The sequence below is a fragment of the Anoplolepis gracilipes genome, chromosome 9 (genome assembly GCF_047496725.1).
Source record: "Anoplolepis gracilipes chromosome 9, ASM4749672v1, whole genome shotgun sequence".
Lineage (NCBI taxonomy): Eukaryota > Metazoa > Arthropoda > Insecta > Hymenoptera > Formicidae > Anoplolepis > Anoplolepis gracilipes.
In genome coordinates this window covers 12,460,944-12,533,032 of record NC_132978.1, presented here as the reverse complement: position 1 = coordinate 12,533,032, position 72,089 = coordinate 12,460,944, and the positions used below count along the sequence as shown (strand labels likewise).

General features: G+C 37.6%; 1 protein-coding gene across 1 annotated transcript; it reads right to left on the bottom strand.

Annotated features, from left to right (window-relative positions):
• Positions 1-23,197: 23,197 nt before the first annotated feature.
• On the bottom strand, positions 23,198-31,898 carry LOC140669301 (zinc finger protein Elbow). The gene is made up of 2 exons (XM_072899011.1): positions 31,207-31,898; positions 23,198-28,338 (listed from the first exon to the last, which is right to left on the bottom strand). Exons 1-2 carry the CDS (start codon positions 31,267-31,269, stop codon positions 26,854-26,856), a joined length of 1,548 nt encoding a protein of 515 aa, XP_072755112.1. The 5' UTR covers positions 31,270-31,898; the 3' UTR covers positions 23,198-26,853.
• Positions 31,899-72,089: the final 40,191 nt, after the last annotated feature.

Below are 72,089 nucleotides of genomic sequence, written 5' to 3'. Positions count from 1 at the left end.
CCTCGCCCTTTTTACTCGCTCTTTAACCGGAAGGAACGGTGACTGCTATCGACACCCCAGTTCGTAATTAAATTAATTTCTGCATCTCTTCCTTCGCCGGTATAGGCATCGGCGTGGAATAATGCAATGGCGCAACCCGTTGCGACGTGGCCCGACGCGACGAAGGTGCTCGACCGCACTTTCCTTCTCTTCCCCTCTTTCTTTCTCTGTCTCTCGCGCACACTTCTCATTTCCAATTTAAAAATAATGAGAATTTACTGCGAATAGGTGTGGCTGTCGCGCACAGATACCCATTGACTATACCAGCGTCTCGGCCGCGCGCGAAGTGGAATGAATTGAAAAAAATTCAATTTAGCTTCGGGTATACCGCATATAGCCGCCGACCAGCCGCGATGCGACGCGATCCGACGTGACGCGACGTGCGCCTTCTTTTCTCGCCATAAAGGGAACAATGGATTGAAATTTATTTATTTTTCCCGGCTATTTATTCACCGCATTTCTAAAAAACAAAAAAAAAAAAACAAAAAAAAGATATTCCGACAATCATTTTATTTCTCTTACGAAAAATGATGGCTGACGCGAAAAAAAAATATTGGAATGTTTCTTTTGTAGGAAGATTACGGAAAATATGACTAGGAATAATTGCTTGCCCTTCCTCGTTCATTATATCCATTAATCGACGTCTTCAAGATCGAGGGCCGTTTTCGCGCGATTCGAATAAGAATACATGTCGGCGGATACGCGTATATGTTGTCGGCAACGTAGTAGTAAATAGGAAACGAATAAAGATCCGAGAAAGAGCGAAAAGAGCCCCGGCAGTCTGTCTCGAGCGCGCGCAATAAAATGTAAATTCGCGGCAATTCGCGCTTCGTCCCCCCATCCCTTCCGATATCGGGAACCCTGACGCCTTTCTCTCTCTCTCTCTCTCTCTCTCTCTCTCTCTCTCTCTCTCTCTCTCTCTCTCTCTCTCTCTCTCTCTCTCTCTCTCTTTCTTTCTCTTCGCTCGTCTCCCAGAGATCTCCGTGTAACGGTAAGTAAGTGGCGAGTGCTACGTTCGGAGCCCGCGGGCTCCGCCGTCATTTGCATGAGTAACGGTGGAGAGCGCCCGGAACGGCATGGAGCGGAGACTAAGGGTGTAGCGAGACGAGTAATTTATAGTCAATAATTCTTGGCGAGGCAATTTTCGCATCGAGCGCGAACGTTTCCTTGGAACGACGACGACGACGACGACGACGACGACGACGATGAGGACGACGATGGTAGTGGCGACGGGGTCGGGAAGGCGAAACGGCGGGAAATGAGGCGGAATGTTAAATAGCCCGTCGTCTTTCACAGGTAGCCCTACAACTGCACGCTGGGAATCATTCGCAGAAAAAAAAAAAAAAAAAAAAAAAAGGATTCTAAATTTCACGCCGCATATGTGATCTTAGAATTTATTTCTTCTATCCGACTTGAAGTCTTAACTTATAGTTTTCATTTTTGAATGCTCTAATAGAAATTTCTTTTTTATTTTACTTAATATTTGTTTTTCATAAAAGACACAATTCTCATTCTCTACTCATTGCCTACTCACTTTACCTTTTTGTTTTTTTTATTTTTTTTTTTTTTTTTTTTATTTATCGTACGACACACCACTTATGTGCAGAAAGTTTAGCTTGATGTTGAGGGAAGCGAAGATTACCCGGATAACATAAACCGATACCGACGACATAAAGGTGCACGAGCGATATTAGATATCAAACCGCCCGCTCTAACCTCCCGCCTTCGGGTATCCCGCCGAGAGCTATCAGACTGATAGAATATGTTCGTCGTCGTCGTCGTCGTCGTCGTCGTCGTCGTCGTCGTCGTCGTCGTCGCGACGCTGCAGCCCCACCTCCCGAATTCTATATCGGCCTGTATATGTGATCGCCATACACACATCGCTTTATTTAGAGTGGCTTTTATCGCTCGCGCGAAAGGTTAACTTATATCTTGAAAATACAGCTTACCTTTATTCCGCCGCGACCCGCTTCGTACGTCAAACTATGTATTTTGCTATTCTTTATTAACATAATACAGCCACCATTTTTACAAGGACACGATAATAGTTTTTCATTAATTGTCGACTACGATTACTATGATTCAAGATACGTACATATACACGATGACATTTATCGCGATCCGGCTCTCGTTACTTTACACATAATTCCCCAATACTTATTACACTTACGACGCGCTCGAGACGAACAAATTAACGAGAAGAAACGTTTATCGTTTCGCCAGACACTTGCGATGTCTATTATTACACGGTTAACCGAAAATTGAAATTCATGCCGACAACTTTGCAACAATAAAGTTTAAAAGTAGACAACTTCTCGGTTGGTATTCCTCGCGGCGCTAGACGAGCAAAGTCATAGATTTATAAAAATTATAGATTGCAAAACATAGTAGAAAAGATGCATAGAACGCGATATAAAAGAGATGGTGCTTATTAAGATACTTAAAATACAATAATATAGTTCTTCAACTATAAACTTACGTACACAGATTTCGCTCATTGGCAACAAGAAGGCGGGGGCGGGATTAGTACCGATTACGCAATTGGTGGGATTATATATCATTAGAACGCGACGACCTCTCTTTTTCTGCACTAGGTTTCGAACTAACTAAACATAAAAGAAGTTGAGGGCGCACTTAGCGCGTACAAGTCGCGAAGGGTACCAACCGACAATTTGTTATGTACCCCGAGAATTTATCGTCACTAAGTTGTCACCACAAATTTCAAATTTTCGCTAAACCGCAATACATCTAACGAACGTTGCAAGTGTCGGTCGAGACGACGAACGTTTCGTCGCGATTCGCGTAGGTTTATCCCTTTGGACTTTATCGTGAGTGCAATAAGTATTCAAGAACGACGCGCAAAGTGATGGACAACTGTCAGATCGCGTTAATTGGCCCGCGTGATCGTAATAGGCCATATTGCTCTGATATGTACGCGGAAGTATCTGGAACAAAGGAATAATAATGGTGACGCTACAGAGAGATCGTAATTTCTTTCAGTTGCAGTAAGTCGTTTACCACAATAATATAGTTCCTCACCGCCGTAATTACTGCTATCTAATTCGAAAATTTGTCATATAAAAATATATTTATTGTCAGTATTAACTGTATTCATTTCCCAAGAAGGAGAAAATTTACAAGTCATTTTTACTTATTTCCTTTCGGTAAAAAATAGAAGGTGCATAATCTTGTCTCTTTTTCTTATAATCACAAATATATGCATTGTAAATAGGGAGAATGCATAGTAACGGTCTATATTTACATGCATGTCTATGGTAAACGCGCGACAACGATTTCATGCTGAAACGTCACTTTGCCGTGACGTCACTTCGTGTGTCACTAGGGGTACCAACCACGTATTTCTTTATTAATTTATAAAGTTGTCATAAATTTCAAATTTTCGGTAAACCGCAATACATCTAACGAACGTTGAAAGTGTCGGTCGAGATGACGAACGTTTCGTCGTGATTCGCGCAGGTTTATCCCTTTGGACCTTGTCGTGAGTGCAATAAGTATTCAAGAACGACGCGCAAAGTGATGGGCGACTATCAGATCGCGTTAATTGGCTCGCGTGATCGTAATATTGCTCCGATATTTACATACATGGAAGTATCTGGAACGAAGGAGTAGTAATGGCGGCGCTACAAATATCGTAACTTTTTTCAGTTGCTGTAAGTCCTTTACCACAATAATATAGTTCCTCACCACCATAACTACTGCGATTTAATTCGAATTTTATACGCGTCGTATATAAATATCTTTGGTATTAGCTGTAAATATTTATTCCAAGAAAGAAAAAATTAAGAAGAATTTCTACTTGTTTTCTATAATAAAGGATAAAAGATAGGACATCTTTCTTCTCGTTATCGCGATTCAATATATAGAGACTGCGTTATGAATATAAAGAGGGTATAGTAATGGCCTAAATTTGTATGCGTGTCTATGATAAACGCGCGACAATAATTTCATGCTGAAACGCTACTTTGCCGTGGCGTCATTCGCGTCACTAGGAGTACCAACCGTCTATTTTTTTATTATTAATTTGTAAAGTTGTCGCCATTAAATTTCAAATTTTCAGTGAACCGCAGTAACCAGTAACAAGTATCGGGCGAAACGACGAGCAATTCTTCGCTGAAATTATCCATCCCGAGTGCATCATGCGTGCAATAAGTGTTTGGAAACACAAAGTGACGGACGGAGTGTCAGATCGCGATAATTGACTTAGGCGATCGTAACAAGTCATATTTTTTTGGATGCATACACGAAAGTGCCTGGAACAAAGGAGAAGTAATAGCGGCGCAACAGATATCACAAGTTTTTTTCGGTTGCAGTAAGTCATTTATTAGAAACATAATAATAATATAGTTCTTCACCATCACAACTACTGTGATCTAATTCGAAATTTGTACGCGTCACATATAAATATCTTCGATATTAGCTGTATATATTTGTCTGAAGAAAGAGAAAATTAAGAAGCATTTCTACTCGATTTCTTTAATAAATGATAGAACGTAGGATAATTTCGCCTCTCTTTTTCATAATCGCGATTCAATATATAGAGACTGCATTATAAATATAATGGCCTATATTTACATGCATGTCTATGATAAACACTACTTTGCCGTGACGTCCTTTGCGTCACTAGAAGTACCAACCGCGTATTTCTTTATTAATTTATAAAGATGTCGCCATTAAATTTCAAATTTTCAGTGAACCGCAGTAACAAGTATCGGGCGAAACGACGAGCAGTTCTTCGCATTGAAATTATCCGTCCCGAGTGCATCATGCGTCGAATACATGTTTGGAAACAACACATAAAGTGACGGACGAGTGTCGGATCGCGATAATTGATCCGGGCGTAAGCTATATTTTTTGGATGCGTACACGAAAGTACTTGGAATAAAGAAGCATTAATAGCGGCGCTATAGGCATCACAACTATTTTCCGTTGCAGTAAGTCGTTTATCAAGAATACGATAATATAATTCTTCACCACCATAACTACTGCGATCTAATTCGAAATTTGTATGCGTCATATATATATAAATATACTTAGTATTAGCTGTATCTATTTGTCCTAAGAGAGAAAAAATTAAGAAACATTTCTACTTGATTTTTTTAATAAAAGATAGAAGATAGGACATTTTTCTCGTAATCGCAATTCAATATGTGTATAGAGACTGTATTATAAATATTAAGAATGTATAGTAATGGCATATATTTATATGTATATCTATGGTAAATGTGTGACGACAATTTCATGCTGAAACTTTGCCGTGACGTCATTTGCGTCACTAGGAATATTAACCGCGTATTTGTTTATTAATTTATAAAGTTATTGCCATTAAATTTTATAAATTTTCAGTGAAACGCAGTAACAAGCGTCGGACGAAACAACGAGCAGTTTTTCGCATTGATTTATCCATCCCGTGTGCATCATGCGTGCAATACGTGTTCGGAAACGACACGCAAAGTGAAGGACGAGTATGGGATCGTGATAATTGATCCGCGCGATCGTAACAAGCCATATTTTTCGGATGCATACGTAGAAGTGCTTTGAACAAAGGAGTACTAATAGTGGCGTAACTGATAACAGCAATATCGAGAAAAAATGACGGAATGTCGAATATTGGTGTATTGAAAAGATAGATTTTATATTATAGCTTTGCAGAGCATTTAATTTCGAGAGATACGCAGTCGTCCTTTTGCGATTCATTTCAATTGTATCCGGCAGAAAGTTGTCACCATATTTCGAATCTTTTGTCCCTACTATCAAACTTGTATCACATTGCGTCAAGAAGGACGTATAAAATGATGAACAGTCTCTCTTTGTTTTGCATTGATATATGTTTATCTTGAGTGTGCCGTGAATGCAATAAATATTGGAAAACGTTGCACACAATGACGGGGAATACTATCGTGATAATTAATACCGTATCGATCGTAATTAGCAACATTTTTCTAATGGATATTCATATAAATAAATATTCGGTGCGCAATCGGTGTAAAGCACTACCGTCGCATATTTAAAATTTTCCGTACGAGAAAATCCAAGTCATATCGCGAATATTAAAATATCGACAGTGTTACGCAAAGAGATCCGTGCAAGGATCACTACATCTCGCAATTTATTCGTCTCGAATACATCGAGAGTGGAAAACAACTGTCGGGAGTGTCGTATAAAATGATCCAAGGATCATCGCGTCTCACGTTTATTTATTCATTCCGAGTATATTGCCAATGAAATATATATGTGTTCGGAAATATCGTGCAATGTAACAGGCGAGTGTCGGATCACGACAATGTCGGGAATATCGAATGTAGCGATGGACAATCGTCTCAATCCTTTGGATTACGGTTTCGCGCATCTCACGATATTTTTAACCGGTCGCTTCACATGTGTTTGTCGTGAGACATAATTCTCTAAACACATGTTTCGCGCAATCTGTGATAAGTGTCGCAAATATCTTGCAATATCGCACGTATCGTGCCGGAGTGTTGAATCTAGCAATGGACGATCGTCTCGATCTCTTAAAGTTCGCGATCGCGTTCTAGGTTATTTGCAATAATCGCCCATTGCTTCGCACGTGATTGTCGCGAAACGTTATTCTCCAAACACATGTTTCGTACAACTTGTGACAAGTGTTGCGAATATATCACGAGTAACGAGTCGGGAGTGTCGAATCTAGCGATGGACCATCGTCTCGATTTACCCATTGGATTACGCGATCGCGTCTACCGCGGTTATTTACAATCCGTTGTCCATCGCTTCGGGCGTTGCAGTGTTTTTCGTGAGACGTCAATCTCCAAACACGTGTTTCGCGTAATGATAAGTATCTGAGATATTTTTTTAACATCGCGAGTGGCGAGTCGGGAGTGTCAAATCTAGCGATGGACCATCGTCTCGACCTGCCCACTGGATTACGCGGTCGCGGTCGCGATTATTTGCAATCGGCGTCCATCGTTTCGCGTGTGTCAGTGTTTGTCGTGAGATACTGTTCTCCAAACACGTGTTTCGCGCAGTCTGTGATAAGTGTCGCGAGTCGCGAGTGTCGAATCTAACGATGGACGATCGTCTCGACCTGCCCACTGGATTACGCGGTCGCGGTCGCGGTCGCGATTATTTGCAATCGGCGTCCATCGTTTCGCGTGTGTCAATGTTTGTCGTGAGATACCGTTCTCCAAACACGTGTTTCGCGCAGTCTGTGATAAGTGTCGCGAGTGTCGAATCTAACGATGGACGATCGTCTCGACCTGCCCACTGGATTACGCGGTCGCGGTCGCGATTATTTGCAATCGGCGTCCATCGTTTCGCGTGTGTCAGTATTTGTCGTGAGATACTGTTCTCCAAACACGTGTTTCGCGCAGTCTGTGATAAGTGTCGCGAGTCGCGAGTGTCGAATCTAACGATGGACGATCGTCTCGACCTGCCCACTGGATTACGCGGTCGCGGTCGCGGTCGCGATTATTTGCAATCGGCGTCCATCGTTTCGCGTGTGTCAATGTTTGTCGTCAGATACCGTTCTCCAAACACGTGTTTCGCGCAGTCTGTGATTAGTGTCGCGAGTCGCGAGTGTCGAATCTAACGATGGACGATCGTCTCGACCTGCCCACTGGATTACGCGGTCGCGGTCGCGATTATTTGCAATCGGCGTCCATCGTTTCGCGTGTGTCAGTGTTTGTCGTGAGATACTGTTCTCCAAACACGTGTTTCGCGCAGTCTGTGATAAGTGTCGCGAGTCGCGAGTGTCGAATCTAACGATGGACGATCGTCTCGACCTGCCCACTGGATTACGCGGTCGCGGTCGCGGTCGCGATTATTTGCAATCGGCGTCCATCGTTTCGCGTGTGTCAATGTTTGTCGTGAGATACCGTTCTCCAAACACGTGTTTCGCGCAGTCTGTGATAAGTGTCGCGAGTGTCGAATCTAACGATGGACGATCGTCTCGACCTGCCCACTGGATTACGCGGTCGCGGTCGCGATTATTTGCAATCGGCGTCCATCGTTTCGCGTGTGTCAGTATTTGTCGTGAGATACTGTTCTCCAAACACGTGTTTCGCGCAGTCTGTGATAAGTGTCGCGAGTCGCGAGTGTCGAATCTAACGATGGACGATCGTCTCGACCTGCCCACTGGATTACGCGGTCGCGGTCGCGGTCGCGATTATTTGCAATCGGCGTCCATCGTTTCGCGTGTGTCAATGTTTGTCGTCAGATACCGTTCTCCAAACACGTGTTTCGCGCAGTCTGTGATTAGTGTCGCGAGTCGCGAGTGTCGAATCTAACGATGGACGATCGTCTCGACCTGCCCACTGGATTACGCGGTCGCGGTCGCGATTATTTGCAATCGGCGTCCATCGTTTCGCGTGTGTCAGTGTTTGTCGTGAGATACTGTTCTCCAAACACGTGTTTCGCGCAGTCTGTGATTAGTGTCGCGAGTCGCGAGTGTCGAATCTAACGATGGACGATCGTCTCGACCTGCCCACTGGATTACGCGGTCGCGGTCGCGATTATTTGCAATCGGCGTCCATCGTTTCGCGTGTGTCAGTGTTTGTCGTGAGATACTGTTCTCCAAACACGTGTTTCGCGCAGTCTGTGATAAGTGTCGCGAGTCGCGAGTGTCGAATCTAGCGATGGACCATCGTCTCGATTTACCCATTGGAATACGCGATCGCGCTTACCGCGGTTACTTGCAATCGTTGTCCATCGCTTCGTGCGTTGCAGTGTTTGTCGTGAGACGTCAATCTCCAAACACGTGTTTCGCGTAATAATAAGTATGTGAGATATTTTTAACATCGCGAGTGACGAGTCGGGAGTGTCGAATCTAGCGATGGACCATCGTCTCGATTTACCCATTGGAATTCGTGATCGCGCCTACCGCGGTTACTTGCAATCGTTGTCCATCGCTTCGTGCGTTGCAGTGTTTGTCGTGAGACGTCATCTCCAAACACTCGTTTCGCGCATTGATAAATATCTGAGATATTTTTTAACATCGCAAGTAACGAGTCGGGAGTGTCGAATCTAGCGATGGACCATCGTCTCGATTTACCCATTGGAATACGCGATCGCGCTTATCGCGGTTACTTGCAATCGTTGTCCATCGCTTCGTGCGTTGCAGTGTTTGTCGTGAGACGTCAATCTCCAAACACGTGTTTCGCGTAATGATAAGTATGTGAGATATTTTTAACATCGCGAGTGACGAGTCGGGAGTGTCGAATCTAGCGATGGACCATCGTCTCGATTTACCCATTGGAATTCGTGATCGCGCCTACCGCGGTTACTTGCAATCGTTGTCCATCGCTTCGTGCGTTGCAGTGTTTGTCGTGAGACGTCAATCTCCAAACACGTGTTTCGCGTAATGATAAGTATGTGAGATATTTTTAACATCGCGAGTGACGAGTCGGGAGTGTCGAATCTAGCGATGGACCATCGTCTCGATTTACCCATTGGAATTCGTGATCGCGCCTACCGCGGTTACTTGCAATCGTTGTCCATCGCTTCGTGCGTTGCAGTGTTTGTCGTGAGACGTCAATCTCCAAACACTCGTTTCGCGCATTGATAAATATCTGAGATATTTTTTAACATCGCGAGTAACGAGTCGGGAGTGTCGAATCTAGCGATGGACCATCGTCTCGATTTACCCATTGGATTACGCGATCGCGTCTACAGCGGTTATTTGAAATCCGTTGTCCATCGTTTCGGGCGTTGCAGTGTTTGTCGTGAGACGTCAATCTCCAAACACGTGTTTCGCGCATTGATAAATATCTAAGATATTTTTTAACATCGCGAGTAACGAGTCGGGAGTGTCGAATCTAGCGATGGACCATCGTCTCGATTTACCCATTGGATTACGCGATCGCGTCTACAGCGGTTATTTGAAATCCGTTGTCCATCGTTTCGGGCGTTGCAGTGTTTGTCGTGAGACGTCAATCTCCAAACACGTGTTTCGCGCATTGATAAATATCTAAGATATTTTTTAACATCGCGAGTAACGAGTCGGGAGTGTCGAATCTAGCGATGGACCATCGTCTCGATTTACCCATTGGAATTCGCGATCGCGCCTACCGCGGTTACTTGCAATCGTTGTCCATCGCTTCGTGCGTTGCAGTGTTTGTCGTGAGACGTCAATCTCCAAACACGTGTTTCGCGCATTGATAAATATCTAAGATATTTTTTAACATCGCGAGTAACGAATCGGGAGTGTCGAATCTAGCGATGGACCATCGTCTCGATTTACCCATTGGAATTCGCGATCGCGCCTACCGCGGTTACTTGCAATCGTTGTCCATCGCTTCGTGCGTTGCAGTGTTTGTCGTGAGACGTCATCTCCAAACACTCGTTTCGCGCATTGATAAATATCTGAGATATTTTTTAACATCGCGAGTAACGAGTCGGGAGTGTCGAATCTAGCGATGGACCATCGTCTCGATTTACCCATTGGATTACGCGATCGCGTCTACAGCGGTTATTTGAAATCCTTTGTCCATCGTTTCGGGCGTTGCAGTGTTTGTCGTGAGACGTCAATCTCCAAACACGTGTTTCGCGCATTGATAAATATCTAAGATATTTTTTAACATCGCGAGTAACGAATCGGGAGTGTCGAATCTAGCGATGGACCATCGTCTCGATTTACCCATTGGAATTCGCGATCGCGCCTACCGCGGTTACTTGCAATCGTTGTCCATCGCTTCGTGCGTTGCAGTGTTTGTCGTCGTTTTCTAAACACGTATTTTGCGTAGTGATAAGTATTTGAATTATTTTTTAATCGAGTAATGGTTAATGGGTTGGAAGAATGCTAAATTTAACGAGAGAAAATGTGATATCTAAAACAGTTGGATTATGCATTGAATTACGAAATGACAACGACGATGCATCGACTGGTGAGTTAACTAATTATTTAAGATTTTATTCATTTAATAATTATATATGTAACGATTGCTAAAAACTAAATATATGTATATACATATCGATTATCGACTAAACTTCTTTGTAATTAATATAACAAATTTATTTTCGGTGGTACAAATTAGTACAAATGCTTTATTAATCAAATCAATTTTTATTTTTCATTTTTTAATGGTTTTTATTACGATAGTTGAATATTAAGTTAGCAGGACCATAATTTTTTTTTAATTTGCACGGAGTACAAATTTATTTTCGGTGGTACAAAATTATTTTTGGTGGTGCAAATTAGTACAAATTCAGTATTAATTGTATCTATTTTTTTTGTTTTTAATTTGCACGGGGTACAAATTTATTTTCGATGGTACAAATTAGTACAAATTCAGTACTAATTGTATCTGTTTTGTTTTATTTATTTTTTAAATTTTTTCTTGTGGTCCTGCTAGCTTAATATTAAATTAGCAGCGCCAGGATTTTTTCTGAATTGGCATGGGGTACAAAATTATTTTTGGTGGTACAAAATAGTACAAAATAAGTATTAAATAATCCATTAGATCCCATTTGAGTTTACTGATTTGGTCCTGCAAACTTAAGAGAGCTGATATTCTTACGTGTAGTTAATCATAAGAGTTAATCATTATGTTAACAATTGCTAATTATCAAGATTATAATTTGCTAATCGTATTTTAAAGAATAATACAGTATATACGAAGTACGCATACCTATTCCTTTGAATATCGCCGTACATATGACAAGAGCAACAGCGCTACGTCTGTAAAAGTCGAGCGCCGAACACTGTGTGACGATGTAAGATAACAAATTCCTTATGCCTATAAAATAATATACGTAGGTATGCCGAATATCCTTTGTAAAAAATAGTGACGCGTCCTTGTTTGTATCCTTGGTATGCGTGACGTAGGAAGACACGGCATAGGACATAGTGGGGGAAAGGACCGCCGCGCCGCGCGCCGGCATACCTACGTATATTATTTTATAGACATAAGGAATTTGTTATCTCACTCAGTGTTCGGCACTTGACCTTTACAGACGTAGCGCGCTGTTGCTTTTGTCATATGTACGGCGACATTCGAAGGAATAGGTATGCGTACTTCGTATATACCGTATTATTCTTTAAAATACGATTAGCTAATTATAATCTTTATAATTAGCAATTGTTAACATAATTGATTAACTTTTATGATAAACTACACGTAAGAATATCAGCTCTCTTAAGCTGACAGGACCAAATCAGCAAAATCAAATGGAATTATTTAGTACTTATTTTATACTATTTTGTACCACCAAAAATAATTTTGTACCTCATGCCAATTCAGAAAAAATCATGGCGCTGCTAACTTAATATTAAGCTAGCAGGACCAAAAGAAAAAATTAGAAAAATAAATAAAACAAAACAGATACAATTAGTACTGAATTTGTACTTTATCATAAAAAAATATTTTTTATTACATATTTTGTGTTATAATTGTTGTTATTATTATATAATTAGTGAAGAAGAGATATCAATCTGTTTTTGCATCTAAAGTAGAGTTACAATATGAAAGATTTAATTGATATGATAAATAAAAAATGTATAAAAATGTATTAAATAATATATAATTAAAAAATGAAAGAAAACAAGGATAATTTATGTAGATACCGGATTATGAATATAATAATATAGTAAGTTGAATATAATAAGCCAAATATTTTTCAGACAAATAGGTTTAGTGAATCACACATACATTTTGTCAGGCTATTGTATTGGATATTATTGTATCAGGAGTGCTTTCTCGAAACAAAGGATGAAACCAACACGGATTAAACCTATTATTTTGCTGTTCATTATAACAATTACCTGTTGATAAGGTGGGGTATACGGCACGCCAGGAAACCGGCGGAAGAATAATGATTGAAAATAACAGGAATCATATAAACGTGCAATCATGGCAGTGCCGGGATACTCTAGGGGATAGTCGGAAATGATCACAGATTTCAGGGCAGTATGATCATTCGGCTCGAAGACAAGCATTATGATAATGATCTTCATTATGCGCGATCAGATATTATATATTATAGAATTACAAACCTGTTATGATAAATCATTTATTCTTGTTATGGCTATCTTTCGTTATGTAATTCAACAGTCATTGTACATTTCGATTTACAATATTACATTTTTAATATTTGTTCATATAAATTGTTTATTTTTATCTAAAAAATTAAATACTAATTATCAACATGCAAAAAATATATCTATATTACACGAAAAAAATATAGACTATGATCGACTTTTTATTCTATCGAAAATTTATATTTTTTATTTTAAATATTTATTATATTTTTAATTTTAGAATCTGAGATTGCAAGTTTGCTTATCTATGTTTATTTAAAATACATATATTAGAGATAAATAATATTTATTTAAACATATGTACGACTGGTAAATTAAATTATTTTTTAAATATTAAATTTTACTTTGGACATTCAATATATATTTAATCAGATCGATTTAATTTGATTTAATCAAATATATGCAATCAAATGTCATTATTACCATGATTTACAAATATTTTTTAAATATATTCTTAATTATACCAGATTGACCCATAATCTTTTAAACCTTATTTTCAATACTATTTTAATACATTTTCGGAAAATAGTCAAAACGAAAAAGTTTATGTATGCAAGAAAATTCATCTATTATTTTTGTTTTTTTGGTTTTTGATAAGTATAATAAAATTTTGAAAATTCGTTCGGTATTAATTGTCAGAAAAAATTGCTGACTTAAAGAAAGAATACACAATATCCTTACTTTACATTAAAATGTATGTATATATATATATATATATATTATTTTATTTCTTAATTAGTAACGCACATATTTAGTATAATAATCTTATAAACTTGTATATTATTAATATTAATGATATTTTTTGGACTTTATTGGGAAATAAAACTTTGAACTTTATTAATATTAAATAACTGACATTTTCGTAAATTATTCACAATGTCTAGTATAATAATCTTTATAAACTTGTATATTATTAATATTAATGATATTTTTTGGATTTTATTGGGAAGTAAAACTTTGAAATTTATTAATATTAAATAACTGATATTTTTGATAATCGCGGTTATATCAAAATTGATCTGTGCGTGTGTATGTTTGCAAAATAGAAAATAATTTTAAGTACTCACTGGAATGCTGCGCAGTAACGGATTTGTACACAACGCTTTTTCTGTAAAAAACAAATATATCTAATTATAGTGTCCAAAAAATATAATTAAGATTTTTATAAAATTTTATTGCTCACATTTTGAATTTATTATTGTAGTTTGAGTGAATATTTCATAAAAAAAAGATTATATAATCTATCAAACATAGAAACTTTTTAAGAGATTAACTTTACAAATATGAAAATAAAAATCTAATTCTTATACAAAGAATCTAAATAATTAGAAATTAAAACTAATTTTGAAAATTTTTATTTTATACAAAAATGTTAAATTATTATATCATGAATATTTTAATAAATACTTTACAATAAAATTTAAGATATTTTATATCTTCTATTATTCAGTGGTGTAAAATGAATCACTACTGTTATCGTAAATAAGTAATTAACTTTATAAATAATAAATTAAGTAATTAATGCTTACTTTACGTTGTTTCACCGTTGCCTGATGCCATCCTGGGCCTGCTTTTCCTCTCTTGTTGATATATTGTTGTTTCTTCATGACACTCGCACGAATATTCGCGAAAATAAAATTAATTGTAATCGCGCATATACTCGATAGAATACGATAGTCGCGATTTTTTACGCATTCTTAATTAATAAATATATTAATCGCACATTAATGCATACATTAATCACACACGCGCACTTATTATATCAGAAAGGGAGAATGTGATAATGATTGCACAAAGCGACTATTTTATGACGCTCGAAAATCGTATAATTAAATTTAGCTTGCTTGTTTTTATTTTATTTTTCTTTGTTCTTAAGAACATAATATTTAAATATTATATGGCTCCATTTTTTTAAGGAGATTTTACTGCTTCGCTTAGATATACGAGTGTATTTACTAATTAAAGAACGTTATGAAGCCGTTCATTTCAAACTCGGTCAATTTTTAATGGCAACATTTTGTCAATGACTGGAAAATTCGAAAACATCAGTGACAATTCTTATTATACTTTATTATGCGACATTACTTCGAGTCAAGTTAATAATTAATTTAAAAAAAACGTACTACTATCCGAAAATACACATATTTCAAACATGTACATTCTATAAAATAAATGTATTATTTCTAAACATTCTGTATATCGCAATTTTCGCTCTTTGAATCATTCAATTTAATTCCGTATTTTCGATTAAAAAAAGTATACATTAATTACATTTAAAAAAGCTTAAAAGACTTAAATCAAAGCGAAATATAATTGCACGTGGTATGTTTAAAGAAGTAATAATCGCCCATACTTATACAGTACAAAACATTGCCGTAATGTTATTTGTGTTATATGGATAAGTATCGTAATAAATCAATTTATAATTATCTGTCATATTTTACGTCTTTCTTACTTGCGACTCGTATTTCAAGCAACGTGCCGCGCGAAATACTGTTTCGATAAATAGTTATCATCAGTGATGTTTACACGATTTATTAATCGCGAGAAATATTTAATCGCGCGTATTAACAATTATTATAGTTGTAATAGTCATGATCGCGCATCACCAAATTACGGTTTGCGATGGCGTCCGGACGAGTAATGACGCACCGAGCGAGTCGGCTCACATTCTTCACGCGTCTCCCCACTCCTTATCCTTTAGTCTCGCTAGATGAATTGAAGGACACCGGCGCGGCGTCTCAAACAAAACACAGTATCCTTCGAAAACAGTACTTGCGTCTTCGATAATTTGTTATCGCCGCAAAATATTCAACGCGAAGTATTTAAATATATTTTATTCTTTGATTTTCGAATTGATGAAATAAATGTTTCATAATATATCACGGCTTTTCGTTATTTTCAACCCCTTGGTCTTACGATTCGCGTATTATTGCTCTCGAGGTCCGAAAATAATAGATGAACTACTTAAATCGGTGAAAATTTCAACACGCGACACGAGATTACGTATTAAGCTGGCATTTATTAAGTTAGCACAGCCACTCGAAAAAATTTAAAAAAAAATAAAATAAAAGGAGATTCTTTTCGTGCTAATTTGTTGCTCTATTCCGGATTTTATTTCACCATGACTAAAGTATAAAGTTAGCTAGCACGGTCATCGAAATGGCTGGAGCAACAAAATCTGCAATAGAGCAACAAATTAGCAACAAAGGAGCACTAAGTTTCTGTGTAGATTTTCTTCGATTGTGCCGAAATGGCTGTGTCAGCTTAATATACGTCACGAAATTATATTAGGGAAAATTAATTGTGTGAGAGGAGACTGGATAGGCTTATTGAAAGCTGTCGAAATAGAACTTTATTGAACATATAATTCGTCTTTTTAACGTACTAACATTGACGGAATAATAATACAGCCTTTTTATTTTTCTACGCATCAGTCTTTGTCCTTTTTCTTCTTTTCCTACTTCTCCTTACAAGAGGATAAGGGAACTCTATTACATCGCACATATCGCTATTTACAAGGTATTTTCGATTCTCATTCTCTCTCTCTCTCTCTCTCTCTCTCTGCAAGCATATTTAAAAAAATAATTACTTAAAGAAATAATCACACACACCGTTAAAGATCGCGATGAAACAATAATTTATAATTCCTATTTTCTATCATTTCGAATTTCATGTTTAAAATGTATAAATTGTGCGAAATACCTGTCTGCTTCGATAAATTGCTGTATATTTATGAGTCGAGTTTATTTAATTGTGAGATTTAATTGATTGTCCATATGAATAATTGTCAGTTGTAATAATCGCATGGAATAATCGCGATTACTCTCTCGATTCTTTTTGTGGTCGCGTTTTTTTTCGAGAAGTAATGCCTATGATGGACAGTGTTAATAAAACCACTGTGTATAACACATTACGTTGCAGAATTCGGTGTTCGATGTTTAGTGCTTTCTTGTTTACACGCGATTACCTTGTTATCATTCACGCGTGAAGCCGCGAGCACGCAATGGCATAAACGCTCCATATATATCATCATATTATCTTTCGAAATATGATCGTGACAAGTACTACGAGATGCCAAGCACGATCTCATTTCCAATTATAATAATTAACGATTATCAGTCCGCGAGCGGTTAATTTCTACGATACAAGACGCGTAATAGTTTTGCAGCTACTTATAAAAAGTTTAATTATATATTTCTTTAAAGCTTGCATGATAAAAAATACACTTCACATCGCAGATATTTTTATTAATTTAAATATATTTACATTTATCGAGTCACTATAATCAGATTGGACAAGTAAACGTAAGATATATCGCGATTGTTTGTTAATTTATTTTCACAGAAAATGGTAATATATTAAACCTATAATATTGAACTTTCACTGTCTATTTTCGAATGATATTTCGTTTTAACTTGACTTATGCAGTTACGCCATATTAGAGTAAAAATTTCTTTATAACTACCCGAAGTTTATCAGTCTAATTTTGGGATATTGTATGCAATATATTAAAATATACATATAAATTAATAATTGAATAAATAATTATTTATAATTTATATTTATTTAAATTATTGTTATAACAGAGAAATTAGATTTTTTAAAGATATTTTATATTTCACACATAAAATTAAAAAAACATTTTTTAAGTTACGTAACTTTTTTATTAAATATTTAAAATTTAAGCAACGAATAATAAATTTAATTGAAAGGTAATAATTATTTTTGGAAATTGAATATTTTTTGTATAATGCTTTATATATGTATGTATATAATTTAGATATATTTTTATTTTACAGATCAACCTAGTGAGTCATAACTCTGCCGTTGCGCATCATACCGGTGAGTTATTTTCTGTTTTTATAGATAATATATATGTAATAGACAAGAGATTTGCGAAAATTATATTTATTATTAGCCGTACTGAGAAGGGAAAATATATGAGAGTCGAATAGGGGTAAAGGAACGAACGCCAATAATTTTTAACTGTACGCACACATACGAGCGAGAATATTACATACACAATCGCGTATTTTAATTGGCAATAGTTCGAGCATTATTAATCGATAACAATTCATTCGAATCAAAGGGAGTGTTAACTATATCCGTAGAAAATAGCTGGGTACCACGGCGACGATCCAAAATTGAATGGAAATAGCTCGGTGCGCGCGGCAAACAAAGAAATCAAAGGACAGTTAGCTTCCCGTTGCGATTCTGTATGCTATCGGTTTTACTCTTCGTTGGCCGCCGTTGCAGCGGGCCAATCCTCACCCTAGTCGAGTCCCGAAGCTTTTTCCGCGGTCGTTATGGGTATTTGTACAACACAATTTATCTCGCCCCGGGGCCACGAGCCACAATAGCAGTCGCGCGACGGCCCCGTCAACTCGACTCGAAGGAAATATCCGTCGTAACAATCGATTACCGGCGAGTGAAAGGAAGAGAAACCATCGGGGTCGAGAAATTCGGCACGTATACACGCACGTATATATCATGCCCTGGCAAAGAGATCTGAAACTTGGACGCACGCTGCGTCATCGGGATTAAATAGACAATTAACTGGCAATATATAGGAAACTCTAAGTACATATATATATATATATATATATATATGTACTCTATATATATAAATATGTACTCTATATATATATATATCTACATATCTACATATATATATTTTTTTTTTATTTTTTTTTTATTTTGAATATCGGAATATTGCGTATTGAATAAAATTGCCAATTATAAAATTATGAAATATATATATTTTTCAAATATATTATAAAATTCTATACATCGACTTGTGCCTCGATAATTTATAATGGTCGAACTATTGCCAATTAAAATACGCGATTGTGTATGTAATATTGTCGCTTGTATGTGTGCGTACAGTTAAAAATTATTGGCGTTCGTTCCTTTACCCCTATTCGACTCTCATATATTTTCCCTTCTCAGTACGGCTAATAATAAATATAATTTTCGCAAATCTCTTGTCTATTACATATATTTCTTCTTCATCCTGAAGATTTACAATTAATCCCGATTTTCCAAATTCTAAAGGCTCTTTCAATATCTTTTCTGTCGGACATTCTGCGTCTGCTTTCATGTTTACACATATCCCAGAGGCCATAAATAAGCCCATGCGACATGGTCGCTCGTACACGGGAAAACTTGACTAATTGCGAGAAACCACCCTGACATCGCTGCTCGTTTCTTTCCGTCGAGATAGCCTCTTCGTGCCACTCCGTCCCCGCCTTTTACGGTCTTGTAATATACAGTTGGAGAGCACAACGCGCGGTTTTTCGTCGACCGTTCATCATTCCGGGACTAATCTCTTCTACTTGGTCTGCGCTGACGCATCGTTTGTCTTGCCCTTACCGTAGCTAGGTAGTCGTATGGCCGGATTTGTCCGTCCCCCGTCCAATCGAATGTCGGACTTTGCTTGCAATTATTCCCTGACCCTTCCAACTTTTTGCTTCCGTTTTATGTGCCACGTGTAACCTAGAAACATATTTCTTTGATTTTCATTATTCCGTTTGACTATTTATGTATTTATAATTCAATTCATTTATTTTAAACGTATTGTTTTTTATGATAATCATGCGATAACGATTGTTTCCTCAAAACTTGTATAATATAGTTAATTAAATAAATGAATTAATCATATATACGCACTGCGCATAAGAACGCTAATGTAATCTTCTATAAATAACTGTTACAATATCGAAAGTACAGATAACTTTCGTGAAATCGGGTCGATTTGTAGAATAGTTTCCGAAGAAGTCCCGTAATAGAGAGAAGGAAAGAGGAGTTGTACGAAATGACGGAGCCTGCGGCCACATAATCTCGTTTAGTGGAGGTAATTGCTTCCTAATCGCGCGCGACCAATCAGCCTAACTGTGTTACGCTATCTAATTCGTTTATGTGGCAATGTTGTATCGGCCTTATCGAAGCACTGGATTACTCGGGTCCTTTTCCGCGCGATTCCCTTCCAAATAATTTGCCCGAATTCCTATTTCGAGTTGTCGATCCGAAGGGTGGTAATCGCTCTGGCGTCAGTATAAATGTATATATATATATATATATATATATATATATATATAGAGTTAATCAGTTTCTACCTTGTTTCTTGTACATCAACTCGTTTCGATTGATTTCCGCTATCTTAATTTTTTGAAAATAAAATTTTTTTTATTGTTTTTAATATTGAAGTTAAATACAACTTAATAATTTTATTTATGAAACAGGCAAGTCGGAAAAAGTTTTAAAAATAGAAAGAGAGAGAGAGAGAGAGAGAGAGAAATTAAATTTTTGAAACAATTTATAATTCACATTTACATTTTGTATATTTTATTTTTTTATGATATTTGAAACTGTTAAACGAAAATCAATATTTCATGAAAAAATACATAACAATTAAACATTTTTTTTTAATATTTATAAAAATTTATGATATCAGCTATTCATATCTCGTATATTCTCAAAATATAACGCATATAATGATTATCTTAGATATGCTCGTAAACAATATATAAATAAAATTTTTTAATAGTAGTAATTTTTGCATTTGTAAATTAATAAATTCAGTTTAATAAGCTAACTCATTTAGTAAGTTTAATTATATTTCGACTATAAAATTTTGAATATAAAAATATGATTCATTAACGATTTTTTGGTAAATCTTATTTTTTTTCGTGATTTAATTCATTTAATTTATTTTGCTACAAAATAAATTAAATGAATTAAATTACGAAAAAAAATGCAAATAAGATTTAACAAAAATCTTATTTTGTTATATTAGCAATAAATATAAAGAATAATGATATATTCAAGTTAAATATAACTACGTATAAAAACAATAGTGCATACATACATATGAAAGATAGTGTAAAAGGCATGAGGAAACCGGTTTGTCGTCCAACGAACGGAAACCATTGAATTCACTGGCGCCAACTAATCGGTTTGAAGCACTCTTTAGTAAGTGCCGCTGCTTTCTTTTACCGCCATCGATGCCTTCCCTGATGCAAAACATTGCCGGAAAAGGACTCTTGACTAGGTACTTGATGTGCAACTTTCTTGTCATGGCCAAGAACAGCACGTTACATAGCTATAGTATAACCGCGGGTATATATTCGACGAGAAATAATAAACATTATGTACATATGTGAGAATTAATACGTTAAAAGAGCCACATTTATTGAACTTTGTGAGATCAATTTTCTTGTGAGGGAACTTTTCGTGAAAGATTTTCTATAATAAAAAAAAAATGTAGATAAAACAAATATTTCGCGGTACTTTCTAAGAAAAAATTGTCAGCGGCTCCAACGAATCGGAACGCGATTTGAAGAAAAGATTTTTTCGTAATATGTTATTTCCTTGTGGTTCGGTTTCATAGTTCCCCAGATCGATAGAAGCTCACGCGCGCGGTTGAAAGGTTGACCACTCATGAATATATTATCCTTTCTAACGAGGTGAATAGGTCAAGTAGATGGAGTCGCAGTGTCTGTCCATAAATCACTCAAAGGGCGAGCGAGATCACGCCACGTGCAAAAGCGCCGTTCAATGCCGCTCGACTTCTCGTGCATCTGCTTCCGCTTTTTATTCCAAACGTCGATGTCTTTTATCCGCAGTAAAAGAGCGCATCTCTTGTTTTATTATTCAACTTGTAAAATTACCGTCAGTTTTGCTTTTTATCACGTATCTATATTCGTACGATATTAAAACGTGTCACATGCGGTGGAAAAACGATAATAACGTGCGACACGTGAATCGGAAATATCGTTTACATTTTTCATGTTTTTTTTTTTTTTTTTCATAGAAAGAATGGAAATTCAGGTTAATATATATATTTATATATATGTGTGTGTGTGTGTGTGTGTGTGTGTGTGTGTGTGTGTGTGTGTGTGTGTATTTATTCGATATATAATGATAGTTGCGCATTTTGCGATTCATAAAGTTGATACATAAATGTTATCTGGTCAGGAATCAATTTAAATAATTTAAGCTTATCGGTGATGGTGGTTGTCGACCATTGTCATCGGGAAATCGATGCTTTTATAGCGTGATAGTCTGTTATATCGGCAAATGATTTATTTCAATGTAGCAACAACGCGATGATTAAGGTCGTGTTTACATTGAAAACGCGAATGTGCTAATATTGATTCGCCGTAATACGACAGAAACGATGACGACCACAATTTGTAATTCTCGCTGGAGCGTTTAACTGAACATTGTTATTTTACGTAGTCGATTAAACGTTAGACGAATTTATATATAGTCGTTGAATGTTTTGTACATGATGAAACAAACGTTTCATAAATTAAATTTCGCGAAAATATATTTTTTAATGTATTGATTTTTAAATTTCAAAAAATTATATACGTGAAAACTAATTTACTCATATAAAGTTTAATATTTATGATAGAAACATTAATTTATACATATACTGTAATTTAGATATCATCAAATATATATAGTCTATTACATATTTAATTATTATAAATAATTAATTATTTAATTATTTTTTTTATTAACGATTTTATATATCTTCAATTTTACTTATTCGATATAAAATTTTAAACGATACTTTAATTAATATAAAAAGCATTTGAAATAAATTTTATGCATAAAAACATAGTATCAATTAAAGAAATATCGTAAATCGTGAGTGATCATTTATTATTATATTAATTATATATTAAAGAAAATGTGTAAAGAGTTGAGACTTTTTTTATATCCTACTAAAAATTCTAAGTTAATCCGAAAAGTTTTGTTGCGGTGATGGTATATATGTATAAATATGATGATAATAAATACGACAAAAATTTTTTTTAAGAAACGATTTGCTGTATTTCGGTTCTAAAAAGAATCAAACTGTGATTAACATAGAGTAACAATGATAGAATAACGACGAGTTGACGTAGATAGTGACACTGTCGCACGCGTGCCAAGTAAATACAAAGCTTTAACCATATTTAAAAACCAGGAATATACAAGTTCAACGTAAGAATTAGAATCGTGAGCAATTTGCGTCGACAATTGTGTAAATGTCTTTCGATCATAACTACAACGTTGCGTTATAATAAAGCTATTTACAAGTTATAGTATCTCGTGTAATAATCACCATTCCTGCTGTTCTTTATCTTATAATGTCATGTACACACAAAGTTCGATGCGCTACGTAATATCGATAGTTACTAAAACTTTGGTTACGCAAAAATAGACGCAGATATATATTTATATATATTTATATATACGTATATATGTATATCCGAACTATTTGCCATCTCATTAGATTTGTTAAAGTTATACGCCTATAAACAAATGTACAATAATTACAAGGGAAGTAGGACATGTGGATATTATAAATAGATACATATATAGTGATTACATTATATATCAATTATTTTTCATAGCCGCAAAAACGGAAAATGCTTCAGTCGAAAGTGATGGAAAAGAAATTGTTGCATCAATTGTACAGTTCTGACATGAATTTCAAACAAATAAAATGTTGAAAAGTATTGCATTTATTGTTGCTTTATTTGCGGTAAGATTTAAATGTTTCTATGCGCAAATAGGAATATTTTTAAAATATTTACAAAAAGGTCAATCACAAAAAAAAAGTACCTAACTCTTTCAATTCAAAATTATATAACATTATATAAATATATGTCTGAAATCATTAATCAATATTAATTATATCAATTACATTTTTGTAAAGAAATAGAACAAAGATATTATTAGTATTACTGGTTTGTATTGTTTCGTTAAAAATAAAATATTAGTTTCATATCAGAAATCATTTGTTTAAGAAATAAAAAGCGATATAAAGTGATAAAAAGATCAATGTCGGTTTTATTCTATCGTAGATACTTCGACTGAAATCCAAATTCAGTTTGAAAAGACTGACTATTCGCAATAATAACACAAATAAGAATATAAATTATTTCAATATGCGTGAAACACACGGAATGTATTTTAAATCATTCTTCTTTTAATGTAAACGAAAGCAACTGTTTTTTTTTAATGCTATCATAAAACCAGCTTTTTTTTTAACAACATAAAACCATTGCAATAGTTTTATGTAGCATGTAGTAAATAATCTTTATATTGATCGTCAAGTGGTTAAATAAATGTCCGACAAAGTATTTGTCTATTCAATTTATGGTTACTTTCATTCGAAATAAAATCTCCGTAATTGCGCGTTCGTTAACAAATTCTAGTCATGCACACATTCGCACGCATATAATCTCTTTCGTGGAAGCGCATCGCGTCGCATTCTCTCTCTCTCTTGCTCTCTCAACTTTCTCACTCAAAAATCACAGTTAAACATTGGTTTTTCGACGTTTGGTGTGGCACTCGTCATCAGATACTGAGAGATACGTTGGACGCAGCAGATGGACAGAGAATAGATGAAGCAATAAAATTTATTCGCGCGTCCCGCAATTTTTAATCGTAAGTTAAAATCTTGCCAGTTGTCTAAAAGAGTTTAACTGATTTAACAGCAATGTGTATTGAATTGCACATATCCAAAAGTACAGCCTGGCCAACGAACATTGCGTTTTAATCTTCCCTCATAATAAATTCATCATTTTTGTTCAAAGTTGATGTGCGATTCGTTCGTTTATACTTGAAGAACCTGGTTAATAGTTCGTAATTGTAAGTTTATAATTAGACATAAATTAACGAGTTGGATTCTCTCCACGCGTTGTGGATGTTGTCTCTATGCTGATCAACTTGGTATGGAAATCACGAGTTCTAAGACAATCAAAACTCGCTTGCCTCGATATATCGCAATATATGTACTTGTGATTCTAGTTGAGTCAACTAGAATAATAAATATAAGAAAATTACGAGTCTGACAATGAGAGAGATAGTGCCGTGGAGCAGACGAAAGCAGCTGATAGCTCTCAGCAAAATAATGCACTAAGGACATTTAAGTCTTGAGCAGCAAAACGTCCGTAACAGCAGAAAGTACAGTAGCTTTGTTATTTCGAAACCAATACAAATATAAATATAAAAAATTCTACATAACATATATACATATCTAAAGAAAAGTTTTTCAAATAGATACAATATTTTATAGAAATATCCATTTCTATGAAATCTATAAAAAAAAAACAAATTTTATATGCGATATATATACACACATATACATATACATAGTTACAATATGAGAACTGTCATTTATCTCTGACAACTTTGACAATGCAATGTCCATCGTGATTTACAATCTTCTAGATTTTTAGTCATATATACATATGTATACATATTAATATGTATATACATATTGATATACAATACACATGTATATATATATATCAAAATGTTCAGGTTATAATAATTTTTAAATGACAAGTTTTTAAAGCTGAAATTAATCAGATAGTCCGAAATTCGCGAGACATTTTGTACAATAACGAAAAATAAAAGTGTCTTCTAGTTATCATTCTTATTCTAGATATTGAGTTTTTTTTCTATTATTGAAATCACTTTTTAACTTTGTCTTCTTTATACATGGATAAATTATGTATTGAATATTGTGATACTAATAATAATAGTAATGTAAAAGTCTCAAAAGATATTGATATTAAAACGCGATGTGATCGCATTGTCAAAACTGTCAGAGATAAATAACGTGTCTCAAATTGCAGCCATGTATGTGCGTGTATATCATGCATTCTTTTTAATAAATGAATCTTATAAAAATAGATATTTTTATAAAATCTATTTCAAAAACTCTTTTATTTTAACTCTTATTATTTATATCTTAATCCTAGTATCTCAAAATAATTTTTGTTTCGTAAAATTAATAAAATAAAACTAATATAAAAATTAATAAAATTAAAACTAATATAAACATAAAAAAATAACCAAACAATTTAAAGTAAAATAAAAATTTTTGTTCAAATTATAAACAAAATATTTATATTAGACGTTTTTACAATCTTTACAAAGAACGCCAAGTTTTATAGAAATTTTTTAAAGAATTAAAAAAAATATTTAATCCTTATTTAATCTTGATTCTTGTCAAGTGATTAATGAAAACAAATACAAGCAAAAATGCTGCTCGTTACATGTCATATATTACTCGGACGTTGCTGAGCGAGAATTAATCATCCTGAATGCAGTTCGAATGCAATGCAATTTTGACAAAAATAGATTATTATTCCTGTAAAGAGAGCTGAGGTAGGGATACGCAGCCATTTTATTTTAATTTTTTAACCTCCCGAAAGACTGGAGATACAACAACTTACTCTCTATTAAAAGAAAACAATTGTTGTGAAGTGAAACTTTGAAGTGAATATTTATTAAAAATTCTAATATTCTCAACTTAATAATTGTTAAACAGTTTACCCTATCTACGAAATATAGCTATATCAAAATCTCGGCTGCGTCAACATGGAAACACTAGCGATTTGCGCCTAACAACAAGTAGAAGGTGTCGTTTCGCGTGTACACGTTATTCAATCTTTTAAATTCTATGCTGAATTTTCAATTACAAGGTAAAAAAAGGCTTAGCGTATAACTTGCGGAAGACGCAGATCATCGCAGAGAGTAATGGAAAAAAACCAAAAAGATCCTACCGCGCCTTGATATCCGCTCGATAACTTCAGACCCTTTCCGTTAACGAGACTCCGTAAATACGTAAGAAGCATCACGCCCACGTATCAAGAACACGTGACACTCTACGTTTACGTGCTCGACGTCGTAGAGAAATCACAGCTCGCCGGTCAACTCACCTCGCAAGCGTTTGGCTCACGAGTAGCTCGTTACTGAGTGCCGAGAACTCATTGATGCAATCCGGAGGCGGCTCCTAGACGTGGTCCGTAGATAGAGTACGGCGAGAAATAGGGCGGTAGTCCAGCGGTCGCGTGCGGATGCGGCGGCGGTGGTGGCGGTAGCGGCAGGCCCAACGACGACAAAGACGGCGGTAACAGCGGCGAGGGTTTTCCGTACGGGTGATAACGCGCGGTGGCGAGCGGGCTCAAGGGTGGCGTGGGATAAGACCTAGCGAATAGAGGATGGGTCGGGGGTAATCCGACCGGAGGCGATAATAGGGACAAGGCGGCGGCCGCGCTCGCGGGATCGGTCGCGCCGCTCGTCGACACGCTCGTGTGACTCCTGAGATGCTGCAGCAATTCCTCCGACGTGGCGAATCTCTTGCCGCAGTACGCAGTGTCGCCCGCGATCCAGTTACACACGTAGGGTAGCTGCGTGCCGGCGGCCAACGCGGCGAGCTGCGCGTGCGCGTAAACCGCGCCGGCCGCACCGAGCGGTCCATAAGGCGAGACGCTGCCGGGTTTGTGATCGCACTGGGCGCATCCGGCTGGACAGGAACCCGGTGTCGCGCCGCCGCCCGCCACCACCGACGCCAATTTTCCATTGGCGATACTGGCGACGGCCGCGGTGGTCGCTACGGAGCTCGACAGTAGGTGCGAATTCAGTTGGCAGCCGGTGCAGTAGGGATCGCGGCATATCGGCATCAGGCTGTCCGCCGGTCCACCCGTCGTTTTCAGTCGCGCGTAGCTCAGATAAGGATTAGCGGCTACGAGACCGTTCTTCAGGGCGGCGTGATGTTGAGACATGAGCGAGCTTGCCATCACGTCGATGGGTAATTGATTGGGACTGTAACCCAAGTAGGCGGCGGTCGAAGCCGGTAGACTGACGCCCGGCTTGAACGTGCCCAATGGCAGATCCTTGATGGATGGATCGGTCATCGCGAGAACGCCGGCGGGACTGTAGGCGGGCTTCGCTTGTAACGAGGGGCTACTGACTGTTGGTTGACTCGTAGTAGCTTCCGCTGTGCTCGACGGTACCAAGGGCGCTGAACTTCTCGAGGCTGGCGAGTCCCGCGCGACCTCGCCGTTTGGCGTCGCGCTTTTTCTACCTTGCGGCGTGACTGCGCGCGTTGACGCGGCGCTCTGATTGCTAGGGCATCGTTTGCCACCGCTGCCAGGTGTTCGGGATCGACCGGAAGTCGAGTGACTCGACGACGATCGCGGCTCGTCCGGGCTGGATGCCTTTTCGCGTCCCAGGCAAGATTCGTATGGTTTGAAACTGGTTTTCGTGGATTCGATCGTTGGCGTTGGCACTGTCACCGACACTGTCACCGTCGGCGACGACTTTTCGCGAGATTGCTCCGCGGTCTTGGATGATCTGTTACTCGATGATTTGTCCAAGGAACTTAGCAGCGTTTTGTTGGACGGTGGATCTGCTCCTATCTGGCTGCAGGTCTGGGCGAGCAGCGCGAGTGGACTTTTCTTTGCATCTAACTGAAATCAGAATGCAAGAAATATTAAATCAAACTCGTATTTATTATGTCTCATTTCCGTAATGTCTCTTGGGGCGAGATGTTTATATTGAATAATGGTAAAAAGTAAAAAGCTTTTACATTTTGTTAGTCTTCTATCGGATTATCGAACAAAAATTTCCTTTTGAATATTCATCAATATCCATGGAACGTAGAAATTTTTTATACACAAAAATGTGGATCGCGTGCAATCTTTGCAATTTCTATTTAAAACAACATGCGCTGTGTAAATTAAATGTATCATATATGTGCATTTACAAGCTCATTATCGTTTAAAACTGAACTAGTTATTAAAATAAAAAAACTTACATTTCTCAACAAAACAATTTTTAAAAATCGAATAAAATAAGTTTAGATTAATATTTATTAATATACAAAACTTTTTTGCGTATTACGGACAATGTTATAATCATATTAATATTAATTAACTATATATCGGTTTCGAGTCTAATCGAGGTTCTTTCGAATATAAAATCTCAGAGTGATTTTCTATCAATAGTTACGCGCTGCAATATTCAATCTGACAATTCTCGAAACTTGGCGCGTGTCGCGTCTGGGTGGAGGCAAGTCCAATTAATGACGCGCAAACCGCAATCTATAACGCCACGTCACTCTCTCGCCGAATGAAAAGTGACGTGAATAAAGGGTGCGTCGGACACACTTATCCGCCAGAGTGTATGCTTGATTTGATTATCGAGAATATTTTTAGGCCCGCCATATTTTCAGATTTTGTCTAATACAATCTGTCTACGTCGAAACTGAATTATTCCTACGTCCTATATTAAATACGATGCGGTATAATAATTTATTTAATACTTATGAAATTATAAATAATCTCTTTATTTCGTGATAAAAGTTCACCGGTTAATACAAAAGAGATACAAATGCGCGTGCGTATATAATTCTCAAGAATCTGAAATACGACGCGTCAGCGTAGAACGTCGTTGATAATTATCCGCGCGGATTGTTTGTTTTTTTTTTTCTTTTTTTCTTTTTTCTTTTTTTTTTTTTGCAAGCACGAGATGCATCGGAGGATATACTCAATATGCAATTGGCCGATACAGACGTCATTAACGTGTAAGTGCGGGAATTTAATATCGGCGCCTTCGCGCATCTTCCGACTCGGAGGCGGTCACGATGATGCACTCGGTATAATTAACGTATAGAGAAGCGATATTTCTCGTCGACTGATACGTCCACCGAACAGATGTTCCGCCGTAATTAAAATGCAACGATCATGCAACACTAATCCGCCGCTCACGGCCGGTCGGTACTAATGGCGCGACGCCGACAGATATTAATGCCGTGAATTGCAACAGGCCATTACGGCAACGCGAGGCTATATATTAATTGCGCTCGTGAAAGTTAACGGGAACGTTCGAACGTAATATTTTAATCCGCTAATGCCACCCGCCGGCTTTTGATTGTCGCGACTAATTTATGCCCCTCGTGACATGACGTCTTCCTTTTTGTCGCATTACGTGACTTCTAGCGAAATCCTTTGGATCCTTTTTTTTTTTTTTTTTTTTTTTTACTTTCGGAACTTTTTATACAAATGCCGCTTTCTAAAAATATTAACAGAGTTGTGGAAAAATAAAACAAACTGTTTTATAGAAAGATTCCAAATGTGTTGAAGAATCGTCGAATGTTTTACTATGTGTGAATGTTCCATTATGTGTATGTACATACAAGCTATATTTATATATTACGTGTCTGCATTCACAAGGCGTATATAAATTACCGATTTTTTTATTTTCTTTGCGAGAGATAAAGAAATAATTAAACTTTATATAATTAATTATGTAAATAAATACATGTTTGAAATAGAGAAATTTGATTTACTAAGTGTAAATATAAATATCCACTATTAATGCAGCTGACTATACCAGATATCCAAGAGTCGATCGAACTCTCTATTCCACTTGCTTTTCCATCTCATCCCTCGCGTGTAACAATCAGCATTGTATTACCAAATCGCGTTTTGATTTATGACGCGCGTAAATCAGCGCGACGCATGCCGAGACTTTGCCAACACTCGCTGTCCCCAAAATAGTTTACAGGAGTCCGGAATATAAAACGCGACGCGCATGTTTCCCGTCGGGATTAACGAAACGACGACAGACGACGTTAATGAGCCGCTGGGAAAGATACTTTCAAACGAAACTTATTCATAGGCGACATTTTAAATATGTCTCCAGTTGGATTTAATAACATTATTCGTTATATACACAACATATCTATATATATATATAAAAGATTATACCAGACTAGAATTAATTTCGTAATCATTACATCATTTTCCCAACATTCAATATTTGTGAAACACAAGACAATGAAATTATCAATTCTTTCTCGCCTTAATATTATATCTGTAATTTCTTAAATTATTTATTTTTATATAAAATTATCTATATCGACGTATATGTATGTGTGTGTGTAGATGATATAATTTTTAATATCTAAACTTTATATATAAATATACATATATATAAAATCTTTTTTTCACTCTGATATACAAAATAAATATTTCCTGGAAAATCTACGCTTATTATACATATATATATATATATATATATATATATTTTTTTTTTTTTTTTCGAAATACTCAAGGTGACAAAAACAACATTTTTAGTACCTTGTAATTTTGCAGCATTTTAAAATGTATAACTATCATGTATACTAACAATAAGAAATATCGGTCGTTAAATACAAAGACTTTCATCGTTGAATGATACGAGTCTCGACGAATCGTTAACTCGAGACGTAAAGGGGAATAGAAGATTTCGCAAATAGCGACGTAGGAAGAGAAACGAAAAGTGGTAAGACTAACCGTAGTAGGTAGCGGCGTGAGGTATTCAGGACGGAGATACTGATTCGCGCTGGACGTCAGCATCTTTTGCGGTCGATCCTCGCTCGCGCCGTCGGTTGCACACTCGACGAAAGCACCACTTTTTCTACCACACTCTCGGGCTCATCGGCGAAACTAATTCCGAGGAATTCGTCGCACTTTCTTTCCTCTCTCTCTCTCTCTTATTATATCCGTCGCAGCAACGAAACAGTGGTATCACTCGCGAACGAAGCCATGCATGAGGCTGCACTTTCGATAACGAATAGCACTCACTCGCTCTCTTGACGAGCGAGACGAAATAACAAAGAAGAAGAAGTCGTCGAGGCACACCGCGACAACGGGTAACATCCGCTTTGACGGGCGACAAAAAAAGAAAAAAAGAAAACGAGTCGCGTTACACGAACAACCGTACGAACGTATGTAATGATACAAGTCGACACGATGAGGCTCGACTCGCAACTGAATCGCTCGCCGCAGTCGACGTGGAGCGCGGTTGCCCTTCTCGTCGCTCAAACCCTCACCATTCCGCCGTTCAGCTGACTTCCCCTACCGTACACCGCAGATTCGCGCTCCCCCGGGGAGCATCTTCCCCTTCCTTGCGCCTCGGCTCCGCGACAACATCGTAGATGTGCCCCTCTCCTCGGCCTCGGTCCTCGGTTGCCGGACGGTGTATCGCGACTACGACGCGCGGAACGACACGAAACACCACGAGCGGCAGCGACTAACCAATGCGGGCGAAAGAGGCGAACGCAAAGGTGACGGCGACAGCGACGGCGACGGCGACGGCGACGGCGGCGGCCGCCGTAGCGACACGGTGGTCGTTGTCGGTTCGCGCTACGCCGACACTTTTGCCGGGTGCGAGCGACCCGGCCAACGACGTGTCAACTGGCGCGGGGTGCCCTCTCGCGACTCCCACCACGACCCTGCACATCGCTCAGGGAGTTCTCGTATACCACGTACCGCTAGTTCGTACTGTTACCTCTCCAACGTTCATCGGTATCGTTGCCGTTGACATTGTTAAAGAGGTACGGATGCCACCGTATCCGATGTATAACGTCCGGCACCTGCACGATATCATGATACGCGGCGCGCGATTGTGCGAAATGATAAGGCTTACGTATGAGATTGTTGAATTTCTAATCGTTAAATTGCTCGTATGAATTGCTGATTCTTAGGAAATTACGCGCTTAGTGTTTCCAGATACATTGTCGTAAAAATAAAATATTGCCACGCGACAAACTAGATTATACGATTTATACGTTTCTTAAAAATCGAATTAAATTTTTTTTATCGTTCATATTTCGATATAAGCTACTACATGCAAATAAATTTTATTTTTTATTGGTACGTACGTTTGTTATTTTTTGGCGTAGCTTAATTTTAGTTTATAACAAATGTTTTTGGTAAAGTTAGTATAAATTTTTTTTTAATAAATAATCCTTGGCTGACTCAATAAAGTCAATTCAAAGGAAGAGAGAAAGAGAGAGAGAGAGAGAGAGAGATGTTTTTGACAAAGTTAGTATTAATTTTTCTTTAATAAATGATTCTTAGTTGATTCAAATAAAGTAATAAAATTAAAAGAAGAGGAAGAAAAATAGTAATGAAAAATCACTTATATCGTGTACAAGCTCACGTATTTCAACATATCGAATCCTAGTGCGTAAAATAATAAAGTATTGAACAATATAATATACGAATAAGTAGAGCGTGAACGAGTGTAATCATCTTATGCACTTAAACGCAGCCTTTGTTCGTGCATTGACGACGATACACTCTCTTACGCTTGAGATCTAATATACGTTAGCATCCATTCAGGCGTTATAAAACTATCCACAATAAAAAGATGCCCGAACAGGTATAGAATGTGGAAGATATCTCTCTCTCTCTCTCTCTCTCTCTCTCTCTCTCTCTCTCTCTCTCTCTCTCTCTCTCTCTCTCTCTCTCTCTCTCTCTCTTCCTACCATTTTTTAGCGCAGTTGTAAACAAGGGTGTTAAATGACTAAAGAATAGAATGTCCCTAGTAAGTAAAGGCCTTCGAACTAACAATAAGTACTTAAGTAACATAAATCTACATTTTCTTCGAAAGAAAAATATTTATAGCTTTATGACAACTACAAATTATAATTACACTCATGTGTCAACACCTACGTTTGAAATCGCCGACAAAGGAAAAGAAAATACTTGGAGTAAGTTTCATATTAGCTGAATGGTACCATTTTTCAAATCCTGTCATTTAACAAAATGCTTGAACATAAAGTATTTCGACAATCTTTACAATCAACATATTGTTACGTATTTCTTATAAAGAATAAAAAGTAATAAAAAAAAAATTGATAAAAAATAAGTTGTCTTGTATCTTTCAAAAATTCTTTAAAATCTAAATTATACACGCGTCAGCTTACATGCAAAAAAACTGTTCACATATTTATCAGCAATTCAGTTCCCTTTGTAAATGTAAAACGTTCTATCTACAGTGAACGACGCATTGGAATGGCTTTTTATATTCACGACACGTGGATGAAATTTAATACCGAAATAAATTTAATGCGAAAACGTTTAAAACGCTTGCACGGCACGAGGTCTAATGCATATTGTAACGATTAATGAATTCGACTAAAATGGATTGAAGTGGTAATGGCAGTGGTGTATGTTGGCGGATACGGATGCGTTAGCGATGCATCGAAATGCATATCAATTGTTTCATGGAAATTCGAGTGTCAATTCCTCTCATTACTATTCGCAAAATTATAGGATTGTGTTGCGTTCACCATGATTGTGTGTTGTGCCACGTAGGAGAGGTGATTTACGTAATTCGTATTGATTATTGAATCCTACATTATCGTGTAACCTGATTTAATTTGGTACTTTAATTAAACGCTCTAAGAGAAGACTACTTGCATAATATTAACATGGAATTTGGAAAAGATACAGCCAGTGATATAGAACGTGACGCAGCGATAATAACCAAGGCATCAATTTACATCACAAATTGGTACTAAAAGAACATGGTTTGAAAAATTTTAATCGAGCAAAAGAACGATCGATTAAAAGTTTTAATTGAGTCTGAAATATGTATCAAATTATATGGAAATATCTCATATAAATTAAGCATACAAACATATGTAGCACGAGTATCTTTAAATAAAGGTATAGATCTGTCTCATTTCATTTACAATAAAAAAAATTATATATATATATATATATATATATATATATATATATATATATATATATATATATATATATATATATATGTATAATGAAATGACAGAGTTATATCTTTATTAAAAGAATCTGTGTTATTAGATCGACTTGAGGACGAGTCGTTGAAGAAAGTGTGTGTATATATTTTCTTTAACGTAGATTTATGTTGATTTTTTTTAACAGGATGCATCTAAATATGTGAACATAATATCGTAATAAATTCACGTTTTAATGCGTAAATATCACGAAATTTGTAATTTCTTGTGAGCAGCTGCTACGCTAGTAAGAAATACTGGATCACTTGTTACTCATTTCACTACCCTCCTTCAACGGCTCGTCGTCGTCGGGCTGTTCTGATGTCACAGATAATACAAGACACTCTTGCCAGGCTCCTTCAGTCGGCGCCACATAAACACGTCGTCCTCGTCTGTTGAGCCAAGTAGGGGAAGAGGCTCGGATAATTATACACCGCTCTCATCTCTCACCAAAGCGTATCCTCTAACTAGCGCTAATAACGCCGCTAATGCTCTTCCGTGGAAACTGTTCGTATCTAACAACCGGCCGGAACGTCGCCGGCAGGAAGATAAGATAGAAATAGCGTTGGGATATTGTCCGGGTTTCTTTCGGATGGGAAAACATTGACCGAGAATTGTGCAATACGTATCTATTAGCGAACCATTAGCCTTTAGTTAATTTTTTACAGCAACATTTTGAGTTTGATACGTAATGAAATTATTTCTTTGAAATCTATTTATTTTATCAACGTTTTTTTTTCTATAATTTTTAATATCTCGACGAGCTTTATTATTTTTTTTTGCAATTCTGTAACAAATTTATTTTCATTAAAATTGTGTAATATTCAAAATATTTTTTCATAATATGCAGGTATAATTATAATTTATATTTTTTATATTTATTTTATTGTAAATATAACTTGTAAAATTTTTACAAAAATATCATTTTGAGAGCTGATTTAAATAGTAACTTGTTAAAGATACTTGATATAAAAATTTTTTAATCTGTTAATCTAATTTTTAATGCTTTAACAATTAACTACGTATAAACATAGATATTTGCTTTATAAAATAATTTTATTTTTCTATATATATATATATACGGTCTGACCTGACCCGCTTACGATGACTGAAATATCTCAAAACGAAGATATTTTACGACAATTATATGCTCAACACTTTAGTGTAATATTAGACATTAGGTCATACATTTCGTTTTTCTTATACGAAATGATGTAGACGGAATTCGCATGACGTTTATACTCAGAAGCTGTAGTTAAGGCGTACGGCACATGGTTTGTGCGAACATTATCGTTATCAGTCTTCGGTAATAACAGACTGCGCAGCGCGTTGCGCGCAATTACATGAACGATTTATAGGTTTTCGTCACGCAGTTCTACTTCCTCTGACTTCTTAATGAATGTGCCAGGCTTCTGAAGTTATTCCGGAAAGTTTCCATTATTTTCCATCATCTCGCAATGAATCATGCTAATTATGCTTACGAGTAATATTTATCGTAACGTTCGGAAATAATTGCAAATAATTATGTTAAACTACTCTTCTAATATAAACGCTGATATTTTTCCATTAGATAATATTTTTCTTAGATAATCTCTCTTTCTTTCTTTAAGAAATTTTAAACTTTTATTAGCGACTTGAATTCGACGTTAGAATAGTATTTTATCCGTGCCACACTTCTCGAGCTGACTTTGCCGGTTCGTGATTCCTCACGCGTCATCGTGTCTCATCGTAGCGAGCTACTCGGCGACGGATAATCACCCTCCGCTCACCGCACATCGATCAGGCGAAGCGTAAACACGATTAGTATAACGCACGGGTAATGAACTAATCCCGCCACGTCGTCGACGAGCACGAACGCGTTTGGGGTGGCGCGACGCCACCCCGCTCGACGACGTTCGCGTGACGTCGCTGACGTTTCTCTCCCCTTTCCGTTGCTGCCACCCTCTCGCCGCCCCCCCCCTCCCCCGCCCCTTCGCCCCTCTTCCGTCATCCTTCCACTTCTCGCGCGCTTCGGCTCTTTTTCTTTTTTTTTTTTTTTTTTTTTTCCTCTTCTTCTCCTTCCTCCTCGCGCGCGCTCCAGAAACGAGCGCGTTATTTATGGGTAGTCGGTTGCAACTCCACTGGCGCATTCTGCACAAGGGCTGCACGAAATCGACAGCTGTCGCCTCGTTCGGCAGCTCCGTATATCCATCTCCCCTCCCTTCTCCTCGCCGCCCTCTACCACCCGCTTGGACTTTTCCACCGATGTCGTAGCTTCCACCGTATATATCCCACTCCTTTGCGTTCGGAGGTTAAGTTTGTCATCCTATTCACGTACGTACGTATCCATACATTATGTATTGGCGGACACATAAAGCGTCGCGTTAGTCGTACGACATTTCCGCGTGCTACATGATTTCTGGTAAAAGCGCTTAAGTGCCGTTGCTACTGGTATTGACTGACAAGAGGAAAAAATTCGGCAAATACTTGTAAATATGACAAAAATTTCCAGCTTTGCACGTTATGAGCATAATCGATTCTGAATTCTAAAACTATTCCTTGTTGCGATAAAATAAGTTTTCAAATAATGCAGCGGACACTTCAGATTTTGAGAGACAGAAAGAAACGGAGTGGAGATGTTGTATTAAAAATAATCGTAACGTTCGTTTATTCGTTGAAAGTGACGTGTTATAAACAGCAATAATTATCGGCGATAATTTGCGTCGCGAGCCAACAACACATCGCGTTTCTCCGCTTTCTCGATTTAATAGCGAGACGCTACGCTAAGAGGGCGGTGCGCGCCAGCGCCGATAATGGATCGCCGCTTTACTAAGAATCATCCGTCTGATGCGCGAATAACGGGGCAACATATACACGTCCGTACTGATATGAGCATACAGAACGTGTACCAGCGCAAAAGGCGTTATTTATGTCCTCTTTGTCGGGCTATCGATAACCGCTGCGGAGAACTGCGACAGGGCATGGTGCGATGCGGCGTGGCGCGGCGTGGAGCGGTGCGGGATGGTGCGGGATGGTGCGGGATGGTGCGGGATGGTGCGGAGTGGTGTAGAGTAGCGTGGCGCGGCGTGGCCTAGTGCGCCCGGCTCGTGTCGGTGTATACGCACATAAATAATGCGAGCGCAATTTCCCATGTAATTGATGGGGCTCCCCTTCCCCCACCATCGCCACCGTGCCCGTTCCATAATGGTGAGTGAACTGAGCTCTGGATGTTAGCCGGAGAGCAGCAGCAGCAGCAGCAGCAGCACCCCGCGGGGCGTAAACTCGACAATGCCTTCGTCACGCCGCGCATTGTTTGCCACCGCCGAGAGTTCACTCTACGGGGCTTGATTTACTGTCTCCGGCTGCGCTCTCACGAGCCGCGGACGGCCCCGCAAAGAGCGTGTACCGAAATTTTCGTCGGGAGATATCCGGGCTTCTCTCTTTCCGCTGTCATCCTACAGGACTTTGCGAACACGAGACACAGAGTTGAAAGGACAACGACAGTGTATCCGTCTTTCTCCGCTGTCGTCCTTCATTTTCCAGCATTATTTAACTATATTATATTTGATCATTTGATTCTTATACTTGTAACAAAAAAAAAAAAAAAAAAAATAATTCAAACGATTTATGCAAGATAGATTCGTAAAAGACTTTTGTATAAAATATGTTTAAAGTTTGTTATTTTGAAAAGTTGTATGAGAAAATTTAAATTAATCGACAATTTATTATATACAAATTATTTTTTGAATTACGCGAATCACAAATAGATTGATTTAAAGAAATATGTTTTCTTTTTTTTTTTGTATATGTGTCTATTTCTTTGTCACAATTGTCATCTTTATATTTTTACATGTGCATTCTCTCCGCGGACTTGTTCTTCCGAGCTATATCGACGACCCAGTCAAGTTTTCCAGATAAAAAAGAAAAAAGAAATTGACGGTGTCGATCGAAGTAAGAGTCGGATTTTCCTTTTCGTTTCCTTTCTGAGACAGTTCGAAACGCGGAACACGTTACTTGGACTTTTGCGTATGTATTTGCAAGTATGTGTTATCTCGTTACATTCTACCAATCCGATTGAGCATCAAGCCGGTCCAGACGGGCAGACTAGATTAGGAAGGGTTAACCAACGCGCCGGTGATTTAAATCAATGACGGCGGCACATCTGCTGGCAGAGATTAATGATTAGACGTACGAGAATGAAGCCCGGGACTCGGCGCTTTCAGAGATCAGACAGATTAGAAACTAATTTAACGAGCAGCTTTCATCTTGCAATCCAATATCCATCCCGATCCCCCTTAGTGTATCACGTGGGCAGTCAGTACTACCGGGTATATTGATTGATCGACGTCGACGATGCGGTAAACGCGGTGTGGCGCATTTCACCGCCTAGATTCGTCCACGCTTTCCATTTCCGGAGGGTAGCCTTTTTGACATTTGCTTGGTAAAATGTCATTCATTAATTGTAAAATTTTATTTTATTTTATTTTATTTGAATATATTGCTTTTACAAAAATAAACAGTAATTTTTAATTAATCGAATAATGTTCGGAATTAAGATATGTATTTTTTTTTGCCTAAATTTTTCATTGATAATGAGATTTTTGAAAAAGAAAAAAAAGGAGGCGCAATATTTTTATATTAAAATATGTATTCGTATTACTCTCTTAACGCTAGGCTATGTGGCTATGCTTATCGTAGCGTTATCGTATTTATACTAGATTCTTACTTGACGATACTGTAGTTATGTATCACGCAACTCTATAAATATGTCGGCTTGACAGTTTACGACAACGCGGAAGCTATTAAGCGATGACTTGTAAGACGATGCTGCAACTCTTCTTGAAGTACTTTGAAAATACATACCGATCGATAGTATTGACATCTACTGATTGCTAATAAATTCTCAGACATGCCCCGAGTATTATAGTGCATTATCACTTTACGCGTCATGACATTTTTCTTAACGGTTGTCTTATTCGTTTTAAGACAGTGAAAATTATAACATAAAAAATTAATTAGGAAATATGAAAGATTTTAAATGCAAGTATAAATAAAAATTTCGTTCATGCTTTTAAATTGTTGAAATATATGGAATATAGTTTTTTTACGTCATAATATTATTTATTCGTGTGTTTAAATTGTTGAAATATATAGGATATTATTTTTCAATGCAAAAAATATTAATTAAGTCAATAATTTTAATGATTAGATATGTATGTTGGTAATATAGATGTCATAAAAATTTTGTACGCAGCGTTGAGTTGTTTTTATTATATTATCACGAGAGCTGTAAACATGCATTGAAATAATTTGTGCATCGCGATTGTAAGATTTATAGCATAATTAAATGAACTATATAATTGTAGCGCACGCGAGCTTTCAATATAACTTGCGTCACGCGAGTATTTCACAATAAATTATTTTCTGTAGTTTGCAAAGTTCTATTTTACAAAATTATTTCTACTTTTGGAATGAAAGACTGAACGAATGAAAAATCTTGCAATCTTGTAGTTGATTGAAATTTGTTCTCATGAAATAAACATTTGAATTTAAAAGTAAATTTATTAAAAACAATAATAACCGATGAAAAACAAATATGATAAAATTCTCTCTAACAAATATTATATAAAAATGAGATTTAAGAATTTTTTTTTGCAATTAAAAAATTTTTAAATATTTGGCTACATATACATATATATTATGTAAGAGTCGAATGAGAGAGATAGTTTTTAAAGGACACTTTAAAGTTTAAAGTCGACTACGTTATTGTCCAATTTTTGGAACGTTATGCGAATTGATATGTCAAAATGAGGCGCCGAGTCGATGCGCGTCGCGAGAACACGATAAGCACGTCTGGCCGGTTGTTTACGAGAATGCGGGAACCGTGTAACGGCGTAAACCGCGTAAGGCAACGGCCGGGTAGCTCGGTCCGAAACACCCCTGGAACACCCCCCTTGATGGCTATAAAACTTCCGGAAAACCATGCGCGCCTGTCCGCCCGCTGTCACATACGCTCTTTCCCGCTTACCGGGAGTTACGAGGCTGTAATTTCAGAGAGAAAGAGAGAGAGAGAGAGAGAGAGAGAGAGAGAGACGACTCTCTCACCCTTCCCGCTTTATCTCCTTCTACCCTTTCTACGTTTCCTCGCAGATCCGTCGTCGCCGACCGACCCCTTTGTGCTCAGCTGTAATCCCTCTGCCGCACTAGCACCGGCGTACAGGTCTGGTCGTCTCCTGTCCCACGATGGAAACACCGTCGGCGACAAAGTTGAAGTTACGAGCGTGGTGAACTCACAAAAGCTTTTTACAAAACTGTTAGCCGGTTCCGGTGTGAGGCGGGGATACGAATGATTTGCGGTCGCAAGGGCTCACTATTCGAACGTCTCACGCGCCTCGTGCCTTTTGCTATCCTCCGAAGGATAATATGTTGTGATCCCGATGTCATCCCGATAGCATCGATAAGAATACATTGAGAGAGCTTATTTGAGGAATAAAGTTGGCATTTTGTTGTCATATTTGCATACGTTTGCCAATAAAAATTTAATGTATTTTAAATTAAATAACACTTTTTTTGTGCACAGCCTTGCATATCATTAATTATTTTATAAAAAATACAATAAATAGAAATTATGAAAGATGCTTTGAGCAAAAAATTTTAAATATATATGACATGCGTGCACGTTATAAAATGTGAACCTTATATTTATTAATATACTAATAATCTATTATTATATGGAGAGAGCCAAAAGTACAATATGATATAAAATTATTTTTGATGCGTACAATTTCTTTGGTAATGTTGTAATATTATTATCTAAAATTTTAATTAAACACACAAAGGTTCGTATTCAAAACGCAATTTTTATCAATAAATGCGCGCATTTTTAGCATATATAGTTGACGTTACTTATAATATAGAATTTTAAAAATAAAAATGCACGCATTTATCGATAAAAGCGCTTCTGAATAAGGCCAACGTATTTGCGTCTATACTTAATATCTCTTTGAGACACATTTGTCTTTTTATTAGCACACTATACAGTATATAATAACGTTGTGGAGCGCGGTGGTATTTTCAAAGGGAGCGTTTTTAATCTCAAAACAAAAATCTCCCAGCGTTGCGGTATATTTGTATCTTGCGTAAAAAACAATGCATAAGCGGCGCAACCTGTGGCGAAATGATCAGAAAGACACACCTGCGGGCTAGTAAAATGTCCTCGTAGCGGTGGAAAATTCGCGGTGGACATCCGGGAACGAGGCTTGTCCAAACAAAACGTTTCGAGTCACAAAGGCAACGAAACACATGCAGTCTGTATATAATGACTCGGGTCGCGGGGCATGGGACGCATAAACAGCTGTCTCGTCACAGTGTAAGGAAGAGAAAAGGCCGAGGAGCGTGCACGACATGTCACCCGGATGAATGCGGCGCTACCGTGGATAGGCACAAGTCCCTGACGAATAGAGTTAATGTCGAAAGTGTCAACATGAAATATTTGAGTGCCGAATACAGGCGTGACCCTATTCGGAGGGGGATGCGAAAAGTATCTTTGTACGTCGTTTATATAAAGGGACATTGTGTACCCGTCCTGAATTTATTGGAGCGATTCCGCAATCGTTTGACGATACCTGCACGCAAGGGACTTTGATGGACGGAGTGTGACATCGTGGCTCATGATAAATATCACTACTCGATCAACGGCTTACAAGTCACGATCGATTTTTGGTGCGCGAATTGGTCGGAATAATACGCGAAAAATTTCCGCGATTTCTGACAAGAGATATTTATAATGATATAACGAAATTTAATTTCATACTGTTATACACAACTTTTTGAAACTGATGCAATATTGATTTATTTTACAATTAAATTTTCATTGACATATTTCGAAATACTTTTAATATTCATCATTTTCGAAAAAAGGAAAAACAAAAAAACAAAAAATACTCTTACCGTAGACGAACGAATAATTTATATAGTTTTCTCTAAATTTTATTTTCACGTAAGGTAGCGACAGGAATTCTGGAGATTCCGAAATGGTCAAATTGAGCGTCGTTATTTCCACTAAAAGAATATTTGTCTATCGTACATGCCAACCAATCGGGGATCTTTCCGAAAGTGTCAAACGGTTAAAGTTGTTTCTGCAAACAGACCGTACAGTAGCACCGACATTTCGACTGACATGAGCATCATGACGTCAGTTTAGCAGGGACCAACCGCAATCGCGAAGAGCAGCAGGACCGTCCACAAACATGAGCTGTACTCGGGCAATGTTTGCACAGTCGGTTAGCATCGAGTGCTACTGTATGCATAGGCTTGTCGTTGCCGTTGCGATCAACGTGTGCGTCGGATGGCGTAAATAAAGTAGCCGCGAGCGCTAAGTCCGCTAAGTGTTCTCCCAATCTGTATACGCTTCCCATTAGCGTTTTCAAGGTAGGGAAGAGGAGGGAAACGCCTGGCAATCGCCGAAGGAGTATGTCCCGGAAAACCTAAAGTTAATACACGTTCCTGGTCCTAAACAAGCAATAGCCTTTAACCTCTGTCGAAACCGCCACTGGGCATCGAGCCTTCGTCTTCGTTGTTGTTTTGTTGCCTGTTAGACGATATAGACTAAATGATTTTTATCGTTGAAAAGAGCAATATTGTCAGAAAGAATAGTTTTTTTTTTTCTTTTTAAACTCGATAGAAAAGATGAAAAATGAATAACGGTTTATCGTCGATCGCGCGTACATACATACACAAAACATTACGTTTATAAATCGAATGTCATAATCTTTTGTCAAACATTTCGTCGTATATATTACCACGAGTTTCAATTCTCGTTTAAGAATAAATTACGTCACGCATTCAAGGATTTTCAAATCACGAAGATGAAACTATGTAATTACAATGTAACCAGAGAAGATTGTCCCCGAGACATACGGTTATACATATAATTTGTACATCTCCGTGCAATTATATACATGGGATGACACTTATCTACAATGTATGCAAGCATAAATTGCCCATTCAGTCCAGTAATTACACGCTATATATTCTACGCGTTTTGTTTCGTCCTATTCCGATGACATGACCAAGGATGACTCGAGCAGACCAGTTGTTATGTATTTACAATGTCTCTTTTTAAAGAAATGAAAGAATTAACGTGAATCAACAAGTTTCTTTTTTCATTCGTAAATTTAAATTACGAGCCATTTGATAGTTTGTCACGTATCGATATTTAATTAAGATGATTATTCTTGTCAATGTCATCCTCAAAATTGAGTATCGAGTAATTTATCGATACAAGACGAGATATTAACCGTGTCATGAATATTTAATTGTCCGGGTGGGATTAATCTTACGAGTTCATGTACGATGCCATATAAACTTAGTAACGGATATCATCGTCTATATTACGCAACTCGGTCATTCGGTTAATCTTGGCGAGACATAACTTTACGAAACGGCCAAAGTCATTAAGCGTATAATATTCTTCTCGGACAGCCAGGCAAAAGATGCCTTTCAGACACCGCCATTCTCGCCACCATGACGTGGCACCCCTCTGGCTCCTCCTGCCCTCTTGCCCTCTTCCTCATCACGTTCCATCTTCCTTAAGCTATATTCTCACCACTGACGGTAAATCTGTGGGCTGTCAGGGGCGAAAGGTGCGACATATCTTATCGTAAACGTCTCATAACGGCGTTGCGGCAGTAACGATGCGTGACACACGACGACGTAAAGCCATGGCCCTCGTCAGAAGGCTCTTCCAGCTCGTAAACTTCGACTAGCTTACCTCTTCGTTGAAGCATCGCGTTACCAACGATCAGGAACGTCATACGGCGCAATCGTTCAAGAGCTTCATCCTTTTATCTATATGCTCTCTCCATGCTCTTTCTCCACTGTTTTAACTATATATTTAACCATTTATTATTGACATTTCCGATAACTAATTTTTCAACGGACCGTCGTCCGTGTCAAATTGCTTGTATGAGATTTAAAATATAATATATGATTATTAAAAGAATAAGTAATCTTTCTTAGAATATTGTACACATTGTACAAATATTTAAACAATTTATTACGAGATATCATATAAATTTTAATTTTCTCTCAACATTAAAAACGATATTTAATTTATTCGTCAAAAAAACTCAATATATTAATTATTCATATATAAATTTGTGTATCGCGTTGGTCATGTAACATGACAAACATACTGCGCAAATACAATAGAATCATGTTTGATGTATTATATGAAGTACCAAGTGCTTTTAACACGACACTGGCTGTGTCCGCGAGGGGTTGCACAGTCGAGAGATTGTTGGCGTTTGTGGGTTATACGATGAAGTGGGATGGAGACACGGGGTGGGAGTCAAGTTGGGCGGCGTGGGCTACGATCTCCGAATACGCGAGAGAAGGGACCACCTCATTTATGACGTCACGAGCCCTTCGGTGCAGCCCGACGCTGTCACAATCATGCCGCGGCCATAAAGTAAACATCCGACATCAAAGAGCCGCTCGGGTAACGGCGTTTCCTGTCTCGATTCTACCCCACCTACCCGTCCTTCCCCTCCTTGTCTGTGTGTCTCCCTTTGGAACGCGTAACACGCTCACACTCGTGCGATCTCCGCAATCTGTATTGTTGACGTATCGTCGTGTTATCGAAAAGTCTTCGTAATATATATTTTATTTAACGGGATGATGGATGATTAAAAGTTTCTTCAATTAATCATGATTTACAGCGGTCTATTACGCGATCGAGCGACGTAAAATCTCCTCGTATAACGTGATTATCTTGACTTTACATTATAATTGATGAGTTAGCGGATACATTTGTTTAGCGTTTAATTGGATTATTACATACATACTATTACATATCGGAATTACATATTTATAAAAGCGTTTATAAAGTAAGATTTTAGCACTCGTAAAAAATATTTACATTTAATTAATTATACAATTTAATTATATATTTATTTTTTTTTTTTTTTTATACGAAACTTTTGATCGATATTACAACGTTATTCCCTCGTTTATAAAGTTATGGAGGCTACCGAGACATCGAAAATTCACTGGCGGTTGATTATCAGGATCACGCCGGTCAACAGACGAAGACGTGACGAGAGTGGCGGCCAACATGGTACGCCGGCGCCGCCAGGAGGTAAATTAGACAGCCCTTTGTAACCTTCGGCGTTCGTCGGAAATAATGGTCGGGTCTTATACTACTTAAGGGATCCGTATGCTGTATCCATTTATTAGGCGCGGGATGACGGGCAGTTTGAAAATCATCCGCGGCAATTAGACACGGCGGGCTCGATTGTTTGCATGGCGCGGCACTTTGGTATAGTATTCTTCAAATTATTACCTCGACGTCCCCGGAATCGCCCCTGGCATCGGTGTTATTACAAAATGAGAAAAAGAGGTGGAGAGAGGTCTTTACGAAACTAATGTAAACTATAACGGCGTCATCCACTACCTTGACGCATGAAACGAATAACAAATATACAAAGCAATCGATTACATTGGAAATTGTGTATTTTTTTGAAATGTGAAAGACAAGTAACGAATTGCCAGAAATCAATTGCACATGTAACGAAAAGCACCAAAGATTACAAGCGTTCAAGTATGAATTATATAGAATGGTAATATGATAATGTACATGAAAATTACAGAAATGGCAAGGTTTTACTTATAATACCGGTAAGACAATCGCACAATGCATTTCCTTTTATTTGCCGACGATAATAAACGTCTTAGGAAGGTTCGCATATCTTGCATCGGATACGTTTAATACCGCTTAAACGTCGGTTTCGACAGGCTACTAATCATGCAAATGCTAATTTCAACCGCGATGCCGTAGACTTTTTTTTGTCATTATAACATGTTTGTGTATTATAGGGAGGATATTTTACATCGCAAAAGGTGAGTTTATCATTGGAAATTATATGTACAGATGCGAATGTAGTATTAACAATTCTGTACAAAGAACAATTCCAAGGTGTCTACTCCCTGGAAAAACTTGGAAAACCGGGAATATTCAGGGATTTTTTTTGATATTGAATATGATGTACCACATACTCTTTTTTAACTTTTAATGATAAAGAAATGAAAATTTTAGATAAATGAAAAGTTATCTTTTAAAAGTTATTCAGTTTTTTTTAAATATAAATTTAACATTGAAACTTAAAAGGCTCCGTGTTTTTCCTTTGTATGAAAAACAATGTATATAATAAAAAAAAAATGTATATAATAAAAAAAAAAAAATAATAAAAAAATTTCTTTCAGAAAAAGTTGTATGAAAAAGTTTTGAAAATATTCTTTTTACTTGGAATTTTTTTGAACAAAAATACTTGGAAAATCAGAGAATTTTCAGGGAATTTTTTTACAATATTTGAGTAGACACCCTGAATTCATCTATATTATAGAGCGATATAAAGTGATATAAATGATCTCTTTTAAACGCGTTTGGATGAATTGTCCTGTGTGCGTTTTTCTCAGAGTACTAATAATACTATATTATACCTTTCTCGAAACTTTGCCTCAAAATTAATTATTACGCTGCAAACTCGTTGGGCGTACCCTGCCGAGCAATTATTGCGCGACGGTTGGAAATACTCTGGAGATTTACTGAATTTAACAATCATTATGCGTGTGTAGAGTTTAACGACTGAGTCGTGAAAGATGGTGAAAGCGCTCTGGCTGAATAATTTCTGTTTGTAAAATGGAGCTTCAAGGCTTGGCATCTGCTCGGCTACTTTTAACTGTTACTACCACATAGTGCGAGCTTGAAGTACGCTCTTAAGAGGTTTTAAATTCCGGTGAGATCTTAAGGATTTACGATATCTGTGTCGACTCGTAAATCAAATGCATATTGAATGCATGTATGCTAATGTCCGAATATAAAATGATATCACAAAAATCAGTTGCAATCAATCAATATCATGTGACGATTAAACGCGCATACGATGTTAAATTTGCAAATTCTCTCATTTGTCATGAAAGATATCCTGATTCGCGAATCAAAGTCATTTAATTAGCATACATCTACATACATCATTTACATACAAAGAAGGGAATTACATCATTTTATTCTTTTCTCTCGCGTCATTTCAATTGGAAAAATGCGTTTCATTTATTCTACTAATCCGGTTTGTACTAAGAATAGTCGACGGATATCAATCTTATCTTTTAATATTTATGAATCAAAAAGAGATAATAGAAATATCGAAGAAAAAATTGGACAAACTTTTTCGATCTTTCTCAATTCGTCTTGTTTATAATTTCATAAGTGATATCTTTTTGCGAGACGATAAAATTTTCTTTCGACAGGTGAGAGACTGACAAACTACGCGATGCGCGATCACACACAACACAGTTTTCTTCTATATATTTACTCTTGTCCAATCCCTTTGCATGAACGTACGCACACGTGTTGTGACTCAGGAATGATAACCGATGATTTATCCGTGACAGGCTGCAGGTACCGCGGATGGATTATCGTTCTGATTGCAAAGTATGAAATAATTAGGGAGCGGGACCGCCGGCCATCCATCATCGGGCAACGATGGCCGCTTGTCAGGCGCCGTTCATTTATCATACTCGCTCAGCCATCGCCCTCTTCCTATTCCCATCACATCGCCAATGTTCCATTGTTCGTATATCGGACGTAACCGTCCGTTACTGCTAATTACCTCCTGCCTCTGCGAAAGATTACGCGGTCAAGGTATCGGACGTATTAACGGCGCGAGTTACGCGTGCACCGACGTGTTTCGGGATGCGCCCGTTGATCGAACAACGACTCCATTAGATACTACGTACTACGTGCTCATTCGCCCAAAGATTCCGGATAGCTAAAAGCTAAATTGCCGCTTCGTATGGTCGATGGGTCGATTTATCATGTACGCGTGAAATATCGCGCGTTTGTCATCGGTCGCCGTTTGTTTTCTTACGATTAATCATGACTAATGTGTATTCGAGAAAATGTACCTATATAATATCGATACGAGAATTCGCGAGCGAGTGTATCGCGTTGCGTTACTTATTGTTGGAAAGAAACTGAAATGTTGAAAGTGAAAACGAAACAAGAACGTTGGTTTTTTTTTTTTTTTTTTTTTTTTTGGGGGGGATCTATTATAATTAGGTCCTGGCTATATACGATATATCATACCGACAGACACATTCTAACCACGAAAGAAGTCTATCCTTAAAGTATATTTATTGCCTGATGTAAACCCCTCTATTTTTTCGATTGTTGTCGGGTGACAGCCTGTCTAAACACTCTAATTGTAAGTATCTGACTTTTCTTTACCGACCCAACTGGGCAGTTCTTTTCATCATTTTTTATGTACGGTCGATTTACACATTCGGTTTTGCGTATAATAAAAACAACAAAAAATTGCACAATCACAACGATGCGCTTTGATTCTTAAAGATACCGCCGTATTGAGAATCGTAAAAATCGAAAGAATTCGTTTCTACCTGATTCCGACGTCTGCCGAGGTCTCGTGCTCTCTCTGTGTCTGTGTGTGTGTGTGTGTGTCGAAGGTCTCTGTAATCTTTACAAATAACTACTCTTCGTTTTCAATAGAATTTAAGATGTTTACGAAGTATATAACTTTACTCTTCCGCTATTCAAAAGATATCTTAATCTTGCTAACTTTGACGAACAAAAATCAGTAAAGACGGTTATAATAGCAAAAAAAAAAAAAAAAAAAAAAAATATATATTTTTAAATTATGTTCCGCTGCGAAATTCTCGATATTGTGTGATATTATTATTGTATTAAATTGAAACTACATAAAGTTATAGTATATTGCTGAATAAGTAAAAGTAAGTAAAGTTTACAAAGTCGCGCGTACGTTAGACATTTTGCGTTTATATTTTTGAAAAGATATTACAACATCACATATTATATACACACAGAAAAAAAGTAAGTGTCAAATCAAAACTTATATAAACGCGTTTATTGTTTCATATATACGCAACAATTTATAATCTTCTTAGAAAAATTTAAAAATCTTAAATTTCAACAATATTATAATCTTATTTCAATATTACAATTGTCATTTCAAGAATAAAATAATTATTTTAACTCTAAGAAAATTATAATCTTTGATTTGAACATGTGTTTTTTTTTTTTCTTTCTATCCAACATTTTATCCTCTCCATTCAAGAAAATTATTCTTAAATAACAAGAATATATTTTTCTTGGCTGAACTTGGTATAAAATGTCTTGATCCAAGTAAATTTTCTTTGTTTAACGATGCAATATAATCTCATTTCAAGATTTACATTTTGAAACTAAAGATATTGTCAAAATAAGAATATTCTATTTTTCTGTGCATAAAGCGGGAATAATAAGCCGTGGAAACTTGAGTGAGAACCCACTTCCTGTACTAGATGAAAATTTTTCTTCCTTAGTCCGCGTGATTCTTCGCGGTCAAGCTCAATACGGTGGTGTCTTTCTGCTCTCGATTTATAGTTTTATACCTGCGGCGGGGAAGAAGAAGAGATACCTAATAGACAAGATTTACTGCGGCACGCCCGTCTCAATTGCGGAACAAATTTATCTTCTCTGCGGTCAGCAGCCTCCCCATCGCTTCCTAGCCTCAATCTTGGTTCCGCTGTTCCTGAAATATTGGCTCACCCCCGGACTCGAAAGTTACTTGACAAACGAATCGATGTACGGTCGAAGAGGGAAAGAAGAAGAGGGACGGTCCCTACGGGGTTAGCAGGCCTGTAAACTTTTCTGCGTCCTGGCGAACAACACAAAACACACATACGCTCTTTCTTTCGATCTCCGCACGTCAGTCTCTTTAATCGCTCCCGTGTCCAGAGTCATTGGAAATCTTTCGGCGTGTAATCGCGTTTTTATTCAATTTCACACAGCCGGTGATTTTTCGCGAGTATATGCGTTTGCATTTACATTCACGCGAAATACGGTCGTCTGTATTTCGTAATTGATTGCGTGTGATCTCACGCTGCAACTCATGGACGTAATTAAGAACACAAATTAACGAAAGATATTAATTGCCATCATAAATTATCCGACTAAATGATTTACGATAAAATTGCAATTCGTTGGAGATACGCCTACAATGTTGGTCCCAATACATGTTATTAATGTTTTGAGAAAATACTGTCTTGACAAACCATGAAATATATCTCTTGTTCTTCTTCTCTTTTTTCTTCTCGCTTATCCCCCTTATTCTTCTTATGCGGTTAAAATGGTGGTTGACGATACAATGCCTGTAAATTGTGCTCTGGACGTGCAATTAGCGCGACAACATCGGCCTTCACTAGCGAAAACATCGGGATGAGTGTTGCGAAGAGCTCAAAAAAACAAAAAAAAACGTAACGAAAAAGCAGTCTTGTATTCCAACGCGCGATTAGAGCACGTTTCCGTCACGTCGAACTCAATCAGTGAGTGTGGTTGTGTGTGGTCGACGTCATATCCTCGGGAAGTTTAATCGCGTACTCGTGGCACAACTCGCGATAATATTCACGAAAGAGTCAAGTGCTTCTTTATTTGTTTGCTCGTACGTTTTACGATTCTAGAGATTACGCGCTTTGAAAAATCGAAAATAATTCTGCCAATCTACCATTCCACTTTGTAAATATTGGTTGATTATTTTTGTCCAGGATAGAAGTACATCGAACTAGACGTCGTGTGAAATTCGATATCGAATCGATTTACAACAATTTTTATTTTTAGGTGAGAAACGAGTTCGACACAACTGCCAATGATTGAAGTCGCCCGTCAGCTGTTTAAAGAATTGCATTACTTTCGGCCTTGGATTGAGTTTCTTTTTTTATTCGAATCCATAAGATAAACGTCGTATCTATCTTATCGCGTACGTGATTGGAAATTTTAAAAACATGTGAATAATTACGTAGATTTATACTTACTTTAATATTATTTCAAACTTCAAACGTGGGGAAGATTAAGGGAATTGTCGTAGAAACGCCAAGAATTTTCGATCTTTATCTTTGAGCACATTTTATGTATCATGATATATTACTTTAAACAGGAGATCAAATAAGTCCATGACAGTTTTCTCGTTGAGATATATAAGTCGCGTCATAAAATACATCAAAGATACGCACTCAAAAAACACGCTGGTTGTATAATTCAGAACAGAAAGATATATGTTAATCTTGTGCATTAATAATAATTATACGATACGCACATAAGAATGTAATATCGAGAACAGCGCAACTTGAATCGACGAAATCTTTAATCGGTCAATTTCAAAATGTAAGGTTCATTAAATTACAGCCCTCTGTATATTGACACGTTCATTTCACCAATATAGGACACGCGTCACGTGCATAAATAATCGTCCTTAATTTCGTTTTTCGATATCGAACTCGCAAAATAAGCGGCACATTTGTCTTAATACTTACGTGACCAGCGATTTTAAGCTTTTTGAATAATTATAAACTCTCGGGGTAAAATACAGTGAATAATTTAGAAATATTATACTACGATTTTTATATTTTTTCACATGCATGGAAAATTTATGACGTGAAATTAATCTGAAGATTCTTAAATTGATTCAAAGACAACAGTTAATTTACATTAAGCTTTACATTAATATATATTAAGAAAATTAAAATTTATTCGAGATAGAAAATTATTACATGTGCATAAATATTTTTTGTTACTTATTTATGTAGATACACGATATAAGATTATGTATCATTTCTTACAGAGTATAAACATGTTGCGCAAGTAGTGAATATTATCGAAGAGCGATGCATTTGAAAATATGTTAATAGCTACGGTCGTTACAATATATGTACATGTGTAACGTATTGATTGTAATTTGTAAGTTTATATAAATTTAGCATTTTACTGCCTAACATAACAAGAATTTTAGCTCCTACACTGTAACAAGTGATTTTACAGCGCGACGTTGCTGCACAAAATTTACACAAAATTCACAGAAAAGATATTTACCAGCAAAAAAGAGGAGAGATATTTGACAGCAAAAAATGGGGAAAGGGTTTCGAAGGAAATCTCCCTTATCTTATAAAAGGATACCGCTGTCGTAAAACGAAGGACAAAGGAAAGACCGCTTTTAAAAGCATTGTAAAATTAAGAACGGATTCCGCTTTCGACACTTATGTTCATTCTTTTCGGTTGCTTCAAATTCATTTTTTATGCATATACAATATATATGACGTATAATATATTGCCGATATTTTTTTATCAAGTGTTTATAAAATACAACATCTCTGTAAATATATGACGATGTACAGAACTCGATAAAATAAATGAAAGCTATTTTTCGGATTTTTCGAGGGACGTCAGTTTTATCAGACGTTTCTATCTGAAAGTTGCTTAACGGTTATTAAAACGTAAACTATTGTTCAAACTTTGGCAAACCATGTTCTTTTTTAAGTGGAAAAAAAAAACATTTCATATGGAGAAAAAATTTAATTTTTAAATTAAAATTATTTTTCAAAGATTAGTACGCGTACTCTATAAAATTTTATCAAGAACACGCAATTGTGTGCAGAACAAGGTTATATTACAAGTTATATTTATAAGTGGTATCTCTTAAACTGACAGGCTATGTGTATATATGAACGATGTAGTAAATCTATATGTGAGCTCTGGTTGTGACGTGCGAAAGCGGCAGTTTGTCGGACCGCTAACGTCTATCCGTCGGATTCCAAATCCGAGCGCGCGGTTCTTTCAGTACGAGCGTAGATCAAGACGGGTTCACCTACATTCCGTAAGTCAAAGTAGATAATTCGCGATAAGACGATTCTCGAGAACGGCGCGTCTTGTGTATGTGTGCACTCGCATCACTCTGTGTGCACGTGTACAAGCGTATGGGAGCCAAAGTAAGTGTAGAAGGAGCGAAAGAGAGAGAGAGAGAGAGAGAGAAAACGCACGGGCTGCGTGCTTGCCGGTAATCACGCGCTGGGATAAAGTTATTCCTGGGCATAAATAACCGACATGTCTGGAATAAGGCATTAATTTGTGTTATTTATCGGCCATTACGCGGCAAAGAAACATTCGCATGGGAAATAATGTATCATTCTCAACACGCGTCCACGGCGAACCCGGACGGGGAATCGAGGATGATTCGGAATACCAACGAACCGACGAATGGACGTATGTACGAAGCGAAGAAAGCGTCGCGAACAAGGTTACATAATCTGTTGTAGACATGAGTTATTTTTGGGGAAAAAATAATGGTCACAGTTCCAACATGATGATTCTCGATATTTCGGCTTGAATATCATTTACAATACATATTCTTTCGGGAAGTAATTTCGACTATCTCGATTTTGATATCCATATATATATATATATGTATAATTGCCAAGAAACGGTACATGTATTTTTTAATAGAAGATAATCTCTTAATTATTTTGCGATGTCAGGTCTGTTTCATAAAGATAGCGCGATATTATAATATACGAGCTTCAATAAACGAAACGAGCTAATGATTGAATCAGTCTGCGTTGGCCAAGTTGGCAGCAAATAATCGCACGTCTCGAATAACAGCTTTAGGAACTTTAAACAGTCATTTAAATGGCAAGCATAAGACAGTATTCGTAAGTGCATTGCGTATACTGCGCGTAATTACTTGGACAGCGGATGGCGGCTGTTTCTTTGAAACAGGAATGTTATACCGTTACGCGTTCACTCCAATAACTCGATCAGTTGCAATCAAGAACGTGTATTTTTCATTTAATTAAGAAATGAGATTACTGGCGTTATGTGAAATATTATTATTGAGCTCGTTATTATTTATTGGGTATACGACTCACGTATAGCAGTAAAAAACTGTTTCTTCAATATCGTTGTTATAATATGTAAAAGTGTAGAAATTTCACAAATTATAAACGGGCAATGTATGTATAAGTAATAAATGTTTCGCCGCTTGCTGTCGAGAAAAGTTCTTGGAGATTATAGTGATATATTTATGGAGAATAAAATATCAGATTACTTTTATAGCATATTACATCATCGGTTTACGTTATAATCATTAAATGGCAATTCTTTTGAATATATAAATGCGTATATATATATATATATATATATATATATATATACTTTATACGAGATGTTATGCCTTTCGATATAAATATTCATTTCCCAGATATAAATATTCAACGTGAGTTATAATCGATCTCGGAACCTAGCACGACTGCAACGCGATACCGTGTATGTACCTTTCAAAATAGCATCTCGTGTTAATTGGCTGTTAAGTTAACATCCACCTGAGGATTGAGGATAGTATGTACATCTTTTTTGAAATGCATTTAAAATTAAAGCAATTTGAGGTTGAACAGATTGCAAGTTGATGGGATATAACTTTAGATGGCGGTAAATACATGGTTCACTGCCGATAAAAGCATTATCTTCTCTTATCTCGTTGCGCATGTAATTATATCTATTAATTCTTCAAAGTACTTAAAATTATTATTCTATATATAAAGCTAAACGAATATGAAAGAGGAGAATAACGAAAAAAAAGGTTAAAGAACGAACTGTCTTAAATGAAATGCGCAATTTCACTAAAAGTTTGAAATAAATGTAGATGAGCGATTTTAAAAATGTTAAAGAGAAAAGGAAAGTTTCTATACAATTTTTTTTTATTTATTATTATGTCAATTATTTGATTGTGAAAATATCACTTTGATATTTTTACTATCGATATTCAAAATAGAAAAGTGATTTTAGAACAAAAAGTGGGTCTCTGAAAGAATTAAGATATTATTCACACATTTATTATTTATTATCCTCAACTATCTATCATGATCTAATAAAATAAATATCAATCATAATACATGTAAGCCGAGATGATAAATTAAAAGAAGTAAAATTGACGCCAATCGGTATCAAGCAGTAAAGTTAAAACGTGCGCATTCGTTGGATCTCCATATATCCGTCCCTGCTTCGAAGAATCTCGTGGAAGGGGCCATCCCCGGTGAATTATGGACTCGACAGGGCAGCGTGGCCGCCGCAACATTAATTGGGTCTATCGCCCAAACGAACACATGTCGGATTACTCGTCCCACTCTGCCGGTACATATACATACGTCAGGCGGCAACACCGTTGTGCCAAGAAATAGAAGAAGAGGAAGAAGAAGAAGAAGGAGGAGGAGGAGGAGGAGGAAGAGGCGGAGGAGGAGGAGGAGGAGGAAGAAGAGAAAGAGAAGGAGAAGAAGAAGAAGAAGAAGAAGCGGGAAGTGCGTCAGAGATTCAAGAAGGAGCGAGATGTAATGAGAAAAGGAAGGAACGGAGATCGAGACAAGTCTGTTCTTTCATTAATCAGCGATTAAGCCTCTGGCCTCGGCCTTTATGAATTATTATGATACCACATCTCACGACATCGCCATCAGTCACGACCTGTCGTGTATCTCGGTAACTATCTCCGGGGCCGCCTGGCAGACGTGTTTACATTTATCACCGTCATCTTTTCAGCATGCTTGATTTATCTTCCGCGCATTATCATCTGGCACTTTGACATTTTGTTTGAATGGATAAGAGTGGCTAATGTCGCTCTCGAGTCTCTCGGGATCGGCGGTGGCAAATACAAACGCAGATTAAGAATTATAGATTGCGGGATACACAGTAAAATATCGTATTTCGTCGTGATACGGATTGGAATATCGCGCATCATTTCCGCGTCCGTCGATAAATAATGTGCCCCGCCGAGATAGTATGTTCTTCTTTATCTGGGGTATCAGGCATATAACCCGTATTAACATGTCAAATGTTTATTTACGGACCTATTTAAAAAGCATCAGAATATATCTAAAGTGTTTCGTACGTGTTTACAATACAAAAGGCAGATATTTTTGCATATTTTTGAATAACCGTTTGCACTCATTTTATACTCTAAACATATTTTTTCATACATTATCGAAAGAGCTTCCGTCTCGCCGCGATAACAAGTCAGTTTCATGTAATATGTAACGTAGATATTAAAAGCGCATAAATATTCTTATAAATATATATGTACTATGGAGAATATGAGAGAGACGGTTACATAAATTTAATAGTAAAATTTTCGATGGAACGACTGTGGACTGATTAGTCATCCATACCCAGAAACGACATGCTCCTCATCCATCATTATCCACCCAACAGTCACTCCATTAATCAAGTGTGGTGACATCTTGACGCGTTCGGTTATTGATGCTTTTTCTTACCGTAGTTAATACCGGTTTTGAATTGATAACGTCACTCGGACTAACGCGATGAGCCGATATTGATCGCTCATCCTGATATTTATAATTACCCAGTACGTTACAGGATCTTGAGAAAAATATCTCGTGTATATAAAAAAGCAAGCGAGGGAAAGAAGCAATCGCGCTGAGTTAACAGCTAATTGAGTGAGATCGCGAAGCATTTAAAAGACTGCGAGTGATTAACGACTTATAATGACGTTCTAACTTTTTTATAATTAGCATATTAGAGAATTCATAATTTTATTTTCCTCCTTGACCTTAATTACTTCTCGAGCGACATATATTGCATATGAATAAGTCTCTTAGATTTTTCAAAGCAACACATTATGCGATAGCATAATTAATGAGTTTATCTAAACTCACTCCCGTAGTTAGATAAGACGAAACGATTGATATAGCAATAAACATTAAAATGTAGCAATTGTAATAATACAATAATTTTAAACTAGCCGTTTGGATGAAGTATTTGATAAAGTATTTAAGCCGAGCATTTGCACAGTCGATACACGATATCTTCATTCGTTTTCTCCATTATACGGAAACGTATTGCGGCTCTGATTTATATTTGAAGGCGCGTTCGTGGAGAACATTGTATCATTCCGGACTTATAATCGAATTAAATACTCCAGTTATCGATATCTACGGTATCCAGGAGTAGTCTAGTCACTTAAAACACGCCGCACGATAGGCTATGATACTTTCAAGCGCGGCATCCGGCCTTAATTGAATTTATGTACCATTTTATTTCACGTTTCAGATTTTCGTGCCAATCCCCGATAAATCTGTCGGCATTAATAATCATAAGTGTAAGTTACGGCCGGACCAATGGTCCAATAAAAGCTACGGTGAAGCTAATGCTGAAAGAGAGGTAAAGAGAAGTGGGCGCGGGGAAAAATTGTGAATAAGGATAAAGGGATAGAGGGAAGGAGAGGGAGGGATCGAGTGAGAGCGTGAGGATTAATGCTAATCAAGAATAAATTATAATCGTACTAACGTTTTCATACCGAACGGGGAGGATACTCGGGCGCCAAAGGGGAAAGAGGAAGCTTTAATTTATCGAACGGTCGAAAAGACATTGCGCGTAAGCGCATAACTTGTGTTTATCAGAATCCGGCCATTTACTCCTGAAACATATTACCGGTTTAACTGCCAACCGGATAGCTATTTTATTTTAGGAATGTTTATCGCGCGTCGGTACATATTTGAAATATACATATATATGGATTACGACAGAGCGTCGATGCAAGTTGCTCTAGTATTTAGCATTTACTGACGCGACGATATATTATATCGCAAATATGTCATGGAAAATTTAATCATCCGCATTTAAATATTATTGTTTTCTCAAAAAAAAAAAAAGTATAGCAGGGTAACGTTAATCTCATTTTTACAACCAACTCTCTCTCTCTCTCTCTCTCTCTCTCTCTCTCTCTCTCTCTCTCTCTCTCTCTCTCTCTCTCTCTCTCTCTCTCTCTCTCTCTCTTTCTTGCAGAGAAATTTAAAATTTTACCAAGCGTTGAGTTTTTTGAAACAGCAAAGAAAGTTTGATAAATATATTAAAGATCTTTTTACTACATTTGAAGAAGTAGATTGTAATCTGAGATGGCACGATTGCTCAAAGCCCGTGACTTTGCCGCTGTTATTAGGTCTTCGGGAGGTGTACTCTCGTGAGATGTTTCCCGGCGATATATCCACAAAATTGAATAAACTAAGCAATTCAATATCCATCATCTCGCTTCAAAGTCACCCGTGATCCCGGGATCAATGCCTTTTGATAAATGGAAATGAGTTCAAAAGACAAAGAACGTCAGATACAATACGAATGTATCAGAAATTAGAACGATTCCGAGTTAGCCAACATTAAAAACTCGTAACTCGCTCCATTTGTCACGAATAATAGATCCTCGATATAATCAATTCAGATAAATGTCCGTAATATATCAAAACAGATTAATAAAAAATTATAAGAAAAATACGGCCACAGTAGTATGTATAATAAATTTTCTGATTAATGCAAAAGTACCATATCTTTATGCAAATCAATATTTAAACTCGATTGTTAAAAACACGTAACGTGTGTAAAATAAAAATTGACTTATCGTGCTATATATCAATCTCCGTCTTCAGTCAAGTCTATAATTAATTTCGCAAGGAGCAATGACAAATGTATTGAATCGATTATCTCATCGTGAGTTATTTACGCAGCATGCATCATATTTTGTGTTTAAATTCCATCAAGTCGCAAGAATTTTTTCTTGCGTAACTATCGGTCGTTAATAAGAATATCGATGAGTATTGCAATTTCTGAATACCTATAGCAATTTACATCTAAAATGACGAAAAAAAATAGTGATTAAAGTCATAATTAAAATAATGTTAATTAGAAAAAATATATATATATATATATATATATATATATATACACATGTATAAATCTTACCGGTTATAAGACAAATAATCGTGTATGTAAATGTCTTTTAAAATGAATAGATTTCCCTTTAATACCTTGTACACGCATATACGGCTATCAACTTTCATTTCACTCTTAATATAACAGGCAGATATATCTTTCACGGCGATAATTCGCTATCGCGGCAGGTGTTTGCATGATTATAGGATAGAATACAAACGCGCTGAATATATCGAACTTTCGATTAAGATGTATATTTACACATAAAGTATACACAACTTGTAATTTTGTTTTGTATATTCAATTATGTATTCATTCAACGCCGCGCCAGCTGTTTGCGAGATATTTGGTGAAACGATAAAAAAGGCATGCGGGATGATCGAATTTTTCATGGGACACTTATCATTGCGGTATCGTGTGCGAGAGAAGTATATGTCGAGAAGCGAGCGAGACGGGCGGCCGGGGGGCTAGGAGGGGGAAGGGGGGGGTCGCTCATGGCACCGCTTATTTACTCAGGCCGCGAGTTGATGTATGGCCCGCTGCTGGATGTTGTCGGTACCTTTCATTCGGCCGCCTCTCGCAGAGACAAGAGATAACCTCGCCTCTGATCAACGACCACTCGGCTGCTCTCTAAAGGCCCCCATGCTACATGATCAAGCGCGGGGTCGGCATGAATCTTGCACCATTCATGGCAGCGTGACGTCGCGCCTCGTCGCTGAAACTATACCTACAGGCGCGGACGGATACATGGCTCGCAAAGTGTTGCTCGAAACGCCTTCGTATCGCTTAAATAAAGAGAGTATATCTCGTTTCTCTAATAAAGAGAATAACTCAAGTCGCGTTGTTCATATAATTATTCATTCGTATTCCTGAAATTCTTGACTATAGATACGGAATATTGATATCCGCAAGTTTAAAATCCTGCGAAATTCTAGCAAGGAAAGGGTTGGAAGTGCCCTTCTGCTATACTGATAGAAAAATCTATAAAATATACAATAGAATTAATCTGAAAAAAAATGTACTATTGATAATTCCGTTTCAAGTTATTACATTCTGTGAAAAATACGCTGCACTTAACTAATCTAATTTAATCTTTTTATTATTCCAAAAAAATGACAAATGGAGTTCAAGCCGGATCTGCCTGGAAATACTGCGTAGTGTTATGTAATAAATAACCTGCGTTGCTTAAAATACATGTGAATTAAATAACGCTTACAGGGCAATAAAAGTTTTTATTACCGGATTTGCATGCACACGCTTGTTAACACGTTTGCTCGCCATAAGATTACGCGATGTAACATAACGTAACACTCGTGCGAGAGATGAAATTATGACGCGATTTTCGCGGCATTCTCCCGCCAATGGATTAAAATCGGACGTACACGTGTTCGGTCGCTTTCGTTCCGTCGAATGAATATTTTCTCGAAGTCATGTTATAACGCAGTCCAGATGTAGAAGAGATTTAATAGCGTATGACATTTATGATCATAAATACGAGTTGTTCGACGTTTTATATATCGTTCTGCTCGAACCTAGAAAATTTACGACATTTCTACCGAAAGAACTTTGCTCTTTACATTTCTGCGCTATTAACACCATGGCCGGTATGTTTTCTCGCTAAAAATTTTCATTTTTTAATTGATCATTTCCTTCCTTTCGCAATATTATATTTACCAATCCTGATTAAATTTCGAAGCTTTGAGCTAATTCCGATATTTCGCGATGAACACAAAAGGGATTTAATAATGTTTTAGCTTAAACGAGAACCTTCGTAAGGTAAGCTCTTTTCAACGTAACGATTATTTCACACATGGTATATCCATTAAATCCCCCAGATGCAAGAACGCGAACCCGCATTGTGTGGTCTAAAACGCAAACCCTCAAAGATCCAATGAACGATACAGGATGTCTTTACTGTAACAGTGGTGTGGTTACGGTCCGCTGTACAAATAATGCGGGCAATGCAAACAGTAGGAATCACGCGGAACGCTGTGGCGCAAATTCAATCTCCGTACAAGGATTTGGAATTCTTGCGGGCTGGTTAGCCGCCAACAATGGAAATCAACTACTGAGCCCGATCTCATCCGCAAATGCGTCGCGTTAAATTATGTTCTCTCTTTCTCTTTAGCGTTTTCTCTTTTACCTATTTATATAATGCAAATCGAATACAACGTAAGGTGCTTTGTAACATTTTTTTACAAGAATTTAAATAATTTATATTAAAGGATAAATTATGAAAACTTATATTTGAAAAATATAAGCTGTAAATTATGCTATTTATAATATAAATTGAACCTGAACAACAGATTTGCATTAAAATAATTTTTTTTGTATTTTATTCACTATATACTATATATTAATAGCAAGTATATAAATGATGAATTAATTAATAATGAGTCGTAGAGTTTAGAAATGCATCTAGAATGTATTATCAAGTTTAACGTTTAAAGATATCAAATATTATCCTTTATATGATTAATGCGTTAGAATTTATTTTTTTATTTTATCGCTATAAATTTTGGAGGCATCAAGCATAAAGATTCGTCGATTCATGCATAATCCCATTCCGAGATGCCTTCTTTGCCACCGATATTATGGATCACTGTATAAATAATGCGAGCGATGCGAGCGGCATGATAGTTTGCTGCGGGACACGAACGAATCGTATCTTCGTACGATGCTTTGGAATTCTCGCGGGCCGGCTACCGATACAGCCGCCAACAATGGAAATGGACTCCGCGGGCATTGGGTGGCCCCCTACAAGTGGCCCCGCATTCCAACATCGAATCCGCCGGTGGTGCTCGAAATGTGAGCGTAGCACACATGCATGGTGTAGTTTCGCGCCCCGCTACTCGGACGCATGCATACCGCATCGCTAACAGATCGGCCAATTTTCGACTTGAATATGTTAAGACCTCCCACAATGTAACAGCCACTTTGGTTACTCTGCATCTACGGGATATGACGACGCCCTAGAGAGTCTTTTGGTGCGCGACGTACGTTGAAAGCTACTTTGTTTTTAGATCTGACGGAAGCAACGCTTCTAGATAGTAACGATTGTAGCGGTTAACCGATTAAAAATTTGCTACATTTAATATTCATTTCTTTTTTTATAAAATAAATCACGGTGAATTAAAAAAAAAAAAAAAAAAAAAAATACTGTTGGGCGCAACTTTTTATTTCAAAAGCTAAAGTTTACTCTTTCTGTTTTCGAAATATATTATTTTATTATAATTAATAGCGTGATGCATAATTCTAAACAGATAATTTAATATATTAACTATAAACAGATAATTAATATAGTTTGAAATGTTTTTTTTTTTTTTTTTTACAATTATAAAATTATTCACGTATAATATTAATTATACGTACTGTAAATTATTAAGGACTGATCAATTTATTTATTTATTTTCTTATTTGAATTCACCAACTATGTATCTTCAGTAGCGGAAATGTAAACGCCAATCGATAATCATCTTCCGTCAGTGTCCCAGGATTAAACGCGTAATCGTAAATGCCCATATCTGCAAATTGTTCGAGTGCTACGCGAGGAACGTATATCCAGTTTCCGAAAGTCTCGCGACGCAAAACCGTAGGACCAGAATCTGACGAGCTATAATCCACCAGACTCGCGCATACGATCGAACGAGCGGCATTCCTCGAAGAACGAAGAAAGCGATCGGCTGGATCGGGCATGAGAGGAATGAATTTCGAGCAAGCGGGGTGGTGACTTCTCTCTCTCTCTCTTTCTCTTTATCTTTGTCTCCCTCAGTAGCGACGGCGGCGAAATGTTACCGATGCGCACACAGAGACACAGGGGTTGAAAGCGGTTCCGATGAACAGAGCCGCATTGTTTGTCGCGGGAGGCATTCCCCGCTGTCGGCTGTCACCGGAAACATTCATTACGGCGCGTCGCCCGTTAGGAATCACTAATGTATTCGACGACGACGACTGTGCGGATCGGTTTTCGGCACAACGCTTCGCGGAATCGAAAATTCGTATAGACAAAAAAAATCGCGACGGCGACGAAGGCTACTCGTCTTGTTACACAATTAAGAGAGAGAGAGAGAGAGAGAGAACCGAACACGCAAAGATTCGATAATTTCTCCTTTTCATTGGATCGCTAATAATTAGCGAATAATATCGGTGAGTATAAAAAAATGTTATATAAATCATTTTCTACATCGCTGATATTAAATAACGAGCGAGCGTAATCATGAGCCACTTTAGATAAATCATTTTTTTATTCGCGACTCTAAATTTTCTTATCACTAAGTTTTATAAAAATGAAATCACGACATAACTAAGCGTAACGGTTTAAATGCTTAATTATGTTGTCAAGCTTTTTATTTGCTCGCACCTGGGTCCCTCCGAGCGTGTTAGGGTGATAGGCGTCGACACGGCGTACAGTAGGAGGAGAGTATTCAGATAATTTGACAGGGAGCACCTTGGCCCCTTAATAACTCTGTCTAGAGGGAATTGTGATGTAATCTAACGACTCTATTGCTGGTTCGAAAGGGATTTGCTGGACAGCATAGTTTTTATATCAAAATATTTGTGAAATAAATCGTTAATTAGACACGATATCAATATAATATCAACATAAAATCGCTTCTCTCATTATGTACATTGAATCTTTCTTCTATATTTTAACAATCGATTCGTTTTATTTATCATTTCTCGGCGGTGGAAAGAAGAAATAACCTCGACTACCGCATTCTTGGAGAAGTGTGTAACTCACGCACGAATATTTTAATACAGTGGCAAGAAAACGGGATGAACGGGCAACTACCGAGTTTATAGGTTCCTGGAACGTTGTTCCGAGAGCGAGTTAAGTTAAATCAGATGTGCGTGTGAGAACACCCCTCGTAACCGTCACTTTCTTCGGTTCCCGGTCAATCATCAACGTGTCTACTGCTCTTTGCCAAGTATACCTTTGACCGCAGTCTCGCAATATCTTCGTCCGAGTTCGATAGAGAACGAGGGTTGCGCGAAAGTGTACTCTCTCTCTTTCTCTCTCTCTCTCTCTCTCTCTCTCTCTCTCTCTCTCTCTTCTCTCCCTTTCTTTCGTAGCGAATTGTGGCATCGCTAGCAGCAGCCTGGTTGTTATCCGGCTGTAAGTATACAGAACCGAGCCACTGTATAGAGTAGGAGGGGGAAAGTGCACACATCGGTACGAACTGTGTAATTTGAGGGTAATTCTACGAGTCGTATAACCTGTAGGTAATGCCGGCAGGCAGGCAGGCAGGCAGGCAACCAGCCAGAGAGGAGAGTGCATCAGTGCGCTGCTCGTTTCGTTTAATTGGTCGTTGCCGGGTTTACGAGGTTTCAAGCGGGGCACTACGAGATAGAGAAAAAAGAGAGAGAGAGAGAGAGAGAGAGAGAGAGAGAGAGAGAGAGAGAGAGAGAGGAAAGTTGTGGCTTGCGCAAAGGATGCCAACTGCCGAACTGCCAACCACCGACGATCGAGGTCTACGCGAGTCTCTATTTTCAAGAACCGCGAGAGAATCTCTGATAATTATTCCGTTAATTTCATCTCGACGATTAAGAGTCGTTTCTCACACAAGCTGAAGCTTACAATATCCATACGCGGTATAATAAACGCGGATTGTGTCGTCTGTTTAAAGTGTTATCGAGTTTATTTATTGTAAAAATAATTGTTAATAAATATTTTTATATTATTGTCATTTATATATCAAAAATTAAAGTTTTTCGCTAGTCTAATTCATCGTTCTTAACAATGCAATAAAGAATAACGGAAAATATAAGCGCTTAAAATTTCGAAAATTTAAAGAAACATAAACAAACGTGTAATCAGACTGTTGAATAAATTTATTATATTTTATTTAAGCAACACTCTTTCTCTCTCTCTCTCTCTCTCTCTCTCTCTCTCTCACTTTATAATAATTCTTTGTTATATTCTCGACAAGCTTGCGGCGACTGTCCAAATTTTGTTTATGCCAGCACTGCTCGTGTTTCAAAATCAATTTCAATGCCGTCGAGCGACTCGCATAAATAGGTAGATATAACGTACGCACGTAGGAAATGCGAGCAGAGGGTTTAATATCGCCGGCCGAGATAGAAGCAATAAATGCTTGTCGAGTAAATCAGGATGAAGCGCCATCGAGGAGCGCGTAATGGCCGCATTAAGTGAATAACTCACGGTTGCAGTGTCAGACTCTCGGGGCGCAGCGCACGAGGTTGGGCGTCGGACTGTTAGGAACTGTTAGGGGTGATAGCGGTGCCATCAAACAACTTTACGGCGTTAAGTGCTCGCCCGGCAACGGCCGCTGACGCATTACCAACCTAATTTCTGCCAAATACCGACGCGCAGGCGGCGCAGTGAAACGTGTGCATTAGCGTACCGTTGACGGATGGAGGATCCGTTTGATCTTCCGGTGGAGTGTAGCACGGCTAATGGCAACCGATTATTTTCGGTCGGGCCATACGCATTTCTCAGGGACGCATTTCATCGCGTTTCGCCGTGTGCTTCTTTCTCGGGATCTTCCCTTCTCCTTTTCGCCACTTTTCGACTATATAATCGCCATTAACAGCACATAACATGAATCGTTATTAATACGGTGCAACGAAGACAATTTATTTATAGTAAATGCGTGTGTATAATTTATCTGTTTATTTATCAGTAACTCTTGACTATACGAATTACGCCTGAAGCGTAACTCTTTAATTAAGTCATAACATCTATCTCACAGAGTAATAGTTTGAAAAAGATTTTCCTCGCGGAAAAATAAAAAAAAAAAACTGCTTTTAGATGTTCTGTAAAAGCATTCTCCACATAGATCTACGATAATTTGCGTCGTCGCGATGACGGACGATAAATCCTTTCGTTCTAGATACTGGCAATACGCGTTTTCTCTCCGATTTAGTGACACGGAAAATGTGATGGTTCGACGCAGTCGCGTCGTCGCGCGAGAGATCGCGGTATAGCTGGAAAACAAGCGTAAGAGCGCAGGAGAATATATTTATAACCGCCTCAAGCTATTAAGATAATTTATCGGGGCCATTACCGAACAAACGAGAGCATTAATCTATTCTAGCTTCATAAAGAGAACTTCGTCGACGATTTTGTAGCCCGCGCGCCAAACGAGCACTTCGGAGTAAATTGATGGATCCCCCTGACCTGGCGGCTGAGGACCCTCTGTAAATTGCTCGTAAATTTTTATTTATTCCGCCGCAAATAAAACCCTCGAGAAAAAGAGAGAGCGCTCGCTCGCGGTCGGTGTCGGTGTCGGTGTCTTTCTTTTTCTTCGTCGCCGCGTTGCGTTGCGTCGCGTCGCGCCGCGCCGCGCTGTACCAGCGTCATTCGTCGACTCCTAATAGCGCTGGTAATTTTCGAGTATCATAATTTTTAATCGACACCCAATGGCCCGACGGTATTTGCACTTTTCATTACCTTCCGCCCGAATGTTAACTTGTTACAATCGTTTACTAATCGTAAATTCAAAATTATCTGTTCGAGATTTAGATTTTTATTGTAATTTTTTTTTATATCTTTTAATCGACACAAACACACGCACGCACATGCACGCACACATATGTGTGTTATTTTTTTAGTATATATATATTTCTTAGAGAAATGAATTAAAAATATCTATTTATATACAAAAGAATCACTTCGCCAACATCACTCTACGACATTTCAAGTTGCAAAACAAATAGAGATGTACTGAGAGGAAATGTCAAACTGTCTCTTTGACATTTGCGGCCTTTATTCTCACCGAGTTCAAACGCAGAATGTGCCGCACGCGATCGATAGTTCGTATCATCCCCTTGCAATAAGCGCATATACGTGCAACACGTCCGAGGGAGCAGGAACGGCCGGAAAGGATCGCGTTGAATCCCGGTGGCGTGACGGGCCGCCTACTCGCGGCCAGGTTCGCATTGATCAAAGCGGCAATTACTGTCATCGTAATATTACCCGGGACGTTACTCACACGACCGGGCCAGAACGTATAGGGCCGCATCACCTCCACCTTAAACGTTGCGCCATCGTATAAGCCGCGGCGGTTGTGGCTCGCGTAATAATTTCCCAGAATTGCGTTTGATGTGGCGGAGCGTTATTAGTTTTCCATGGAAGCGTCGGTAATTTTTCATGTCGCTCGCCCTCTGACCCAAGCCAGCCGGCCGTGATTTGTCGGTCCCGGCTTTACACTCGAGTGCTGACGGTCGGATGAAGAAGTCGTTATCATCAAAGCGGATTAGATCGAAGAAGCTGACGCTATTTACAGCAACACGGTTTTAATTATCTACCAGAATTATTGCGGACTATATAATGTTATTTAAAAAAAAAAAAAAAAAAAAAAAAAAACAATAGAACATAACTTTTATCTTTTTTCACAATAGCATAGATTGTTCTCGTTCTAGGAAAATTTTCCAATTATTGAGATTACAACACTTTTGGATATATTACGCAATATTTTAAATATGGCAATTTGTATATTGATTTTCATGTCGCTCGACATCTCAGGCTCTTATGATTTCGAGAAACAAGCGTGAAATCAGATAGGACAAGACGGTAGCTGACGGCAAACATGAGAGTCGTTGACACGAAGCGATAAATTCGATGCAGTTTCGAGAGGAAGTAGGGAACGAGAGGGCGAGTCGAGCGGTCGGTCGGTTAATAAACGTCAGAAAATGGAGAAAGGAGACCTCGGTCATGGTGCGGTTTCGTGAAATTCTTAGTGGGTTAAGGCTGAAAGCTGTATCTAATAATGGCGCAGTCGCTCGGGTCAAACACGTAAAAACAGGGCGAAGATTTATGGCGCACCACGCTTCGCTCAGCATGATGCTGGATAGCATACTGCGAGCCAGAGTCGTATAATGGGAACGCCAAGTCCGCCAAGGACCTCGAAGCGTTAACGGAAGTGATGCTGCAAAACGAACACCGGGGGGGAACCCGATGCATCTAGGGCGACCAACAGGTACGAATTGATTTTTGTCGATCTCCGCCCGGTACGTCATCCATCAAGCGCGAAAACACCATTTTATAATAGTCCTCTGGGAAGAAATGACCAAGAAACTTCATTTTTCTATTTAATCACATTCAAGTCTTTATAAGGTAAAATTGAAATTTGAATACTCTATTCTTTATGTTTTTATTTAAAGTTTCTTTGAAAAAAATCGAAACAAATTTTCTATGCGAGAATGACGCTTTTATATAAAACTCGTAGATCGAAGGATGATTTTTTTAATACCAATACCAGATTAATTTTTTCGCGATTTTTCGCGAAATCTTCGATCGCGCGGAGTACCTGAGATACGAAAATATGTGGGAGGTCTTTATTCGTTGTCGAAAGAAAGGGACACACGCAGAAAGGCCGAGAAGAAGAAGCAGACTCTCGTGCGTTTTGAACCGGGTGCAGGATACTCTCCGCCTATGAAGCTTCGAGGGAGACGGAGCGAGAAAGAGAGAGCTCCATCTATTTTCGCCTCCCTGTTCCAAGCAGAAGCGGGATGATTTATGCGGAGCGGGTGCCGCGGCTCTGCGCCGCGGGAGAATTCTCGCTTTCAGCTCCGCACCCAGCCGTGTCGCCAGGGTGGCGGAGTGTGCCGTTGCCTTCTCTTCTTCCTTCGGGGGCCTTTCTACGGCGCGAGGGTCGCGATGCGTCTTTCTCGGATGACATGTAACTACCGGCCATCGTTCTTTTTTTTCTTCTTCTCCGATCCTTTGCCGAACATTTCCGCGGGAGGCAGGCTAATCATAGAGCGACCGCGAGCAGACTGAGTTATGTACGTTTCAAATGAACGACATACGGATTCGTGCAATTTGTCAGAAACGGATCCACAAGATCGGTAGAGCCTTAATGTTGTCAAGTTCCGTAAAGATAAATCTGACACAATCTGTTCACACATTACGTAAGACATTAGCTTGATTTATATTTTATTTCGCAGTTAAATAATTTTGTGCATCTAATCGGTTGAGATTAGATGCACAAAAGATTTAACCGATATTGATTGCGTTTACGCATATTGTTAATTTTATATTTGTTGAAAAAAATTGAATCATTAAACATATTTGTAAGATCGATAAATTATATTTGAAAAAAGACTAATTGTAAGAATTGACGGCAGTTGTCGATTCGATATGCAAAGTGCTCGATTATTAACAATGATCGGACGGTTAAATCATGGCGAAATACGTTACGCCGCGACTACTGCTACGTTACGGATATCATTAAGGAGAAACGCTCCAAATTACCTTCGATGAGTAGATCGGCAACAAAGGCACGTGTTTTGCTTCTTCACTCGGGCTTCATTTATCTCCGCGAGCACAATACGATACCGGATTTGACACATCTATCAGCGCACAATGCTCAGCCCGGTCCGCCCGGTCCGCCCCATTCTTTATTTTCCTCCTTCGCCGCCGATTGCTCGACGAAACAAACTTTTCTAACGCACCTAGACTTCTCCGGCGAGAAATTTCCAGCAAGAAGAGGACATGACTGATACCCGGAGCAACATCTCCGACATAATTGCTCTTTTTGTGCTTCTCGCCCTTCTACCCGGTGACCTGGAATTATCGGATTTGATGCGATACGAACCTGGCGCGATAATTAAACACGTAAAAGGATGTAGCATGAGCATGTAACGTGCTCATGTTGCGTGCGCGACGATGGTTGCACGAGGTACGAAGTCATTATCGGGAGACTCGCTTTTGAGCGAGGTTCGTATGGAAAGAATCACTGACAGAGGCGATTACTACGACAGCAGTCGACTTTATCGGAAGAGTACACGCGAGATACCGTCGAGCCGGAGGAAGGGCCTGTAAATTAACGATTGTAGAGGCTGCCGCGGGTCAAAGCGAGCCGCTAAGCCGTTGAATCGTCATTATCGCTCTCGCGAGTGGTGACGCTGATAGATGCCGCCTCTAAATGATGATGGATGGCTCGTATAACTGTCGCAATATACGGCTACCCGATGAGCTTCGTGTATCTTGATTTACTGCCTGTACGTTCGCCATTTTGCAATTCCACATACGCATAAGTATGCTCGCTGCCATTATCGTTGGATCTCTCTTTTAATTCCTTACGAAAAGGCAGAAATAAATGGGATTGCAATAACATCATTGATTTATGGAATTTTGCACGCTCCCTAATCCGATTTAATCTAAGAAAATAGAAATGTTAGAAACGGTTCGATATTAGATAAATTTACTTCATGTGGCTATTTATGTATATGGTTATACATAAACTAGTATATATTACTATATTTGCTATTATTATAATAATAATATTCATAATGAGATAAATTTACGCGAGATAGATTCCTGTCTGTTTTATAATTTTTTAACTGGAAGGAAATATTTATTAACAGTAATCACACATACATATTTACACATAATAATAATAATAATAATAATAATAATATAAATTTTATTTCGAAAACAAAAAAGTTTTTAAAAAATTACTAAAAATATAAGTGAATGAAGAATAATATCAAAGATAATTTGATACGTAATAGACATTTTGATATATAATAGTTCTTTTCATATTTCGCATCGAGACATATATATGTATATTTCAACATTTGAGAGAAAGAGAGAGAGAGAGAGAGAGAGAGAGAGAGAGAGAGAGAGATAACGCAGAGAACATTATTTCATGTAATTTCGGTAATATAATTTTATATGTGAGAAATTTATGTTTCGATAATTAACTAATCTTATCAATTTCTCTGTTTCTTTCTTTCTTTCTCTTTCTCTCATCTTATTAAATGTCAAGTATGAAAGCTTCCTTTATCTATTATAACTTGGATTGCTACTGATACTTGACTATATCTGATAAAACGTCGAATCTAATATCTAATTTTTAAAACTTTTTACATCGATAAAAGAATCAATTGAAAAAGATGATAAAAACTAATCATGTCATTGTATAATCAAATACTGTAAACTTTGCTATATGATTCCCGCTATCTTTTAAAGAGATAAGATTAATTGATAATTAAATATAAAAACAAGATTTTATATATATTTATAAAAGATGTTACACATTTATCGTTGATAATTACAAAAGCACTATCTCGATACTAACAAGCATCACAATTTAATAAATAAGAATTTATATTTCACAATCGCAATTTAATAATAAATGTGCTCTATCATTGATATTATTTTAGATTGAAGATGTATAATATATGTATATTCTAAACTTTATATGTATGAAATATTTAATCATTGACAGAGGATGTGTGTGTGTGTGTGTGTGTGTGTATCGTCAGACGTATTGAGGAATTTTAAAGCAAAGATGAAAATATACAGAGGTAGAATCTAAAAATGAACGAGAACTTCTTCACTACTGTCGTGAAGAATCGATCTGATCCATACGTGCAGATGCCGCTTGCTACGAAATCTCCCTTTCTCTCTTCGTGTTTCTGTACCCTTTTCAGCCTCTTTTCATTTACTGCGGTTCATTCTCGCGCTATACAGCGCGGTCGCGGGACATCGTTCATCATTCTGATGCATAGGCTTCCATAATGCTCGACAACGACCGACGACCGACGACCGACGAGACGGCCATGACTGTGCCGCAGATATTTCCTCCTCGCGCGGCTAAATTAACGCCTTGTCATTAGCAGGCCGTTTCAAACTACCGTACCGTACCGTACCGTACCGTACCGATCGTAACCGGCTTTGAAAATTTCATTTTATTTCTAGCTTGACGCGCGTGTGTTGTCTTACGTTTATCTTACTGTCAAATAATTCAATCGGTTTAGAAAACGACACAGACAAGATTAATGGACAGTTTGTATTGTATCTTAAGATAGGTTCTCGCTGAACAATATTTTTTGTTGAATACAAATATATAGGATGCGAGTAAAAAAAGAGATTCCAGCAAAATCGCGTCACGTTAAAAATTACTTTATCAATCTATACGTTTGACAAAAGTGTCGAGCTATTTTAAAATCTAGAATCGCCAGTATTTTCAACTTAACGTTTTAATCTTCATCTACGTGATATTGGATTGGCACGTCAATACAATAGCTAATTCCCAGAATGGGAAGATATCCCGCGAGAGAGC

What these genes read in the sequence shown, in the direction of transcription:
- LOC140669301 (XM_072899011.1), bottom strand. Translation starts at nt 31,269, where the DNA reads ATGCTGACGTCCAGCGCGAATCAGTATCTCCGTCCTGAATACCTCACG. An exon ending in TCACGCCGCTACCTACTACG is followed by an intron (nt 28,339 to 31,206) that starts GTTAGTCTTACC and finishes TTCTGATTTCAG; the next exon opens with TTAGATGCAAAGAAAAGTCC.